This window comes from Platalea leucorodia (assembly GCF_965183815.1).
Source record: "Platalea leucorodia genome assembly, chromosome: 9".
Classification (NCBI taxonomy): Eukaryota; Metazoa; Chordata; class Aves; order Pelecaniformes; family Threskiornithidae; genus Platalea; species Platalea leucorodia.
This window is the reverse complement of record NC_138831.1, coordinates 42,042,689-42,103,636: the sequence shown is the minus strand read 5'-3', so window position 1 is coordinate 42,103,636 and position 60,948 is coordinate 42,042,689. Positions and strand designations below refer to the sequence as shown.

At 43.1% G+C, this 60,948-nt stretch overlaps 1 protein-coding gene across 1 annotated transcript; it reads left to right on the top strand.

The window, feature by feature from the left end:
• Positions 1-1,398: 1,398 nt before the first annotated feature.
• CEMIP (cell migration inducing hyaluronidase 1) lies at positions 1,399-54,256 on the top strand (the record flags this gene model as incomplete). The annotated part of the gene is made up of 28 exons (XM_082321458.1): positions 1,399-1,474; positions 4,408-4,560; positions 5,244-5,382; positions 6,172-6,408; positions 6,793-6,972; positions 10,292-10,362; positions 11,103-11,198; positions 11,825-11,946; positions 15,072-15,213; positions 16,023-16,214; positions 25,171-25,346; positions 25,928-26,137; positions 31,742-31,947; positions 35,203-35,272; positions 36,131-36,259; positions 36,964-37,049; positions 39,839-39,970; positions 41,997-42,032; positions 42,124-42,279; positions 43,812-43,992; positions 45,716-45,931; positions 46,856-47,067; positions 47,539-47,724; positions 48,394-48,598; positions 49,443-49,529; positions 49,851-50,008; positions 53,089-53,189; positions 54,129-54,256. 28 exons carry the CDS (start codon positions 1,399-1,401, stop codon positions 54,254-54,256), a joined length of 4,083 nt encoding a protein of 1,360 aa, XP_082177584.1.
• Positions 54,257-60,948: the final 6,692 nt, after the last annotated feature.

Sequence of the window (60,948 nt, the reverse complement as noted above, 5' to 3'; positions counted from 1 at the left end):
ATTTCAGCACCTGATAGACTGTACTGAGCCCTGAGTCTATGCTGTTTCCAGAGCTAACGGCTGTCAAATACACTATACCAAAACATGCAAACATTTTCCTGCTGGAATATTTCCTGACAAATCTGGTTCTAATGCTATTTTTAAGACAATCATTGGATTACATATGGTTTGAGCATATCGTTGCACTTTGAGCTATATCACCTTTATGAAAAGTACAGACACGTGTTTTGCATATATACGCTGTAAAATTTGCTCCAGACTAAATCCTGGCTTCTTGCGTATCTTTTTCTTGTGTTTTTTGTTTGGTTTATATTAAGAAGTGACATGAAAAATAACATGTTTTTTGCCCTAAAGAAATTGGGGCACCCTGGAGTTTTTTTCAATTGCTTTTTTTGCGTCTAAGCAAGCTGTGCGATGCATACGTTTATCCTATTTCATCATTGTGATGTGACATGACAGCTACAAATAAATTTCTTCGATAGTCCTCAGATACTGGCTTACATGGTAAAACCTAATGGCTCCAAGGACTACACGTGAATTTTAAACAGTGCCGTATGACTACAGAGCATTGACACCTACAGAAGTGGGTGTCCTTGCCTCAGTGTGAATATGCATGTCAATAAATTGTCACGAGCACAGGGCAGAGCTGCAGAATCAATCGCTGGAGAGAATCACATTAATTCTAACTTTGACTTTCATGACACTGCTTGTTTGTTTTTGCTGGGGGTTGGCTACTGAAGAAACGAAAACAACATTAGGTAGACTGGTTTCAAAAGCAGCTTTTGGTTTTGCAAGAAAATTCTGGGCTGGCACATTAAATAGACAATGTTTTCTTGGATCTGAAATCTAAGAAACTGCGTGCTTCAGACTGGAAGTGTGAGTACAGTTTATCTTGGGGGTGCACAAAACACCATTGCTAAAAATGCGTGGGTAGTACGGAGTGAGAGAGGTGCCATTGAAAGGTTACCTCACGAAAATTTGTCACTCTGCAAACGCCTTCTCTGTTGTGTTTCATTACTTTCTTGCACATGTGAATATTCATCCTCAGAGAGTCTTGACACTGGATGTGTTTATACTGCATTCCTAAGGCGTTTTCGGTTACATCTGGTGGTTGCTTTCTGAGTGCCTGTTTGATTCCCAAGTGGGTTTATCCTAAACCAAACAAAGGATGAGGAGCTGCCCTTGATTTCTTCAGGCTGGTCCCGAAGCAGCGCGAAGGTGTTCTCAGCCATAGAGCTGGATGGGAGTGAATGTGGGCTGGCATAAAGCTGGATATAACCTTTTTTGTGCAGTGAATGGTTTTTGCATGAGCTGGGGAAAAAAAAAAAAAAAAAGGTGACATTTGCTTGATATTCTTTCTTCACAGGTATCCATCCAGAGAATTAAAAATCCTGAAGAATGGCTCTACCTACCTCCAAGTATCTGGCTGAAAACTTCATTTTTCTTCTGTTTGTAATCTCTTGTGTAAGCACAGGTAAGTTTTCCTGCCATGGGGAAAAAGGGCATTGTTTGTAACACTGTTTTTAAATAACGACATTGCTGGTTTAGATAGAGCAGCTTTTCACTCTTCTTCATATAAGAAGAGTGAAGGACAGAGTGAGAAAGCTCAGGAGAAAAGCAGTTTACAGATGTGCCAATACTGCCGATCGAGGGCAGCTGGAGTGGCAAAGGCTGAAATTTCTGAGCAGGTGAAGGTACCCTCAGGAATCCCTCAGACTCTGCCACGCATTCTTAAAACAAACCCAAATCCAACAAAATGCCACAAAAAAATAACAAAAGAAACCTCAAGCCCTAAGAGCTGTGGCTGTGGGAGGTGAAGGCGAGCGTTTTGCTGCATTGCCCAAGCCCAGATGTGGAGAGCAAAAAGCTCTGGGGTGGGACATTCCTGCCCCTTGGGTTTTGTCTCTTCCAAGCAGCCCTTTTCCTAAGAGGTTAGGTAAAGGGGAAAAGGGAAGCTGGATATACATATTCTAAATAGAGTTAATTTGAGGGTTTGTATTTGTTTAAAACAAAGAGACCACATGTCTTGCCCCAAACGCTGCAGCTGCATGAAGCAACCTTTCATTGCGGTGCTCAGGCCCTTTTGGTCAAGAAGCAAAACATTTAGTTAATTCCTTGTGCTGGGTAGAAGTTTCACTCTTATTTAAAAAATGACAATGAGAGTAATAGTCCAAGCTGGCAAGGTAGCTGGACCAGCTGGCAGAAGATGATCAGCCCTCCGATGTCCTTGGCGCAGCAGATGCGGGTGCTGCATACAGCTACTGCTCTCTGCTATGAATTGGTTAATGAAATTGGGAATTTGGGTCCTTTGTTCTGAATTGTGTTGGCTTTTGCTGATCATCATCCCAATCATCAGCGTAAATTCCTCTTGATTTCCCCTTAGGCTTCACTGTCTACCTCTCTGTTTCTAAATAATGAATTTGGGGGGCACAAGTCATCTTTTGAGACTGCAGGAAGCTTGCTTGGACACTAGCATAGCCAATTAAATGGAAAAATGAACAAGCTTTTATCCTGTCCACTTAATCTAGTTGATAAATTATACCTCTACATTAGAATCGATTATTTTGGTTTTATTTAGCTTCTCATCATGAGCAAATTTTTCTATTATCCTTATTCCTATGGGAATGCCAGCTCATTTTTTTGATTTTTTTTATCAGTGTGTATTACAGTTAAATTTGAACATCTATTTACAATGCAAGTCCCATTTCCTGCCTGAAGTATTTCTCTTTTCCAACTCTTATTCATTCTGTGTGTCTTCTGGTAGGAACCCAGAAACTCCTCCTTATTTTCCTCAATTACTGTAAATTGGTAAAAGTGCCTCTGACATTACTGATATACTTCCAGTTTTCAGCTGGCACAAGTGGTACCAAAATCAGGCCCTGGATGTTTATCAGTATTTGACTTGCTACCTGGTAGATTATTAGCCCTCTCTGATTTGATCACTTCATGTATATGGAAAAAGATTGCAGAGAGCCAAGGCATATGTTGTCCACATGAAATGTCCCTTGCTTACCTTGATTAGCTGGTATTTAATGGGTCTCTGGAGACATTAAGGCAGTGGCTGGTCCAATTCTATTGTTTTCTTAAGACATGAAGCTGGTGGAGGAATCTGAGAGGAAACTGAATGCAGACAGACAGATTTTGTTTCTGTTGCTATGGAATTACAATGTCCCCCAAGTTTCACAGTGGCAGCACACAACAGCTCGCTGTCAACTACACCAGCACTGGGACATGTTTCCTTGCATGGATTCACAGCCTTCTCCTTTCCATTAACTGAATGCATTAGTATCTGTGGGGCAAAACCCACCCAACTTTACTGTACTAAGTGCCAGAGGTATAACCCTGCTGAAGTCAAGGTGTTTACCCCATGTCTGTTATCATTGATTTGTGGATCCTGTAGTTTTCCTATGGTGTTTTTGTTTTAAAGGATAGAAATTGGAGAGCTGGTGAGAACTCCGAACCCTTTCTGATGGCAAAGGGCTCATTGTTCAAACTTCCACTGACCTCAGCTTCCTAGGATTAGAAAGGTTTCTGTCCTCAGAAAATATGCATCACACATGGGACTCTCGCACTTGCAGTTTTGTTGATTAGAGTAAGATGTGAGGCTCACATATCGAGTGAGATTATATCAGGGAAATATTTTATCTTAAGTAAATACTTACAACATGAGACTCTTGGATTTGGTATGAGAGCCGTTTAGACTAACACGTCATGGCAGCCCATAATCAAATGTGTGTGTGGAGACCGGTGATGTGTGAACCCAAAGTGAATGAATCCTTATTGCTTCTGCCTGCAAAAGCTCACAAACCCAGAGTCTCTCTCTTGTGAGATTCCTGTTGCTCTCTGTTACTGGGTGGACTGGTGTTCCTTGGTGCTTGGTGTTTTCATGTTAGTTTGAGCACTTTTACTTTGCGTCTCCAGTGAAAACACAGTATGCAAACGTATTTCAATATCTTTACATTAAACAAAGCTTTTAAAACCTTGCAGGTATTTTGGGGGCATTTTTACAGGTAGTAATTGTTTTATCCTTTCATCAACATCTTCCCTGGGCTTGTGAAAGGTTTTGTGTCTGGATGGTATGAACGGAGCTGATGTCACTGCAGGAAGGGCTCAGTTACAGCCTCTTCTCAGTAGTTTTCTGGAAACTGCATCCCTTGCAAGGCTCCTTTGCATCGGGTAGTGGGTTTTTCCATGCTTCCAGAAAACAGAAAAGCATACAGCTTAAGCTGTTGTTTGTTTTCTTGTGGTCGTGACCCACATGTACTCTGCTGCACTGAGATACTGCTGTGTTCCAGGGAGTTGGCAAAGGGGGGTACTGAGAATGATACTGTAAAGATGCCCAGATATGGAGCCTTCTGTCTTGTGCTGAACAAACGGTAATTGTCTTCACTCTCCATCTCTACCCAGCAGAAGAAGCTGTCACATGTCCTGATAAGGATCCTGAGTTAGAAAACTGGAACCCAGGTCACAACAAAGAAAACCGCATTGAAATCCGTAACGGCAGGAAGCTCCTTCTCTCTTCTTCCGCGACTGTCCACTCTATCCACATCACTGACGGAGGTAAAACGTGCTGGTGGCAAGGCTGGGTGAAGTGTGCTTTCCACTGTGGCTATTTAAATCACTCTGTCTCACACTGGGAGAGTTTCCTGCCTCTTGCTGTGAACTGGGTGGCTACTGGACAAACCCAGCTTTAATTTGGTGCAAGGGTGGGTGGTAGCTGAGATGCTATCAGTTCTTTAGTCATTATAATCAACCTATTTGCTGTCCTTTCTGGAGAATTTACAAAAGTACCTCAGTATACTCATTAGTTCTACTTCTGTGATTTGCTTCAAAAACAGTTTTTTACTAAATCATTGTCCCGATAACATCATACTGCAATAGTTAAGTTCTCAGGGTCTCAGGACAGGGCAGATACATATGTACCTCTTTTTCTGTCAGGACAGAGTCATAGTGTTGCAGTGACTGCTAGCATGAATAGCTTTTATTCATCTTAGCTCTGAATTTCTGTCTCAGTTTTGAATGAGTCTTGTTCCATGCAAATCTTAATTGCATTCTTCAAGAACTGGACTGAATAAAAACTACGTAATGTCTTTAGGATTTGTATTGAGAGCTGTTTTGGGGAGGATGGGCAGAATTTTTCAAAAGTTGAGATGAGAGCCCAGCACTGGGTTTAGCACAATGGTATCACAACCGCTGATGAGCTGCTGTGTGTTAAAGTAAATGTCATAACCTTTTCTACTTAGGAAAACTGGTCATTAAAGATGATGTGCAGCCTATCATTTTGCGTACTAGACATATACTCATTGAAAATGATGGAGAGTTACATATTGGCAGTGAGATGTGCCCTTACCAAAGCAATGTGGTTATCATCTTATATGGGCGGTACGTATGCATGATAAAATATTATGTTGGAACCTTCCAGGATCTCTCTTCCACAACAGGGAACAAAAATGTTCCTTAAAATTACATTTTCTCAGATATACTTATCTTCAGTGCTCTGTGGAAAGTTCAGTAGCTTTTTAAACAATTTAAATGGCCTGTAAAAAATTCATGCAGTTTTGGTTCTGGTTTTCAAATCCTACTGGGAGATGAACACTGGGGTATTTGGGCATGCCAGAAAATCAGCATGCACCTTGCCACTACTCAAGCTGATTTTCCAGAATAGGCTTAAAACCCGAGGAGTTCTTTTATTCTGAAAATTCTCCTCCCTAAACATCCTTTCTTTCTGCAAGAGAGTGGTGAGCCAAAGGATAATACATTTATGTCTTCCAGATTGCTACAGGATCTCTTAGAATTTCAAGGATGCCAAACCCATATTTAACAGCCACTAGACCTCTTAGCGCCTGGTTAGGCTCCTAACCTCATCCAGAATTTAAAAACACAAATGTGTCATTCAGTCTGGGCTTCAGGCCTCCTCTGGCCTGGGTATAATGAATATAACATGTATAATTTTCATTCCAGGTTGCTGATGGTCTTCAGTAATTGCTAGTATTATTTCAAATAATTTATTTTCTGTACCATATGGGCAGTTGCTGATTCTTAGAGTAGTTGAAAGAAATGCATTGCAAATCATGACACTTCTCTCCTTGGGCCATAGCAGAACAAGGGGAGAGGCTCCTTGACTGTCAGATACAAACCCAAACTGGTTCCTTTCCTCCCTTCCTGCTGCAGAGCGGATGATGGCAGCCAGCCGAATCCCTACTTTGGGCAGAAGTATCTTGGAGTAAGTAAGGGTGGCACTCTTGAGATCCACGGAAAGAAAAAGCTGTCCTGGACTTTCTTAAACAAAACTCTTCATCCTGGTGGCATGGAAGAAGGTGGATATTACTTTGAAAGGAGCTGGGGCCATCGGGGTGTCATTGTCCATGTTATTGACCCAAAGACGGGGGCAGTTGTCCATTCAGATCGGTGAGTGATTTTTCAACTGTCTAGATGTGAGGATCTTTGGGAACAGGTTGGGGACAGCATCTCAGCAAGTTCAGAAACACGCGTTTTAGCATCTTGTTCGAGTGGGTGTTATTGCATGTATATACAATTCTTTCTAGATCAGTAATTTCCAAAACGGAAGAGTGAGTAGTGTTAGTGCCTTGCTATTCTGTCAACTAGAGTTTAATCAATTCGGCTTAACAGAAACCCCTAATATACCCTGTTAGACAAGTGCTTTTGCAATCAGATAATATCATTACTGTAAACAATAAAAAAGAGTTATTTCTTTATGGCACTTGGTTTTTAGTACATAAAGCTGCGATAATTTACTGAAGTAAATGTTTTTGGATGTTTTTATCATTTTAGGTTTGATACCTACAGAGCAAAAGAGGAAAGCATACGCCTTGCCCAGTATTTGGGCAAAGTTGCGAATGGCATGATCCTGTCGGTTGCAGTGAACGATGAAGGATCCAGAAACTTGGACGACTCGGCCAGGAAAGCAGTGACCAAACTGGGCAGCAAGCATTTCCTCCACCTTGGGTTTAGGTATGTGCCAGTCCTGCCAGTTCTCCCAGCACAGAGGCTTTATTATGCTCCTGAGATGTCCAAATAATTCCACTCTCTCAAAGGCACAAAGTTCTTTCACATGGAAAAAAAAAGAAGAGGGAAACTTATCAATGTGAAGTTTTAGCAGTTAATTAGATAGTTTAAGATGCACTCAGTGTCTATATTGGGTATTTTTATTAGCAGATTGAGCAATAGCGTATGATTCACATTAAAATAGATGTTTTTCCAAGATATTGTTCCCACAAGTTACTTATTCCAATTTATTTTCAGGCCATCCCCCAAAGATTTAAGAAGCATTTCTACATACACACGGTGGATTGGATGGGATGAACATTAAGGAGGATAGAATAATAGCCATGTAACCCTGGCTAAATACATATAGACATACATACAGCATATTCTTCAGTTTGTCCAATACACATTCAGGGACTCGTGCAGGACAGGAATTTAGCATGCATGAATTTATGCTGTGGATTGTAAATACTTCTGTGGCCAATACAGTGTCTATGTTGGCACACACACTGTTGAGAATATTTGCTATTTACCCAACCATAGCCATTATATTTTTTGTGTTTATCTGAATTTATGTAGGCTTTTTTTTTAAGAGGCACTAAGAAGGTCACTGCAGAACATGAAAAAAAATCTGCCTTGTGGGGAGAAGTGATTCAATACAGCAGTCTGTGGGAACAGACAAGTGTCAGTTGGGCATGTGCAGATGGAGTAAGATTTGGGGTGGTTGATGAAGAGGTTGTGTCAAATATTACACGGACTCCTGTGCACCAGATAATGCATTTCAAAGAATCAAGCAAGGCTGCAGAAATAGTCTCCAAAGCCAGACTGTCTCCATCAGTGCAGTGCTTGCTCTCAAATACCCAGAACCCATATTAAAGCCCAGCAGCCTGCTGGGTTTCTTTTCAAAGACTGAAATTTGGGAAACAGAAAAAGATTTTTGAACATTACATTTTTTTTTCCAATTGTGCTACAGGAAGAAATTGATGGGTTTCGCATATGTTTATAAAAGTGAATTGCACTTGATGTTTTTAGGCTGCTGTGGTGTTTTAATGCTAGTTTCTCACTTCTTTGCTATAAATGCTTATAATGGAAATACCATAGAAATTCATCCATGGAAGTGCGACTTTCAACATCGCTATTGTTTGCAGTCAAAAAGCTAATCCTTGCCATGCTGTTATCTGAAATACTACAATATTTCCTTATATAAATAATAGGGACATTGTGGGTACCATAATGTGGTAGTAGTTGGTAAATATTTTCTCCCACTGGCATACTGGTATGTGGAAAAACACCTGCATCTTGGTGCACCATTTAAAAGACTGTATTTTTAGAGTGTTCTCGGCGTTTAAGTTCATCAGCTTTTAAAAAAAAAACATTGTCTGGATGGCAGCTGAGACCAGATTTACAAAGGCAGTTAGATGGCAGAGTGGAAGAGAGGCAGATTTGTCAGATGTATCCAAGCTTTCCTCCTTATGCAAACTGAACTTCCACTTCACTTTAGTGTAACAAGAGATAGACATATTGGTTTACATTTCAGACAGATCTGCAACTATGAATAAGGCTGTATATACCTGACAGGTGCTTTTCGGATTTTTTTGGAAGATCTTAGAAAAAAAAATATTCAGGATGAGAAAATTACACACACATGTACATGCTTTAACCTGTATGGCAAAGGAAGGCTCTGAGAGAGGAGAGTGGATGGATTTTTCTTTCTATATGAAGTGGGGCCAAATCTTGAGTTGCAGAACTAGATAGCTTCTTATTCTTTAGATTATTTTTGAGATTATTTCGAGGCCATCATCTTTTTTGTCATTTGTTTTGAATTTGGTGACCAAAAAAAGAAAAAAAAATCTATCATCTTGCCTACTGAGTGATAAAGTGTCCTTCCTGCCCCCATCCCCCTTCTCTCCCTGGGTGGAGATCACAGCCCAGCAGTGCCTTCAGCAGTTGGCGCACAGGCAAGTTTTCCAGCAGGAGCATCTGGCTCGCTGGCAGGCTCCCGAGGCAGTTGTGCTGGCAGCTTCCGCTGAGCCTGTCCTGTGCTCAGGCCGAGGACGCGCCGCTGCGACCGCGTCCCCTTGAGGAGCCGTGTCCGGTGTGTGCGTGGGGCCGCGGCATGGCATGGGTGCACCAGTGCTCCCCGGGGGCTGCTCCTGCCGACCCCAAAGCCCGGGCCTGCGAAACCCAGCAAAGCCCAGCTCGCACCAGTGGTGATTTGTGCATGTTTTAGTGGCTATCTGTCAATGTCTGCATATGTTTTCTTCTGAAGTCCCAGGGTGGTTTATAACTTTGCTTATACCAGCAGATGGTAAATGTAAGGTGACCTGCAAGACTCAGGGGTGAATCTTGATGCAATTGAAATCACTGGGTATTTATACCTATAGAGACATGATTTAATCTATGGGGCTGTTTGCCAAATTCAGGGTCGGGGTGACAGTCTCCCTGCCACCCTAAAAGCATATTTGTTATTCTGTCAGTCATTAAGAGCAGATATGCCTGAACCTCTTCTATTTCGAAGATAAAACTCCCTCCTGACCCCCACTAATTGGGTTCACCTCCAAGGCTGGGAGGCACTTTAGCCTCTGGCTCCATTGCTTACTCATCCATGTGGTCATTCTCCAATGTTGCTGATAGCTATTGAACCTACTCAACCAATAACCATCAGGCAGTAATGAACTTACTTCTGATATAGGATCAGATTTGAACAGACAATTCAGACTCATAAACCTTTATCCCTGTTCAATGTTCAAAATAAGGAAACTAGATATCCAGAGACTATCTAGGTATTTTTTTGTTGCCCTTTGCCAGCCAGTCTGTCTATTAGAAATTCTCATGGGTCATTCCAAAAACAATTGTGACATACAAGGTTTCAGCATGAGCTAAATTTATTTAAGCAGGAGTGGCTTTTTTTCCCATATTCTTTAGTATGCATACACACACACACACACACACACACACACAAAAGTAAGATTTTTAGGCTCCCCAAGGAGTTACCAGTGTCCTATGGGTCTGTCACACACAACCCTCTTTAAACACTCATTTAAAAGCGAAACACACTTGTTATAGGAGTGTATTAAGCGGGGATTTGTCTTCGAGCTTCCTTCTCTTTTGATATATTTACTGAAGAAATATAGAGTATTAAGATATTTTTTTAACCAAGCTGCCTGTCACACTAATCAGACTGTTTTGAATGTGGTGCCCCTGAGAAATGCCAGAACATTGGGCTATAAAAAATATGCATCTCATACATGACATAACTTGATCATTTCTCACTTTCATTTTACAGGCACCCATGGAGTTTTATTACTGTTAAAGGAAATCCCTCCTCTTCTGTTGAAGACCACATTGAATATCAAGGTAATTCATGCACAAAATACTGGCTTGACATTATTTCTAGAAGTTATTGGAGTTATGGCTGAGATTAATTTGGTCAGTGGTGTTTTCACTTGACACGGCATTACATCGAAGCTGGGAGCAATTGATGGTTAGACATATTTAATTGAGTGCTCTCTGTATATATTGCTTCTTCCCATTAATGCAGCTGAAGCAGCTGAGTGGGGTATAACCTAGGCTATCCAAACGCTGAGATAAAAGGTGAGATCGTGCACCAGTGTAAATCCATGTAACTCCGTTGAGCTCAGACACTGCCTCTCTTAGACACAAAGCTATGGAACAAACCCAGTTCACACCAGCTGAAAATATCATCAGTGTATGCTGTATTGGTAGCCTCAAATACTCCTGCAAAACAATTTTCTTGCAAGCTGAAGACTTTTGAGTCTGTGTCTTTTCATGACATTTTCAAGAGCAGCTAACAACATAGCTTGCTACAACATCAAATAAAAATAGCAATATATTACAAATCATTGGTTTTTTTATCCTCTCTTGATTTTTGAAGATTTTTCCTCCTGATTGTCCAAGCAGTTATAAAAGTGTCCGAAGCCTCATTCCAAGATCAGTAAATTTTTCTGGAAGCTGTGCAGGGCTAGTTCTGGATAATGTAGCCAAAATATGCAAACACACACACAGACCATTACCTTTTCAATTCTGACTTTTATCGATTGCATTCAGTGATTTTACCAATGTTTGTTTTTTTACAGGTCACAAAGGATCAGCTGTGGCCAAAGTATTCAAACTATTCAAAGCTGAGAATGGAGAACATTTTAACGTCTCTTCAACTAGTGAGTGGGTTCAAGGTAAGAGATCTGTATGCCATTTAACTCAGTAGTAGACAGTTGACAAATAGGGTGAATCAAACTTTTTATTGCAATACATTTCCATTTAGGAAGAGCGGACTTACTAGGTGCTATTTACGTCGCTGCTAACCCAAGTAAAGAACACACAGAGATTCCTTCCCCAACTGTCTCCAGGACTCTCTGAATAACTGGGATCCTTTTTCCTTTATGGCACTGGGTATGAAATTCCATCTCTTATGATCTAAGAGATCACACACAACCTCTTCTTTTGACTGCATAGTCATCATGTCCATGTTTCAGACAACATACAGTAACTGGTCGTAACTTGATCTGAAGATCAGAAAAGGCAGCTAAGGAGGACACAGATCCAAAATCCATACCTATTAATAATGCTCATACTGCACACTCCAATTATGTAGCTTTTAATAACTCCGCTCTCCTTTGGCTGGTTACACTTCACAGCATCATTAAAAGCGGTTGACAGACTGGCAAGAAGAGGCAGGAATCAGATCATCAGTGAAGAAACTTGTGAATGATATCTGAGATCATGTTATGCTTCATGCATTTTTGCTGCCTTCATTAAGCTTGACTTTCAAATGACTTTTCTTGTTTGCACTTGTCTCCAGATGTAGAATGGACAGAGTGGTTTGAGAAGCCTGATAAAGCAAGATCTAAGGACATGGAGAAGCTTTCTGACTTCAAAGCTGCTCACCCTGATAAAATCTGTAGGCAACCCATTGACATCCAGGTAGGCTAGTTTACTACTCGCTTTAGAGGGGTGAATCCTCTTTGGACTGACACTGCATGATCTGAATGAGGGGATCAAGTGCACCCTCAGTAAGTTTGCAGATGATACCAAGTTGGCTGGGAATGTTGATCTGCTGGAGGGTAGGAAGGCTCTACAGAGGGACCTGGACAGGCTGGATCGATGGGCCAACTGTATGAGGTTCAACAAGGCTCAGTGCCAGGTGCTGTACTTGGGTCAGAACAACCCCATGAAACGCTACAGGCTTGGGGAAGAGTGGCTGGAGAGCTGCCTGGTGGAAAAGGACCTGGGAGTGTTGGTCAACAGCTGGCTGAACATGAGCCCAGGTAGCCAAGGCGGCCAATAGCATCCTGGCTTGTATCAGGAATAGTGTGGCCAGCAGGACCAGGGAAGTGATCATCTGCTTGTACTCAGCACTGGTGAGGCCACACCTTGAGTACTGTGTCTGGTTTTGGGCCCCTCACTCCAAGAAGGACATTGAGGTGCTGGAGCGTGTCCAGAGAAGGGCAATGAAGCTGGTGAAGGGTCTAGAGCACAAGTCTTATGAGGAGCGGCTGAGGGAGCTGGGGTTGTTTAGCCTGGAGAAGAGGAGGCTCAGGGGTGACTTTATTGCTCTCTACAACTGCCTGAAAGGAGGTTGTAGCGAGGTGGGGGTTGGTTTCTTCTCCCTAGTAACAAGTGATAGGACAAGAGGAAATGGCCTCAAGCTGCGCCAGGGCAGGTTTAGATTGGATATTAGGAAAAATTTCTTCACTGAAAGGGTTGTCAAGCATTGGAAGAGGCTGCCCAGGGAAGTGGTTGAGTCCCCGTCCCTGGAGGTATTTAAAAGACGGGTAGACGTGGTGCTTAAGGACATGGTTTAGTGGTGGACTTGGCAGTGCTGGGTTAACGGTTGGACTTGATTATCTTAAAGGTCTTTTCCAACCTAAATGATTCTAAGATTCTATGAACCCCAAAATAATTGTGCTTGTCAGTAATTTTTGTTTCTAAATAAAGGACAGCGATTATTTTACTGCTCTAATACATAACCAGCAAGATCTGGTATCCAATCTTGTATTTTTCTGAGACAAAAGTTTATAGAATTGAGCCCCTTTCAGTACATTCTGGCTTCTGGCATGAAAAGGAGTACAGATGGGGTCATGGACAGCACAGATGCTGTCATGAAATATGTGGTTCCCTGCTGGCATATTAAAAGGAAAAAACACATGAAAATTTCAAAGTTTTTAAATGGTCCTGAAATGGACCCTACCTAAAAAATTAATCACAAAATGTAATGAGATGGTAAAACTACCAGCTGTAGTAGGTTGGAAAAAATGTTGGTGAGCTTGCAGCCATTACTTGGAGTCAATTTTTTTTTCTCTGTGGAAAGAAATCTGAATTCTTTTTGGGGCTAAATATTATAATTACGCCATCAGGCCAGCATGCTGAGGAGAAATCACATACCTTTTCTGAGACTGCAAAAGCCTCTTTAAGGCCAAAAAAAAAAAAGGCAAAACCCAAGCTTTTTCCTTTTTTTCAAATGCTCACCATATGCTTTATATCTCTCCCTTGTAAAACACCTACAGCAGAAGCATTGCCTAGCAAAAGACAATAAAATACTTTGTATCTGTGGGAGGCTGAACCTAAGGTTCCTGCATACTCTGAACCAGCGGAGCTCTCCTTATTCACAAGAATGTGGCTATTGAAGTAAACGGGAATGCTGACAGCATGAGTGAAAGTTTCCAGGGCTCGATGTTATAAAGAATCGCCTCTTGAACAGAGAGGAAAAAACTGCCCTATAACTTTCTGCCAGGTCTTAGCAAATCCACATTAATTTCTGCTTCCATATACATATATTAGAAGTGACAACTTAGTTCAAAACAGGGGTCAGATGTTTGTTATGATACAGCCCCTTCTAGCATGCGTATTAAAAGAGAAACAAGAAAGATATTCTTCCGTTCAAGAACCAAATCTTTTTTAACCTTCTATTAAATGACAGTTAGGTTTTTTCCATGTATATTAAAAGTGAAACATCGTTTTTCAGTTTATCCTGCAGATCTTAGGGCAAATCCTCAGGTAGTGTCATCTGGTGTTGCTCATTGCCTTCATAAAGTTACATTGATTTATACCAGCTGGCCGGCTCCAGCTATGCTACGTACAAGAAAATTGAAGATATGATGATAATAACAGAAGTGTGGCACAGCCAGAGGCACATTCCTTCAGCTGACAGTGCTAATCCTATACATGGCAGCAGGATGTATGTATTAATAAGGAAGGTCTGCCTGAGTGAGAGAATCAGGATCAGACCCTTCACTGAAAGATGGCTTATCTCCTGGTGCCTTGTTAAAATGCACGTGTTATTTGGATTGCCCAATGCAATGCATCACATATTTGTGAAAGGGTCAAGAGAATTGCAAGCTATAGAGCTGGACTGTGAAATTTAACATGACCCTGAGGGGTGACATTGCCGCAGCAGGAGCACAGGAGAGGCTACATATTGCACTGCTTCTTGGTACGAGACAGCCTTTTTTCTCCAGGCAGCTCTACAGGCTGGTACTTGCATGTGAGAAAAGGCCGCCTCTTCTTGTTCGTTTTGGAGCAATGGGTATTAGAGCAGCTCTGTTTTTTTCTTAGAGAGACTGATCCATGCAAAGAAGCAATAAACCCCCCACCTCTTTCTTCTGCAAGCTTCAGACATAGTCTAGCCACAAGCAATGAAATGAGTGCAGTGAAGAGGCTTGAAACTATGAGTTCATTTGGGTGCAAGCATCTGTGTTCAGTGTTTTCATCTGCCTTCAAATCAATGGCAAGAGAAAATCTAGGGCACCAAGGCAGATGTTAGTGAAGCTCAGAATACTCCTCCCAAAAAAGCACATGGTCTTAATATAGATACAAGAGAAAGGCATGCACCTAGCAATAATCTATGCAGCTTGTGGATAAAATAGCTGTGTCTGAGCACCAGCTGGAGTGCCTGCTGGGTAGTACACGTAACAGTCACCCTGTTTTGTTGTACAACTGTTGAGCATCACCCCAAACAAAGCGAAAGCCTCTTCTGACAGCATTGATGTTTTGGTGAAATCTCTTCACCTCAAGGTATCACTTGTTTTATATTTCTGTTTTCATTCCAGGCAATGACCCTTGATGGAGCTAATTTAACAACTGAGGTTTTCTACAAGAGTGGCCACGATTACAGGTTTCTGTGCCACGGCAAGGACCAGACGGGCGAGGGCTGCCAGAACTACAGAGTACGGTTCCTGTGTGGCAGATCTGGTATGTGCCCCATGTTTGAAAGCCAGAGCAGGGAAAAGCAGAAATACTGTCTTCTGATGACTAGCTCTTGTTTCGTGGAAGAATAACTTGAGTCATTTCCCAAGCTAAAACTTCGACTGGGCTATTGACATGAACACAGATAAAACGGCTGAAGATTTATCTCAGGAAAAATTCCTGAGCGCTAACAGAGGCAACAGGGTGGTGTCTCAAAATCCCAGCAAGGCTATGGCAAATACTTGGCAAGTCCCTTCCTGTAAATATCTTGCCTTTTCCTAAAGCATTTTGGGATGAGGTAGGATTAGTCAATCAGAGTGTGTGAAGACAACAGGTTTGAAAGTAATACTTTGTTTTGTAGTTACTAATTCCAACACCGTTGTCCCTAACCTGGTCATTAGACAAGTCATTAGGATTCTTCAGCACTCAGTTGGCAGGGAAAGAAGGGTGGAAGACAGTTGTTTTGCTGGAAAAAACAGTCATTACGGTAAAGACCACTTGGCTGCTGTAAATAACAGTGCCCAGCGCCCACAAGTGCTGCTGCTAAGTGGGTGTGGTGAACTAAGAGCTACATTTAAATTTAGTCCTGGGTTTAGTGGAAAATCCACCTGCCTACAACTAAAGGAAAACACTTTCTTGTTTGCTTGCTTTCCAAGCCAAAGTCGGTAAAAAGCATGTTTGGAAGAGTTAACTATTTTTTGTTGCATGAGGAAATCATCATTTTTGGTGGCATTCCAGGCAAAAAGAAAAAAAAAGAGCAAGCATTTTCTGATAAGATTAACTGAATTCTCCACCCTTCCATTTTGGGTTTTCAGTGAAACCAAAGCTTACGGTAACCATTGACACCAACGTGAACAGCACGGTCCTGAATCTGGTGGATGACGTGAGCTCATGGAAACCCGGAGACAGGCTGGTGGTCGCGAGCACTGACTACTCCATGTACCAGGCGGAGGAGTTCCAAGTACTGCCATGCAAAGCCTGCAGACCCACCCAGGTCAAGGTAGCAGGTAAGGTGCTTCATCTTGTCATGCTGGTGTTGCAATTTCACTGAGATAACTCCATTAAGAATTGCAAAGATTTGAGACACACCTGAATTTGATGGCTAGTTTTTAAATGCTTTTGGGAAACGTGCCTTTCGTGCTTGAAAGCCACCTGAGTCTGGTTCCTTTCTGCCTTCCCTTTTCATAGCTGACTCCATCATTTTGTCCCCAAGCACACTATTGAATGGATGTATTTATTTAAGAGAAACCAATACAGGTCACGTATTTGAAATGTTCAATTTTACATAACTGTATTTGAAAATGTATCACTTCCTAGAAAGCAGGAGATGAGCACAGCTGATCTGAAGAGTGAGCTAGGGCAGGAGCAGACCGTGAGAGACTGTAAGGCTATGAAGTAATGTGCAGCTGGCTATCTTCCTAAAAAAGTTGTGTTTAACAAGAACTGTGATCTTACATTTTCAAAATACTGTTTTGTGCTACTGAAGCTACTGTTTCTCTTGTACTGTGTCTCTAGACGGCATTGCTTAGAGGTGATGTATTAACCAAACATCTCTGGTGTCATGTGGCAAGCGAGTTGTCCTGAGCCACAGCACTGGGGCAGACGGAGTCGGCACAGTGCTGCCCGAGTTAGGCTGAGCCGGAGGAGCAGGAAGCTTTGCAGAGCCACAGCATTCTTCTCTTGAAGGTGACTAACTCAAATCCAGAACAAATTGCTTTTGATGAAAAGTCATTGCAGACTAATGATTGTAAAGTGGTCTTCAGATACTAAGTCCAATTAAGTAGCATAACCATGACGAAGCACAGACTATTACTGCTATGAGCATAAAAGTGAAATTCAGGGTGGGAGATTTGCATCTCCGCTTGAGTCTGTGAAGTGGTCTTTTCCTTCTAGAACGAGATTTTGGCACGCTGATAAACAGAGCATGGAAATACCACATGAACTGCCTCTTCTGTGAATAGATAAGGAACTTTTAATTGCTATTCCTTACAAAAGCAGAAGTCATTGTACAATATAAAAGTATGTAAGAGCTGAGGCCATATTTCAAAGGCAGAGTCTGCCTGGTGACAAATCATGCATGTTACGTTATCTTTTGCTGACACGGTGGTAACAGCCATAGGCAGAGGTTTTGTCTGCATTTACAGTAAGATTTTTCTGAGAAACCATGAGGGCACTTGGAACATCCAATGCACCAGGGAGTTTGCTCAGTTCTGTGAAATGAACTGCTTCACCATTATCTCTGATGCAACACCTTCTGGAAGGTATGAATATACTTCCTTTGGCAAGTGCCTCTCCACAGAGCTCTAGCCATTCATTGTCGGATGGCCTGAAAGAGAGATGTTCATCAAGCCAAGAAAAATGTTATTCACAGTTTCAATGTATCATAGTCTTATGACTTAAAATGACTAGTACTTTCAAAGAAGACACATGTCCAAGTTGAATATTTTTCTTGAGCAACTTTTGAGCTATTGGAAAAACTGGAACCAGACTAGTATGATACAAGTCACATCATGAAGATGATCTTGGAAGATCATCAATAAAAATAAAGATGACATAGGAATATTTCTCTTAGGCTTCCCATAATCTAATGGATCTGTGAAATTCATGTAATTACATTTATCTTCTACAACAGTGGCAACTAAGTTAGTTTAAGGAAATGAATAAAGGGTTAAAAACAACCAAAAAGTTCATGTGAATTTCAAGTAAAGAAGCAGTGGAAACACTTGTTAAAGTAATTGTGCTCTTGGTCTCCGATTACTCTTTAGGAGAATTAGGACATTCCTTTTATTACCACAAATGACATGAACACCAGGGCCAAAGTCTGCCCTTACTTATATCCAAGCAACTCCATTGACGTCAATGGGATTTCACTGATTATATAAATCAAGGCAAAATCTGGTCCAGTAATAGAAATCACATCCAACTTTTTTGTAACAAAAGCACATTCACGTTAGAAAATAAAATAATCTGCCTGATTCTAAGTTCAGTCTAGATGAAATAAAGTCTGGGGAAGGCTGAGATCTCCACTGTCTTTAGGAGTCAGGAGGTCCCTGAGCTGCTGTATGCCCGGCCATGGTGTAACTTCATCCATTGCCCTGTGCCATGACATGCAATTAGCCAGAATAAGGTGCACCAATGAGCCAGGGGGTGGGTGATCTCCATGCCTCCTCCCCTCCAGGATGCCTGCAGCTGCCTGCAGCCTGCACAGCTCTGCCTGTGCTCTCCCTGCCCTGCCAGGCGGGCGACAGTACCATGGTGGAGGATTCTGAGCTGTGCTCCATCGCTGGACGAGGCGAACACCACCGCGCTGAGCCCTTGGCTCACGCTGAAACCTATCTGTGCACGGGCATGCATGTATAAATCTCCCATGATCAGGTGCCGACTTTGATGAAACTTGTTGGGATTCAATTAATTACCTGTGAGACTTCCACGCCATGGTTAAATAGGATTTTATTTGTCCCAGCGGCTCAAACATTGTGGCAAGCAGTGGGCTGGCCTCTGGCCTTAGCACAGGTGAGCAGCCCCTGCACAGCCTGTGCTTGCGCGGCTGCATTAGGTTCTCAATTGCGTGCAGAAGACATTTGTCATAAATGGCTGCCTGCCTTTCCCTGTGTGAGATATTCAAGAGTGCTTTGCTCCTTCTGAAAAAAAGACTTCCACACAGATAAGTCTACATACGGGGTCTCAGAGGGATGTCATTTGTAGTAAGTGGAATGGCCTAATTTTCCTAAGAGGTTAGTTTAGCAGCTGAGAACTCCAGAAGTCTGTCCTTTGAAAGAAAAATGATAAAACCATTCCTACCCATGATGGTTTATTTCCCTTTTAATCTTTCCTTTTTTCCTTTCCTTTCCTTTCCTTTTTTTTTTTTTTCTTAAACAAAACCTGGATGTCATGTCTGAACTACTTAAGAGTCTCTCTGTTTAAAAAAAAAAGGCAGAAAACCTCTGCTTTGTGGACAGACAATCTGGTGTGGCAGCCACTTGGCATACCAAGGTTTAATTATAATTGATGCTCTCATCGTTTAATAATATTTTAATAGATATGGTTTAGCCAATTGCGCCAAATAAGTCAAACTCATTAGTTAGCTCATGTCCTATTTATAGTTGATGCTTCCTGCTGAAAACTCATACTTGCTTTGCTTGCTAGAAATGGATTGATTAGAGGCTGGTCTTTTCAAAACAGCTTAAGAGCGTTAATACTCAATTGCCATCAGGTTTTAGTAGGATTTAGATGTCTAACTGTGGACTTCTGCAAATCTCAGTGTAGAAAGTGAGGGAGGGCATCCAGGTACTCATCTTGTGCACTCCTTTATTGGAGTAATTCCACTAATGTCAAAACTGCGGCTCCCATGAGTAAGCGTGGTTTGCATGAGGACTCAGCTCTGCAGGTCCTGCTCCTGGTCAAATGGTCGCTCACTTAAATGGAACTTTTTTCTTCACTTGCCTCCTTTGTTTAACTTTTTTTTTGCTTGTCACTTTTGTGCCTAGATTATTTTCTCTGTGGGAACAGATTAAAACTGTTTGATCTTCCAACTTCACAAGGTTTGGGGAGGGACGGCAGTACAGGGCAGAGGGAGGGAGGAGGGAGGAAGGAAGGAAGGAAGGGTTGTGTTATTATGATAGAACTGGATAGTAGGAAAGATCAAGTATTTTGTCTAGTTTCCCTGGGAAACGAGTCTTATCTGCATCTTGGTTGCTCTGTATGAAGTTACTACTAATGCTGATAAGTTTCACCATGGAACAAAAATGATTAAATGCTCTTTTGTGCTCCTATATGCTCTTGATAAAGCATGAAAAAACTATTTGTGCCTGGCATAATTACTCCAATTATCCCACATACTGGTGAATCTATGATTACAAGCACACATATCTTAAATCCTGCTTATTGGGTTGTGAATACTAGAGAGATACGGAGTTTACTGTGATCTTGTTCATGCAGAGAACTTTGAATTAAAAATGTAAATACATAGCTGTCTAACAACTTCACAGCCTGTGTCAGCAGTCATCTTGTGCTGTAAGGATGGGAGAAGTCACTCCGCTATCAAAATTCAGATACTTTTAGAGATTTAGGGGGTTCTGTTTAGAAGTTGGCATCGTTTTGTCTGGAACTTGCCAGAAGCTCTTTTTTTAAGCCAACCCTGGTGCTTGAGGGCTGGGCAGGAAATGTCATGAAATGGCCCTAACAGTCTTTCAGAGCTCTTTCTTCTACCTTTGGGCATTGCCTAGAAGCAGAGTTGGAAAAAACATACAAACATACTCAAGTTTACATAGCAGTTCAGAAGGGTTGAGTTTGGGCCTGATTTAAGTAAGGATTTGATCTGTTTGACCACCAGACCTGCCTAATCTTCCCATCCCAGCTGTGAGAACTTACATGTCAGGATAAGGAGAGGAAAAAAACTGGAAGGTCAGAGAGGGAAAACCTAGCATTTACAGAAGTATGTCAGTAGATTGCTCAGCAGCTGCTGCACAAAGAGGGCATGAGGTGGGACAGGAGTGGGCTTAGGAAAGAGTTTGACACTGCCATTGGGACAAAATACTAATAGACCTTGCAGAGACCTCTCAGTGCTCAGCTAAAGCCAGCGCAAGCAGACGCACTGCCCTCAGTCCACATCAATCCTCCTGTTGCACCTATCTGCAGCAATAAGATCCACTCATTTCAGCCTTGAAACCAAACAGCTACAGAGGCTTTGATCCAACATAGCATTTAAGTATACACTTAATAATATCCACATGAACTCAAGGCTCTTCGCACTCCTACAATGAAGGGTATATGTCTGACCTTTGCAGGACACCATGCATGACCATGAAGGAGAAAAGGGATGAAGGGCTATAGTAGGATGAGTTACCCAGCAGAAACTGTCCCAAGAAGGCTTAGTTAGTTCTGAATTCCTTACAAAGTTTCATCCTTTCTGCTGTATGTCTTTTTACTGGAAACTTAATTTTCCATGTAAAAGTTATGAATCGGAGGAATATTTAGTTGTTAAGACATCAGGTTGTACTGCATGACTCAGGAAGCTGGTCAGCTCACCCAAACCATGCTGCGCTGCCTTACGGGCTGGTGGCTTAGGGATGCAATAGCGAACCCCATCAAGATAATTCACAATAATGAGGATTTGACAGGTTGCTTGTGTAAACATTTCTTGGTTATTAAATATAAGCAATAGGGGCATTGCTACCAGCGATGACAAACGTTTGACAAAAATGCTAAATCTGATAGAGGTCTGGGCTGGCATCTACAATGAGTTGCGCTGATTTTTAGAGACACCCTGGAGGATTCACTGGATTATGTGGATTGAACAGACAAGTTTGTGTTTAGCTTTTCCTTTAAAAAATCTTGCTTAGGAAACACTAAAAGACCATGAGAGAGAAGGTCTTAGTCTTAGAGAGCCCAAATGAGAACAAAAGAGCCTTTAGAGAGAAAAAAAATCCTGGAGCATCTTAGCTCCACTTTATCTTCACCAGACCCAGACCTTCAAGTGCCTGTTTCACTTCTGAAAGGGAGATTTAGCAGTTTGTGTCATTTAGAGGCAAGGCATTTAGGAATGCAGGAGTGTACCTGGGAGGGTTTTCAGAGACATCTGTATAACTCGCCAGAGCTGAGCACTCTTCTGCATCTGTAGCAGCTGAAATAGTTTTAAAATTCCACCCTTCCTAGGTTTCATAAGGCTGAGACCCAGGTTTTATGGCTATGTTCAAGTATGGCAGGTTTTCCTGGAGCTTGATACAGTTTGGAGAGACTCTGCTTTGAATTGCTATGTTGACATAAGCATGCCCTTGATCATCTATGTTTATCTTAATGCATACTTTCTTTTAATAATTACCTTGTCTTTAGCAACAACTGGCGAATTTAATAGTCACTGTCTTGAGTAATAAGCATGGAAATGTGCTCATATTTTGCTGAATCAAGACTTCTACCGGGCAAGCCCACATGTTAAAGAAGTTGTTCACTGTGAATTTACATTTTGGAGTAACTGGAGGCACTGGTATGACAGAGCAGCAAACCCACGACGTTTTTCCTAGTCCATCACACGGGCCTGTTGTGGGAAGACGTAATCCATGTCACTGCAAGGCTTTGTTTGGTTTAGATTATAACATGGCATGAGCCTGGCTTGCTGGCGAGGCAACATCTGTCCGTGAGGGATGCAGCAAGACCAAGCCCAAAGGAGGAGATGGTGAATCAGTGACCCCTGGGTTTGTTAGCGGTTGGGCAATCACAGGCATAGGCTTTGGTGCTGAAGCAGCAGACACATTCCTCCCACGTTCAAAGCACAACGTTGCCTTTCTTAATATCAAATCACTTCAGTGAGGGTTTGCAAACCCCTGGCTTGGGTTTGCCCAAGGTCAGTGCTCAGGATCTCGGATATCATGGCTGCTCCCTGGGAAGGCTCCACGTGATGGCTGCGAGCAGCAGCCTAACTTCAAATTTGCAGCTCTGCAGAGTGAGATGCTCCCATCCCCATGTGAATCTCTGAACTCGCCACGGAGCAGCCTCTTGTTTTTTTTTCATGCCCATCACTAAACGTGCCCCAGCGGCTCCCTGGAAGTGCCACATGTCTATAAATACACATTGTGGTGCTCCCAGCACCATAGGAAGCCCCCGGTGCTGGTTTCCAGCAGGCATTTACAGCACCTGAGGGCTCCCGTGCCCGGGTCTCTCTCCCATGAGCCGTTTCAGGAGCATGGCCCCATTGCCATGGGGAGCTTGAATTTCTGGCTGCTTCGAGGAGAGGTTTGTTTTTCAAAACTCTGTTAAAGGAGCTATTATTCAAAATCCACTCTTACATTGGAAGGGAATTGCTTTCTATCTCTCCTTTTATCTCCAAACAAGTCAAGTCAGCAAAAGCACAAAGTGAAAAACATGCACCCAAGAAGTTATATTTAGAAACTGGTTAGTCCGTATTTAACATTCCTGTCAGTGCTTACACTATTTTGCATGTCTGGACTGGTGTTAAATTAAATTAAATACATGCAAGCATGACATTTATTATTCTAGAGCTCAGTACATGAATAACAAAACTGCCTATCTAATTTCACTGCCACGAATCCTGGAGATGTGGCTTGAAATAGGATGTTCTTATGATTATCTGAACTTCTCCCTGCATTTCAGTAAATCAAGGAAAGGTCAGCTCCGGGGGAAATTGAAAAATAACAGCTTAAAAACAGTTTCATAACAAGAGGCTGCGCTGCTTAGCAGATTCACTCAAGGGTCCAGCACAGAGTATCCTTGTGTGGAAGACACTCACTGCAGCGGCTTTTTTAATGTATAAAGGGAACAATAAGGGAAGCGAAGCTGCTTTTTGGATGGGCTGCATCTGGTTTTGGCCACACACCTGATGAGGCTCACTGGTTTCAGGGCAACAACGCGGGGAAGGCCAGGACTTTTCTAGGGAGGCAATTGCAAACATGGGTAAGGTGCAAACCCGCAGCCCCTTGTTTCTGGGGCTGAGTGTGGAGCTCGGAGGAGCCTTACCTTCCCACTGCAGCACTGAGTAAAAGCGTCTACTTGTCCTGCCATTGCTACTCCTCTACTTAATGGAGAGTATTTTTTCACATGATCACACTATTTTGAAGGTGGAGGTGCTGAAGTAGAGGGCACACGTAGCAGTGTGAACCCCATCCCGCAACACAGCAGTCTCGGAGCAAGGCAGAGCACTCACCCTTCCCAAATCCCAATATAACCATCCAACGATACTGCTCCCAGCTCCAGGAGAAAGAGGGAGTGAATGGTGTTTGCTCATCTTTGTTATAAAGTTAAAGCATCATGTTCTGGTTATAAACAAGACTGTTTCAATGTTCAAAATCCTCCCCTTGACTTGGCACCTCTGTTTAAGCATAAAGTGCTTCACAGCGATAGCCAGGCTTCAGGCTTGCCATTTGTTTCTAATTACTGCTTTGAATGATTCCATTGAAATTAAATACATGCAAGTGTAGCATTCCTTAAAGTTCAGTGTTTACTTAAAGAGTTTATTACTTATTTTTACTGGAATAATACGGAATGTAGTCAGTAAGATGAACCTTTTCCCAACTGCATTCTCTGCAGAAAGCCACGGAAGGAAGGAGGGAGTATGAATATGTTTGAATGAAATTACAGCAAAGAGATTATTTTGCTTTCTAGACATCCGCACTGCCTGGACTTCACCCCTTTCTGGTCCAGCCAGGGAAGGCTTTCTGTGCTTTTAACCCCTCCATGGAGTTGTGTGTGTGTGGAGAAGGTTATGAGCAACCTGGCTTGGCAAAGAGAGGTGTGGCATGGGGTAAATGGAAGATCCCATCAACTCTGACTACACCAAGGCAGGGGGAAATGTTGAGAGCAAGTTGGAGACATGCGGGCGGATCTAAAATTGAGAGGTTTGGGAGGGCAGGCAGCAAGAGGTTTTGCAGCCCACAGGCTGGATGAGGCATTGCAATTGTCCCAAGCCACAATTTCCACAAGGCTTTCTGCCCAGTCCTCTCCTTGCTTAGATTAACAGCCATGGCTTTAGCAGGATCAGACTGATTACTCGCCCGTGAGTAGTGCTGTGGGATCTAAGCAGCTCCCAGTGTCTCGCTATAGGAAGTGCTGTGCTAACCTTGGGGGTTTGGACTCTTCAGTAGCTATATCATCAGGGTTTTTTTGCATTGGATATTCATACATGGCTGATTGTAATCCAAAGTAAAAAGATCTCGAATTATCTCAGTCCCTTTTCAAGGTAGGAAATGTGTTTTGTCTAAGAGACTGTTGGTTTAACTCCCTGGCTAAATGAAGCAACTTAAGACCAAAAATCCCACTTCCTCTGTTGCAAATATCTCAGCCAGACCTTGGGTGACACCTGTGCTCCAGCCTTCCCTCCTTTGAGGAGTCGGCCAACAGTTTTTGCTGACTCAATTACTCCTTTCATTATCACACCAACCCCACCACAGGAAGCACAAGGGGAAACCAGCAGTGTTGGCAGAGTAACACTGAAACTGGATCTTGTTCCTTTAGGGAAAGCAACATATCTCCACATTGGCGAAGTCGTTGATGGCGTTGACATGCGAGCAGAAGTGGGGCTGCTGAGCCGCAACATCGTGGTGATGGGCGAGATGGAGGGGCGGTGCTATGAGTACAGCAGCAAGTTATGCTCCTTCTTTGATTTCGACACCTTTGGGGGACACATCAAGGTAGGGCTGGAGCCCTCTCCTTGCACCTTCCTCCTCCCAGCCACACCTTCACATACCAAGGAAGCCAGGATGCAGGAAGGGAAAAACTCCTCATGTCAGCCACTGGGCAAACAGCCTCTCCCCACAGTACAGCAGATCCACCCTGCTGCCTGTCCTTTGGCTTTGAAGTGCACCTCCTTCCCCTGCAGACATTGCTCACCCAGCCAGGCTGGTGCTCAACCCACCCAAGATAGAGTCTCCATGTCCCGATCCCAGTTTTCCCCAGATTCTGGTGGTGCTCAGCCTGGGGAGTTCGATGTGAGCCCAGCTGACTGAAACTCACAGAAAACATTAAATGCAAATTGTTTCCCTTCTAAAATTAAGTTAAATGTAGCCATGGCAGCAGTGGTGGGATCAAGGAGCAACTATGGTCCCCTTAGCCACCATGACCCTCTTTCCCTCACCCTGCAGCCATACACTCCCTTCCACATGGTAAATCTTTCTAGCAGATACAGTGCAACCCTTCCTATTACTGTATTCTGCCTCCTCCTTACCCTCAACTGTCTTTTATGTTTCTTGACTGATGTTCTGTTGTTCTCCAGATTGGTCTTGATTTTAAGGCTACCCATATTGAAGGTCTAGAACTGAAATATATGGGCCAGCAGACAATGGGACATTACCCAATTCATTTCCATATGGCTGGAGATGTGGATGAGAAAGGAGGCTACAACCCTCCAACATACGTGAAGGACGTCTCCATCCACCATACCTTCTCCCGCTGTGTCACAGTCCATGGATCCAATGGTTTACTGGTAAGAAGCACCAATGTCTACCTTAGAGATCAAGGCATCGGTCAAAAATTTCCTCATAGCATGAATACAGCTTAATTATTGCAGAACGATGTGTTTTATTGTTAGAGTCTGACTCTTCCTGCCATGGATATATATTCCAGGCATATTTCAACCTGCATTAAAAAGGAGGAGGCCAATGTGGCACTGCAGGCTGTGCATGACTCAGAGCGGGCAGAACTTTTGTCTGTGTGGAGCGATGTCTGCAGACCAGCCCATCTCTAATGAGTAGCTGGATCTATCTATAGACAGAGAGCGTGCTGTTTAAAGAGGATAATGAGAAGGTTTGAGTGTGCTTCATCTTTCCTGTAATAAAGGTTTGTGTTTGCAATGCCATTCACAACATTAAGCACTCGCAGAGCTCTGATTTGTCAGTTGCCCTCCAAAACAAGAAATCCTCTAGGATAAATCTATAAAATGATCTATGCTTACCAGACAAGTTACAGCACACCAGGGATGGTAAGAACACGTTCAGATGCTCCCCAGATGCAGGGGCGCCTTCTTCTTCGGGGTAAGGATGCAGAGGGAAAACTACCTTACTGAGCATCCTGGAGACTGGCAGATAACCCCAAAAGGCTTTCCTCACTCTTATCCTACCTCTGATGGCTCCTTCTTACGCATATTCAGGAAACGTGCAGAAATCTATCCCAAAAGCAGAGCTGCTAAAGGTGTGAAATAAACATCAGGTTTGACTAGACAGCTTTTCTCCAAGTATCAGCTCAAATACAAAGTCTTAAAATGACAAGATTTCTGTAGGCAAAGGACTCTCACCCATTCAGTGAGATGGCAGTGTATTCCAAAAGGAAAAAAACTGTATCAGAGCCCTGAAGAGGAGCATTTGTACAGTCAAGAGCCCTGCTACCACATGTAACGGAGTTTTAAGAGAAGACATATCATTGGCAGTTGTAACCTGGATGGTCACTGTGCATTAAGAGTTCATACCCATAGTACTGTTTTAAAGTTACCGTACCATCTCATAGTAGGAGCCTGTAAGAATCTATTTTCCTTGAACTTATTTGGGAAATAGCATTTGCTTTCATCACCTAGCTGAGACATTATTTTTACCCTTTACTTGCTGATGAATGCTTCGTCCTTTACTGACTCTAGCACATGGACGGCTTCATCTTACAGTCTTCCTTTTGGCAAGGACTGCAGGCTACAACCTCTAAAAGTGGCAACATTGGAAGGGAAAGTCACAGGCATAATTAAAATGCACAGAAGTTGAAGAGAGGGCATTGAAATTGTAGCTCCAGAAGCAGAGCAGCTTTTATCTGCTATTTACGAATCCGAGGTTTTGGTTTTGACCTCTATCCATCTAAGTTTATAACATGATCCTAAAAACCTACCAAGTGAACACGGCTTCTGAAGAAAAAAGGCATTCTGCTATATAAATTATACAAGGCATTCAGGGTCATATGGCATCTTCCCAATTTGAAGTCGCCGGTACAGGGGCTCAGTATACGATTAATGCGCAGAGTGGAAGAGCAGCGTTGCAGGATTCATCTGTCACACCATCATGGGCCATTACCAATGGCACCATAAACATATTCTCTGGCTGCACAGAGGTTGCACAGCTGTTGATGAGCTGCAGGTCAGCTGAAGCCCTGCTTTTGGATCTAATGTGACATCTTCATTCCCTATTGATTAATACTTGCCAAAGCAAATACCCAGAGCCTGGCATTTTTCTTATCAGTCAGACAGATGGGTTCATATAGAGCATTTGGAAATTGTTCTGTCTCTTGTGCTTTCTCCAAGTGACAGCCGTGCCGTGGGGGATCCATGGCATAGGGATCCATGTGCTCAGGGTTTTCCAGCCAAGATGACAGGATGAAATTTAGACAGGCTGATGTAGCTGATGAAAGCAGTTTGTTTCTATTATTGTTACTCAACAGCCACAATTCCCTAAATGACCGTGCTTTGCCTCCATGACAAGGCACCCAAGAGAAATCTTAGAATTTAGGACATATAATCTGAAACATTAGTCAAGAATTTAGTCTCTGTTGACTATAGTTTATCAAAATGTGTAAATACTAAACTCTACTCATAATACTTAACCTGTTTTTTATTTTAACTGTATAATTATTGCTGACAGCTGAAAAGAAAGCCCCAGTGAAGTAAAGCAATCTGACCAAGTTTGTTCAGTTGTGTCACAGAAGATATGCTCCAAAGGTTGCATCACTTAAATGTTTCATGGCTCTGTGATAGACATCTGTAGTCAAGCAGCTCCATGCCTTGATTCATCAGGTGATCCCACCACAATCTCCTCATCTGCTTTCCGACTCTATTTTCCTTCCTTTCCTCTTCCTTCTTCCCCAGATATATTCACAAACACCCACATGGGTCTCTAATAAGTACAATGCTTATTCTATACACTTCCTAGTTGCCTGTTCTTACTTGGGCAACACTACCTGTTTCTACATGCATGAATACCATTTGTGCAAACAGTGCTGAGCTCTGTCTTGCCCCAGGTAACATTCATTCCCTCTGAGATCAGGTAGATCCAAAGCATACTTTGCTGAGGGAAAAATTGCCTTAACGATGTGCAGAAACCACACTTCGGAAATAGCCATACAAAAAATCTAGCTGGGCTATTGAACCTCAGCATAGTGTAGCACTTAATGATGTCCTTAACGTTAGGCCATTGATTTCAAAGGGGCTTCTTGCATGACTGTGGTTGAGTGTCTGTGCAAATGCTTTAACAATTGGGAGAGGGGTATCAGTTATTTTCACCTGTTATTAAAGCAGGCCGGTAATTTACATACAGACTGCCCTGCTTGCTGTGCTATCACTTTTCTCATGTCACTTCAGAGATACTGATATGGAAAACACTAGCAGAAAAGAGTGTCTAGGTATTCCTGATGACAGAAATGTTTTTCTGTGGGTCTGTACAGTGTGCTAAAAGTCACTATCTCAACAGTAGCTCACTTCCATCGATGGGCCATTCTGCACTTGTCTACAAGTTCATATTCACTGGAAGGCACAGAGGGTCCTTCTGGAAACAAATCTGTAGAAATTCTTTTCTTACCATAATTATTGTTTGAAAACGCAATAATTACCCAATGTTTTTTTTAATACATTGGCCATAAAACCACCTAGTTACGCCACTGCAATCCCAGGGATGAAACTTTGCTCTGATTCCCACTCTCTCCTCTGGATCCCAGTGTGCAAGCTAAAATAGAAACAGCCATTGGGGAGGGAAATTAAATGGAGGTCAGTAAACAGTCTGGCAGAATCCAGGGGAGAGCTGTACTTCATGGAAGAAGTGGCTGTGCTATCTAACTGCTTCAGTGGTACCTGCTTTTAGTAATCCAGCTATACTACACAGCAGTTGTTTTACCATGAAGGGCATTATCTGGCCATAAATTACTTTTGGTTAAAGTAAGATTATAGACTGTTAGGAAGGTTTTAATCAAATAAAAAGTTAAATCCATTGGAAAAGTGATTTTGAAATTAGCATCTCATTTGCTATCCAAGCACTTCAGTACTGGGCTTGCACATGAAAACATGCACAGGACACTAAGCCAGATCTGACTGAGAGATGAGGTATGGGGAAAGTAATCAGTCAAATGGAGGGTGACAAATACATTAGGGACCAGGTTGCTAGCTGACAACTCCGTGTTGTTCTGTGGGCTTTCAGGGATGAGTTAGGAGAACAACGGGCGTTTGCTGGCTCTGAGCCCCTCTGCCAGTGCGCACTCCTCTCTCTGCTTCACTCCTCTCTTGCTGTACTGGGAGATGAGTTCCCTCGCGATGTTACTGCCCATGCACAGAGGTGGGCTTTGCCCCAGCTATGGTCTGGTCACTACGGGCTTTCATGTCCCAGTCCTAGTGCTGTGCTGTGCTGGCTGGAAAGATATATGGTCATAGAAAGCAGCTAACATTTCTCTAAGGAAACCTTTTACATCATCTAAATGTTGCAGCGTCATTACTTATGTGTCTTTCCAATATTACTATTGTGTGAGAGAAAGCTAATAGGTTTTGGTGGCAGTTTCTGTGCAATTCTGACATCTCTGTGGTTAAAAGACTTCCTCCACATTTTGGAAAACTTCTTCTGAAGATAGCTCACTCTCCTGAAATATTCTTCTATGCTGTAAACCTTTACAATTACAAGGCCAGGACAACTCATTCTTCCAAGGAGGAACAGTTCAGTCTAGTGCATATGTTTTACACCTAAATAAAGAAGCCTCGACCTTGCAAAAGCTATCATCTACTTAGATCAGAGAAGTTAGCAGTAAGTTTAGGTGAGGTAGCTTAAAGGAATGCACCACTTTGCAGGTCATTTTAGCTGTGTTTAATTTACTGTGATGACTCGTGCTCAGAGATCTGAGTATTTACACTGGAGCATGGATGATACATAATAGATGTGTGTGCAGATGTAAGCTTGTAATAGATTTGGCAAGCAAAGTGTTTTTTCTTATGTGAAAATATATTTGTAATCATTTCAACACTAGTCCTGGGATTTTGTTTGAAATTGGTGCTCCTTGCCTTGAGAATGAGGCATGAAGATGACAGAGGAGTCTCAGGCCTGTTTACTAAAGTAATTCAGGCGCTTGAGCACCAATGTCTTCCAGTGTCACCATAAAGAATAGGTCTTCTATCCAATTTAATATTGCCTGTTTCCCCTTGACAATTGCCATTTCATCAGACGCATTTGTAGGAACACACTGGTGTCAGGCTAAGCTTTGCCAGGGAAGTTTCCTAAGTCGAAGGTGGTTGATGGGTGATGGCTGATGTGAAGAGCAAGGAGAGAGCCCAGGAGAGCCAGCACTTCACCTGGCCAATGGAGACCTGAAATTAATTTTCCATATCCCAGACATATCCACTAACAACTGACTTGTTGGACACAGTGTGTCTGAGGTGGTGTTTCCCAGCCAGTCCTAGCCTTAGGCTTCGAATTCACATATCTGCTCCTGAAATTGTTTTCTCAGATCTTTCAGTGGGATGATGGGTATTGTTCTGTCCAACACAACGGTGTCCTGATGTTAACAACATTCAAACCAAAAACAGAACAGCACTGATTAACACCAGCTGATTTGTCTCAGGGTCAAGTAAAGCTTCTGTCAACAACTTGGAAAAAAGGATCAGGTCAAACCTGAAACAAGCCAGCCTGTCTGGAAAACAACTTGCTGCCTCTCTGATAGCCTGAAAAAAATATTTTTTCAGCTCAGCTGCATTTTTCAGATGCATTTTATGTAGCTGCTCATGTAACTCCACATGAAGATGAATGAGCCCAGATGTGATTTGAACATCTAACATCCTCCATTCATACCCTGTCCCATGTTTTTTCCAGCCTCATGTTAAGACAGTCTCTGATTTCACAGGCAGACAAAAGAATGGAATGAGCATTTCCTAGGGGATGACAAATTCTAATTAAATTTAAGTGTTGGAGTTATTGCTTAGACTATAAGCTCTTAAGAGCAGAGAGTGATCTTGCTTTTGTTTTTGCTTAAACACCCTGAGTTCAAGAGGGTACTGAGGTTCCTATGTGCCATTGCTGTGAAGTTTCTTCTTATTATGCAGTGGCTGAGGCATGAAACCTCAACACTGACCTTTGTTTTGTACATGCAGGTGAAGGATGTTGTAGGTTATGATGCACTGGGCCATTGCTTCTTTACGGAGGATGGACCAGAAGAGCGCAACACATTTGATCACTGCCTTGGACTGCTTGTTAAACCTAGCACTCTGCTCCCCTCCGACCGAGACAGCAGGATGTGCAAGCTGATCACGGAGGGCGCTTACCCAGGGTACATCCCAAAACCCAGGCAGGACTGTAGGTGAGTGGGAGCCTTCCTTTTCTTCTTTGTTTTCTTTGCAGGACTTAGCCATAAAAGATAACATTACGTATATATTATGTATATGATTATTTAGTCATCTGTAGAGGTCTGCTCCGCATGCCCCAAAGGTTGTGAGAGCAGTCTACTCAGGATCTTTATACTTGTGCTACTCAGATGCCCACACACCTAGGGTGTAATTTTCATTTTTAGCATAAAGTCAGTTGAGATGGTTGCTACCTCAGATATTGAAAATCTCTCTTTCTTTTGGAGTCTTGACCTCAATGGCTCAGCAAAAAGTTGCTGAGTTCATAATGGGCTGGGTTCTGACATTCGTGCTCATGTCAAATGGTAGCTGATTTTGAAAATACTCCCATTAGTTCAGAAGTCATTATTTGCAAAGAACAGATACTGTTTCTCGATACAGCATTGGCATTATGTATTCGTGTGGCACAGTCTACCCAAACTGTGGAGTGAGATGAAAACAATATAATAAATGCAGTTTAGCACAGAACTGGAACTTGACAATAAAAGATCAAAGACCATATATGCCCATTGGATCTTTAATAGTCTGTCTATACATGAGCTCATGAAAACGTTTCCATGAGAACTTCTCAAAACTTCTATTTGCCACACTGTATTAAATGCGAAAAATGTCGAATGCCTTTCATCTCCCTTTTTGCAAGATCCTTTCCTCTAAATGTCCTTGCAGATCTGCCAACTGAGTTTAGACGACAATTATAGAAGCATTTGCAATAAGAAGGGATTTTACAAGTTCTTTTTGCTGTTCTGTTGCCTTGTAGAAAAAAATTCCGGGGAAGTATCCAGCTTGGCCGCACAGTTAAGCATTAGAATTTTTTCTTAGAGGAATTCATGGGTTCTTCATTAGCAGTAATTTTTAAGCACAGGTTAGAGAAACGCCAGTCACAAATACTGTAGTTGTAGTTGACCCTGTCATAAGGCAGGGTACAGACTCACTGAGCTCCTGAAGGCCGTTCTAGCCCTCCTTTCCATGATTTTCCAGCTGTTTTCTGCCCAAAAATCAAGGTGCACGACCTAGGAATATGATTTCATTGCTAATTATTGGCTGTTCAGTGAACCTACTCATTTTGATGCATATCAGGCAGCTACTTTTTTTTCTTTTTCTTCCCCCATCTCTCCAACTCTTCTTGAGAGAGTACTAAACTCTTAAAGTAAAACCTGTGTGCTTAGCAGCTAGGTAAGCAGATCCCAAGCTGTAGTCCAGGGAGCACAGCAAGTGGTCTGGAAATCTATGGAACCATGTTGTTTTCAGAGTGTTTTCCATTAAAAGCTGGATGCCTTTAAGAGTTTAAAATTGATGGTGGATCATCTTGAGGACAAGACCCCTGTGCAACAGAATGGGAGGTCTTCCATGGTGAGGATTTGTCCTGAGACCACAGAGGACTGGTTCTGTGTTGAAGCTGCTGGGAGACAGGACCACTTCTGCCCATTGTCCAGATTTTTCTCCAGGATTTTATTCTGCTGTAGTTAGAGGCGGGGAAAAAAATCTGTACTGAAAAAAAAAGCTAAATTTCTGACCCACAAAAAGTCAATGAGAAAGTCTCTGGAGCCAGACTTCCATCCTGAAAATGAAAGAGTTAGAAGCTGATTGATGCCTAACAGCTAAAAATCTTCAGGGGATTTCTTTTATTTGGAAATACTCTCAATCTGCTGAGACTGTATCAGTATCACCCATTCTGTCCTCAGAACAAACTGGGGTTTTGTCCAAAGAAACATATTTTTAACTTTTTACTTTGGCAAGGGAAAGAGATGAATTCATGCAATGCTCTTTTTCACATCTGTGTTTGTTTATAAATTACACTTAATGTCTCCATTCATAAAATAAGAGTTAATCAGCCATTGTGCTCATTTTCCACTGATAATCCATTTAATAGTCAGAGGGACATATTTTATGTCATTTAGAAGACTCCTACATGAAAAAGCACTAGGAAAGATAGGCGGAGATCTAATGAAAAGGTCCTACAGTACTTTGATCTGCGATGTCTTCCTTTATAAAAGAATTCAAGGTCTGAGCAGAAAATTAGCTTGTTTTGCACTGGGCTCATCCAGCCTGCAAGTGCGTGAGTACACTAACGCTACCACTGGGGCAGTGGCCAAGGCACTCAACACAGGGACAAGGGACGAGCACCGGCTGCGGCTCCGTCAGCTCGGAAGAGGCAGGCAGGCAGCCGCTGCCAGAAATTAAGACAATAGGATTGTGCCAGATAACACAGTAACCTGCCCAATCCACACGGCTCTGAGGAGCGGGATAGGGCTGAAAGACAGGTCACTGTGGAAATATAATGTCCTTGCCCTTGCCTACGCAGCAGGAGGTAGTTTATAAATAATCTCAAATTGTTTCTTTCTAGGCCAGTCCCATGCCCAAAATAGAAGAATTTTGCTATGTTTTCATGATAAAGCCGCACAAACGGAACTCTTAGGCCACTAAAATCAGTTGGCCTAAAGCCCCCATGAAGTCCTTCATAGCATGATTAAAATAGACATAAGGGTTCCATAGGTTCATCCCCTGCAGGAGGGCAAATCTCACCCAGCCAATTTAGGGAGCCAGTCTGCTGGTTGTAAATGCTGGATGTTTTTCTCGCAAAGTCCATGTGCCTGTTGGTTAATAAATGCTGTATGTTACAGGATGGACAGTGGTGGATTGATCTTTCCTCCTTGATGGAAATCTTTCAATTAAATGTCTTTTATGTGCATTAGACAAATGCAGTCCTTTTGTCCCAAAAGAAATGCATAGGAGGGTGGGAGCAAATAAAGTTAATGAATCACAGCAGCTCTTGGAAAAGGCAGGTACCAGGGTACACTTGGAAAGCCCTGAAGAGGCAATTTGTTGGGTCCCTTGATTAAACGAGTCTCTAATGAACCTGAGGGCTTATCTGGGGGCAAAGTTCTTTTCTGTGACTTGTGCAACAACATATTTACCTTATCATAAAACATGATTGACATCTGACAGCTTCATAGGAGGCTTGGAATTGCAGTCAAAATTCCTCATTTAATACTCGGGGTTTTAAAAGATAAGGCCGTGCTCTTTGCCTAACCACAGAGGACACATGTGGTATGAGAAGAGAAGGAAAAAAAACACATTCCCTTTGCCCCCTAGGCAGGACCCCTTATCTGGGGAGTTATCGGCCCTGCCTGTACTGGGGGGAGTTGGTCGGTGACTCTGCTGTGTGCTTGAAATGTCATTTTCATGTTATTCTTTGTTTTCCTGACCTGCAGCGCCGTATCCACCTTCTGGATAGCCAACCCACACAACAACCTTATAAACTGTGCAGCTGCGGGATCTGAAGTGAGTGCAGAAGTTTCTTATTTGGTAACAACTCAGACCGGTTACAGCCCTGCAAGGCTAAGGCTCTTGCTGGAATAAAACCTGCTTCTGTTACTCAGGCATCTTTGAAACTGCTAGATCGAGACATATATTAATGTGGCTAGTGCTGCCAATAAAAAATAATGCTTTTCCTTTTGCTCCACACTTCTTGTCACTAGCTGTTTCTAGAGCTGGATGGCTTTAACAAGAATTCCCAGCCTTTGCACAGTGTGCAGCCTGAACAAATTAAATAAATGTGACTGCGGAGTCCCAGTGAAGTCTTTGGCAATGATTCTGTTGATTGCAGTACAGTAATGGTGCTCTGAAATTTCAATCAGCACTAATGCTAATTCCACAGGAATTCTTGGTCACATCAGGAGCCTTTATTTTCCTACTAAGACAAATAAACAAGCAAACCAAGCCTTAAACAAAGAGATGTGGTCTTTCCAAAGCTTCCAAATCTGAGTACCTAGATTTGGGCTCCCAGATACATTTTTAGGCAACTAAATAAAAACAATCTGATTTTTAAGATCCGCGCATGCAGTGATAGGAGGACATCAGTGTGTGTGTGTGTGTCTGTGTTATGGGTGTCGAAAGTCGCGCTTATAGCTTCAGTATAGATGTCAAAGCTTATGGCACCTTGAAGATGCGGGAGTGTGAATGTGAAAGTACGTGTGTGTTCAACTCTTTGCTGCATATAGTTATACAGGTCAATGCTGCTAGCTGTGATTTGTCCTGAAATCTTCTGGCTTACGTCTTGTGGCTTTACTGATAAATCCTTGGGCTAATGTAGACCAGCAAAGTTCAAGCAAAGTCTCAGATGTCCATTATCTTTCCCAGGAAACAGGCTTTTGGTTTGTTCTGCACCACGTGCCGACGGGGCCCTCAGCGGGCATGTATTCCCCCGGCTACTCGGAGCACATGCCGATGGGGAAATTCTCCAACAACCGTGCACATTCCAACTACCGGGTGAGTCTGCACGCAACAGGAACACTGCCCTCGAAAAAACCACCATCTTCTCGCTCCAGCTCTTTGGGTCTGCAAGCTATTAATGCCTGTGCTTTCTGTTTCACTAAAAGTTACTGCAAGCTTGTTTGTGTCTGCAGATAAAGCAGCTTGCGTGCTGGCGTGGGAGCTCTCGGAGTCAGCCAGCACCCGCTTCACTTGGCTCTTGGGCATTCAGAGAGGCTTTTCCCTCTGCTGAGGCTGCTTCTCTGCTTCTGCACTCCTAAAATAGTGCCTCCAGGAGCATCTATTGGCAGCTTGTCTAATTATAGACCTCAACTGCCAATGTTAGCAATTAACTGAACAGCTTCTAGAGGGATAAATACAGGCCGCTGTGTCTAATCACCTTCTCTTTACTTATTTACCCTTAGCACGCCGTGTTGTGGGGCTGTGTGTTACTGTTAGAGTGCTTTAGACTCCAGCAGGGTGTTTATGTGTATAGGGATACTTGCATTTACAAGAGCGGTGCAGTTTCTGGAAATTTGCAGCAATTTTGGGGGGTATATGCAAGTCCTGGCAGGCCTCTGTTTCACATGCTACTAACGGAAGCAGTTATTAGGATTGTGTGAGTGACTTTGGCTTAGAACAATTGGAGGTAGAGCCTGGAGATGGAAAGAACAGTAGGATATATAAATATACTGTAATATTGCATTTCTCTTTTCTTTTAGGCTGGAATGATCATCGATAATGGTGTTAAAACCACTCCAGCCTCCGCCAAGGACAAAAGACCTATCCTGACACTGATTTCTGGGAGGTAAAGTGTTTTTCACAGTTTGGTTTGGAAAAGACTTCTCTATAGCACTGACTGAAAGCTATGAAATTGCCTCCAAGGAAGCCGACAAGAATCATTGCAATGCCTTTGGGGTGGCTCTTATTGAGGAAAGGTCTTCACTTAGATTTACTACTTTATAACTTCATCTCCATTCCCCTTCCTAAGGAACCCCCAGCACCCACACCCCTCTGGTTCTCTCCTTGCTCTTTAGCTCTGAGCTGAGCTGGCATGGATGTTACATCTGCTCTAGGGTGTTCCATTGACTTTTTTTTTTTTTTTTTTGACAAGCAAGAGAATTAAATGCTGTGTGGGCAACAGCCCCACTGGGCTGAACTTGCTACGAGAGTTTCCTAGGATTAAGAAATTGAAGTATTTCCTGGGAATGCTGTTGATTTTCTTCATTCTTTTAGGACCTGCTTGAACAGGGAGTGCTTATGTGATGGAGCTCACGCTTTGATTTCAAATTTCTGTCTAGTTCCAAATCTGACACTGCAATAATTATTACAATTAAATACACAGAGCGACCCTTCATCCGTGCTGCTGCGCACAGCCTCTGTGTGGCATAATGGAGTCAGTTAGAAATACTGGAAACGTATCAGCAGACCCACCATGGTCTGGTGGCTTCTGAGAATCCCCACTCTTTCCCCAAAGCTGACCCCAGCGAGGAGGCTGATGTAAGCATCGGGCTTCTTGTGGGCAAAGTGTAATAGCTTAAGGACCGCACTTGCACACTGTTATCTCATTAGAGGTTGAGTCTGGCTCTTAACTTAGTTACCAACCCCAGAGAGAGAAAAGAACTTAAATATTCTCAAGTTTCACAGTTTTCTTTCCTGACAGACCAGTTGCCTCCAGTTGCACCCAACCTGCATTCCCCCACCGCTTGCTTTCTTGATAGAAGAAATCATGTAGGGAAGAGAAACCTGCTGAAAACCTCTGCCCAGCAGGGAAGAATGATGATTTTTTCCTTTTCTCCTTTCCATCTCTGGGATGTGGGTTACCCAGGTTGCTGTAGTCACACACTGGGCAGGCATTGCAGGGATGGGATCGGTCCTCCTCCCCAAGGGAACCCAGCCAGCAGCTCAGCTATCAATTATCCTGTGATCCACATCAGCCCAGTGCCCTGCCTAGCAGCTGATGCTAAAAGATATTCAAAAGTGAATATTATTTACATTATTTTAATGCTCAATTAATTGGAATGATTAATTCAATGATAAAAGTAACTGCTAAAAAAAAACTTAAGAGCAGCCTGCTCTGCAAGTGTCTCCAAATTCTCTTGGGAGCCTGGTGCTGCTTTTCCATATAGCTGAACACGTGCCTTGGAAACTGCCTGCTGCCACAGGCACAGTAAGTGATTACAAAAGGCAATTTGTCCCTTGCCGTACAAGGGCAGGAATGACCCCTGGAAGCCAAGTAATTCATAATGCAGTCATGTTTATGCTCGGGGATTACCCACCAGCACAGGCTCCAGCTCAGATTATTTATACCATTTTTCACTTTTCATGTGTCAAGACAGAAAGACTGAATAAGTAATTGTAGCTGGACTGGCTGGGGCGAACTTTGAGGTAGGCTGGGCAGTAACAGAGTTGGAGAGATTATTCTGCATTCTATTACAGCATTAAATATCTGATCCAAATTCTGTACTCTGTAGTGTTCCTCCAGTTACACGTGGATGTGAATGAAACTGGAATCCATCTCAAAATATCTGTATTTAACAATGTCTGGGGAATTCACAAAGGCTGATACTAAATCTCTCTCTGAAAGCAAATTCACATTCACAGCGATGAAGCTGCCAAAGCAATATTCATTTACTGGAACCCTATCAGCCTGATGCTCAGTTTTAGATTGATATGATGGCTTATTAAGCAAAGCAAAGCGCTATTGAATATCTGTTAGCGATTTGACAGGTTGGCCTCACTACCCATTGGTGAGGCATGAATTTTAATCTCTGGACCATCCGTTGCTGGCACTGAGTTGGATACTCATCTGTCAGGTTTTCTAAGCTGTGTAGTATGATGGAAGATGTTCCTTCAGTAGCAAAAGGGAGAGCTGTGCCTCCGGGCCGGGTAGATGACAGCTGAGCTCAGCATCACCATAGCGAGCCAGATCCTCGCTCAGATCCTGTGGCCCAAGGGGTCACCAACAGGCAGCAGCCGAGGGCACACATCGCTGCGGTTTCCACTTGTGCCTGCTTTTTTCCTATTTCAGGCCAATATTTCATCACACTTGAGAACTTCAGAGTTAATAAATCTTGTACGTGTGTCCTGGGTAATGTATAGTGGGAATAGTGAAGGACATACTCTCAGCCCCTCTCTGAGATATTTTAATTCCTTTCCACAGCAAGGAAAATTTGGCTGTGGTACTCATTGCCACAGTATAGCCAAGGTTCGGAGATAAGAATGCTCAAAAGGGAAAACAAAAGGATATTTGTCTAAATAACAGGAATATGCTAAAGCATAACATTAAGGGATTAAAAAAATATCTCAGACTTTTGGGAGCAATAATAAACTTTCCATGCTTTCAGCAATATATCAGCAATACAGTAATGGAAAGGTGAAAGGAAACTTGGAGCGGGTCTTTACAACTGCCTCGCCTGGACCGTCCTTCTCTTGGCAGTTGGGTCTGGCCATCGCTGCTTGACTAGACACTCTACTTGGACGGACTGTTGCCCCAAAGCTGTTCCTGAGTTAGCATAAACCAGATGTTTAGCAGGGCCGTGCACCGAGCAAGGCTACCTTCCCTCACCAACCTTTCTTCTCTCCTTCTGGTTACAGATACAGCCCACACAAAGATGCTGATCCTTTGAAGCCCAGGGAACCTGCAATAATTGAGCGCTTTATTGCCTACAAGAATCAGGATCACGGGGCCTGGCTGCGGGGTGGAGATGTGTGGCTGGACAACTGCCAGTGAGTTTTGCCTTACTTCAACTCTCGGAGTTCAGCCTGGTGTTTATGGCGAGCATAGCTGTGGTTCAGACTATTTATATTGCTTTGCACCTTTCATATGGCCAAGATTGAAATAAAGATGAAATGTTAAGTAAACGCAGGCATTATTTTACACAAGCAAAACCTGCTTTGTCTGAACTGAAGATCCCTCAGATTGTTTCTCTGTGTGATGCTGACTAGCATTCAAAAATGGTCACAGACACACACACAGACACAAACACACAGATGCAAATAGCTAAAAAGAAACCCTAATTTTTTACGTGAAAAATGAGGTACTTTGAAAAGAAAGCAGCAAAATCCACCACCTTCCCTGGCTAAGCCTGGTCACAGATCAGTTTTATGTGGTTCACTGTTATGCTGAATAAGTGAGTACTGACGAAGCAGACATAAAACTATGCATCACAGGAGCAAGGGAGAGAGACTGGGCAAGTGTGTGTTGTTTGGGAACAGCTCTTTGAAGGCTGGTTCCTGCGCTGGTCAGAACAGATATTTGTTTTGCTCTTGAAAACAGATGATCTTCTACAGTTTCTTTTGCTGAGCCAGGCTCTTGATATCAACCTCAATGAAGAAAAAGGAGAAAAAGGAAAAAGCTACTTTACAAGGCATATTGTGATAACCCTAGTAGGAATAGCTGTCGCACCATTACCTGGTGTCCAGTTCCTGGCCAGAGCTGCCTTACCTTCGAGTGACCCAATCCTCTTAAAGCAGTTGATGGTATGAACTGGCTCTAGCGACTGGTCAGGTTGGCGAGAATGAGACTGCAGCAGAATGGTCAGAAACGTGATATTGAGTAACACGGTTTGTGTTTTTTATGAACTTATGAACCAGAAGTATCTAGCGCGCTCCATGGCCAGCAAGAGTTGTCTTCACAGATCACACTCATGTAATATAGACATCTGTGTTGCTTATGGAGCAAATGCAGCGCCTGGAGGTTGCTAAAAGACCAAGTACTTTATCAGTTTCCAGCAGCAAACCTATGAGTGTATGTGAATTCGAGGAAGCAGCCATCAAATTGTAATTGTCTTTATAGCCACAGTAATTTCCATTTCTGTTGCTACAAAAAGACTTATGTATTACATTAACAAAACAAATGTTAATGTGGCATGCAGTATATAAACTCCGGTGTATGTTTATGGGGCTGGAGAAAGGAACGGGGCGGCGATAGCGTGTGAAGGGCTGCCACCTGCAGACAGAAGCGGGGCAAAGCTGGGGTTTGCTCTGCTGCGGGACCTACACGGGGGGTTTTGCTGAGGTCAGGACAGGCGCGTTAAGAGTGACACCGATGTGAAGATACCATCAAGACTTACTCATACTATCATATTATTTGTAGTCTTGCTATAAGCAGGAGTCATGGACCGACAGTTGTGATTTATCTCATCTAAAAGCTTTGGAATTTCACCAAAATGGGTGGACATTTTAATCTTTTTTTTTTTTTTTTTTTTTTTTTTCTAATAAGGAAGGTCTGATCTCTGTCTTCCTGTTGATGAAAGAGAAGCCAAGCTTCTCTGCTTTTATAATATTTCCTCTTGTAAAGTTATTTCATGGAAGCAGTATGTGATACATGAACACAGGGGAGCACAGACGTGTGCGTAAGGCAAAGCACTATTAAATAATAAAAGCTAGTTGGAGCGAGAGATAAGCATGATCTTTTTACCTAACAGTGAAAAAAGTGTGGTCATTAGACACAGAGAAAAAGCTTTATCAGACAGGTAAAATATGCCCAGTAATCACCAGTTTAACCTCAGCTTGGAGCAATCAGGTGCATGTCTGCTGCTTTATATGATCTGCATGTACTGCAAGATGTGCCAAAAAAGATCTTCCAAAACTGGATAGGGAACAAACCTGGAAAAGCCCAAGCCTCCCCATGAGTACTGTTCAGTATTTAAGCCCTGCTGCCCTCCACCTCATTGGTTTGGTTATTTTAGTTTGGCATGATAAAAGAAAGCAAACCCAAACCTCTTCTGAAGCATCTCTCTTCTCTTTGCAGGTTTGCTGACAATGGCATTGGCCTGACCTTGGCAAGGTAAGCGTGGCGCAGGTTGTGCCGCAGCCTGGGGTGCAGCGGGTGGGGATGGGAGTGAGCAGCCCCTTCACCTCCAGCCCTTCCCTCCTAGTGGTGGGACTTTCCCTCATGATGATGGTTCAAAGCAAGAAATCAAGAACAGCCTGTTTGTTGGCGAGAGTGGAAACCTGGGCACCGAGACGATGGACAACGAGATCTGGGGACCTGGAGGTCTGGATCACAGAGGAAGGACCCTGCCCATCGGCCCGTAAGTTCAGCTCAGCTCTTCAAAGCCCTCACTGTTCCCACTCTCATTACAAACTCCAGCCCAGTGTGGTTTCTTCAGCACTGTTCAGTTTAATACCCATTACACAGAAAGGATTTGGTTTCATGTCTCCCAATCCCAAAGTCCTCACCATGCAGCTGCTGCTGGCAGGTACATACTTGCAGGCTGCCAAGACAGCATCAAACTCCTCTTTCCTTCCCCCTCCCCTTTGCAGAGTTGTGAAGCCAGCAAGAGGACTGTGTGCTAGCTGGGCACTTCTGTATATGTGGTCAGCAGTGGTTGAGCAATGTGGCAGTCTCCATCCAGGTCAGCTGCCAGGATAGCTCGTAGAAGCCCTTCCCTGGGCTTGAACTGGCCCAGATGTGGTCATAGATGTCCCCAGAGCTGCTGTTACTATTGCTGCTGTGCTACAGGAATTTGATGCCTTTGTTAAATAGTTTTGAAATGGCCAGTGAACTTCGTGTGTGGCCTCTTCCTAGCCCTTAGTCCTACAGATTGGTTTGCAAGTGCAATAATGTTTTGTTGCTATTCCTAAAAACATAGTTATCCTAACAGTAGCCCAACAGTGAACAAACAGCTCAGCTGATTTTTTCCTGCCCTGTTATACGCCTCAACTTTGCTAGTCAGTAGCAATACAGGAGGCTTATTATTAACTATAGTAATAATGAAAACCCAATCAGCTATGACTCTCCTTCTAATACCCTTTGTCTATATATATGTGGGCCTATCTCATCTTGGCTGTTGTGTGCAGAAACTCAGAGGGACAGAACAAATGCACAGGAGCAGGCAAGTCTTGTCTAAGGGAAACCATTCATATGAGGAAGGGATCAAATTTATTTATCATAAGTGAAATTTGAAATATCTTATCTTAGCCTCTTAAGGAGTTTAATCATGTTCACTTAATCAGTGTGAAAAATGGTGTCTTTAACTTGCAGACAATGTCAGAAAAGGCTGGTAATAAAGGTTCATTAGTCTGCCCATTCATCTCTTTTCAACCCTACAGATTGTAAGACCTTTCCTTGTTTTCAAATCCATTTTTTATTGCAGTTGAGTTGCACTGTTTCTTTCCAAGTTCCTTTGAAAGATGTGGTGGGACTTCTTTTAGCCCTACTGTTACTTAGCCCAAGGAGTCTGCACGGCTGTGATGAGTTTCAGGTTTCACTGCTGCAGAACTCATTTCTGATAGCAAACACAAATTTACTCATTTTTAGGTCAATGCTTTGGCATTGCTGTAAGTTCCTTCCCTGGAGGAGCACAGACCAAATAAAGATGATCTGTTCAGACACGAGAGAACTTGAGCTGAACTTGCAAGGATAAGAGGACTTCACAGACCTAAAAAGTAGAGAAATCCCTTCTCTTCCAGAACATGAACTCAGGAGTCATCCTAAGGGCTGTGAAAAATAAAAGCAGCTGAGAAACAAGTGCTGTGGGACTGTACATGTCTAGAATACATTCTCATCCTCATACTAATGTGTCACGACCAAGTCTCTCTGTCTCTTCCAAATGCGTTTTAGGGATTTTCCCATTCGAGGGATTCAGTTCTACGATGGACCGATCAACGTCCAGAACTGCACCTTCCGCAAATTTGCTGCTCTGGACGGCCGACACACGAGTGCCCTGGCCTTCCGGCTCAATAACGCCTGGCAGAGCTGCCCCAACAACAACGTCACCGACATTCATTTTGAAGATGTCCCTGTGAGTTATCCTTCTCAGAAAGGCCTTTTCCATTTGGCTTGGAAATGGGGTTGTGGGCAAAAAGGGTGTAGCAGCCTTTAAGAGAAAACATGAGATCTTCAGGAGGTTGCCCATTGTCTTTGCCAGAAGTTTAACAAAGAAGGTGGCAGCTAAGAAAAAGAAAATTGGATGGGAGAAATAACAAGAAAATCCAATTCTCTGACAGGTTTGCAGCAAACCAGAAGCAGGCATCAGTTTCAAAAAATAGTGACATTCAAGCAGAAATCATTTCCATTTCTGTGTGTCTCAGAAACTGTTGAAATAAGGAGAAGAATCTGCCCCCTTATTTTCAACAGCAGTATAATATTAAAGCAACTACAGAGGGAAGTCTGTTGTGGAAGGTCTAACTCACCTAGAAGCAGAAAATACTGATTTTGGGAAACAGCCAGTGAAACTGAGCCGATGCTGGGTAATTCTGCAGCCCTGCACACCAGGGTAATTCCATGGACTCCAGTTCTGCAGACACAAATGAGAGCAGGACCCAGCCAAAAAGGGTCTGCCAAACTTTGAATTACAGTATGAACTTCTGGGTGCTGGTCTGAACCCATCCTGGGGTCTGTGCTTTTGAGTTATTTTTGTATTTGCTGGCACAAATATGTGCTAACTGGTTTGCTGAGGTTCACCTCTAGCAGCTGTTAAATCCAACTGCCAAACATTACAAACAAATAAATAAATAAAGTGGTTGGGACAGAAATTATTCAGGTTGCTTAGCTTTCAAAAAATTAGCAGACTTGCTCACATGTCAGGAAAAGTGCTGACTAGCAATCCTTGTGCCAAATGGGATGGGAAAGGCAAAATTCCCCTAAAAGTGTTGGTCGGTCACTCTCTCCCATTGCACCAAGCAGGCTGGTGACATGACATTTATTTATGCTGCATAAAAATATCAGTCTGAAGTTGCCTGAGCAGCCATTTCCCAAGGGAGGTCGCTGATTGTTCCCAGCATCAGTGTGACTTTATGGGGCTTTGGAACGTTAAAAATATACGAGCAGACAATGAGTGAAGCGGCTCTAGTGAAATCGCCCCGTCTCCTAAACCTTCCTCCAGAATTTTAAAACAAACCTTCTCACAGCTGGGGCTGAAATTCTGGTTGTTTTAGCCTTTCCCCCATGGTCAGCAGGGAAATCTGTGTCTGCTCTGTCTGATGAATCAAACACACCTTTTAAGTGTGTGACCCAGCTCTACACTGACTTCAGGCTTAATGAAGAGGCAGTGTGCAGGCAAAGGAGAGACAATCCTAATATTCCTGTGCCAAATGACACTGATGTTCCTGCTAAGTGACAAAGCGAAAGATTTTCGTGCTTCCATTTTTGGATGCTCAGTTTTAGAAGCTCATAGTTTTATTACCGCATAAGTGCTATCTCAGAGGACCTGCAACCCCAGACTTCATCTGGAGTCATGGAGCCTCAGAGCTGTTGAACATCAAGCCTACAATGTCTCAAGCTGAGCAGCCAAAATCTGTGGCCATTTAAAGAATGGTGACGTTAGCGCATACACAGATTTCTTCATGCACAAGTTGACCCACAAACCCAACACTCTTTTCTTGTCCAAGCTACTTTCCAATGCCAAATAAAGTCAGAAAATGGGTCCTTTGAGCCACTCTTGTGACCATAGCTATCCTTTGCTCTGTACTGTAAGTGATTAATTCCTTCCTGGAGATATAAATGTGTTTCACTGTTTTGTTTAGATTACCTCAAGGGTCTTCTTTGGAGAACCAGGACCCTGGTTCAATGATCTGGATATGGATGGTGATAAAACATCAGTTTTTCATGATGTAGATGGCTCTGTGTCAGAATATCCAGGCTCATACCTTATAAAAGAAGACAACTGGTTAATCAAGCACCCTGACTGCATTGACGTGCCTGACTGGAGAGGTTCCATCTGCAGCGGACACTTTGCACAGGTAAAGCTGCTTACCTTGCAATATCATTATCATTTTATTTTATTTTAAATTTCTTGGCACTGTAAAGCTTGACCTTTAGAAATGGACTTTCTTCAGGGTGCTCAGGGTTTATTGATCTGCATGTCTGCACAGGTGGTTTTGAACATGAGGACACTGTGGCACATTTTCAGATACTTTGGCCTTGACTGTTAACAGCTCTAACACCTTCTGCCTGAAGTTCCCTAAGAGCTCCGTGAGCATTAACAGATTAATATTCATAAATCTATGGCCTGTCGGCTAGTTATTTTTCCTTGATTTACGGAGGGCAGTGTTGCCCACAGTGTTATGGGAAATGTGCTTGAGGAGTCAAAATTAGACTTCAGCTCTTATGATCTTTCATCCTGTTGTGTAACCACCAAACCATTCTTCCTACCACATGAGCTCCGAGTGCTGCTGCCTTCAGAGAGTCCTCACTTTCCTATGATGAGTAGCGCTTGTTTTTGTCTTAGGTGTTGCAACTGTTTTTTTTTTTTTCCATGTAGTGCCACGAAAGCCAATTTGTAACCACTGAGCTGGTTTTTCTGCTTCTGAAATCCAGACAGAAGGGTCCTTGTTCAGTAGAAGTCAGATGTCTGGGGGAGATACTGTCCCACTGCTGAGGGTTGCCGCTAGCGCTGTGAAATACTTCAGTCCTAATGCAGGCCTGTTTGGAGCCTTGACTGGCACATACTCTTGAACTCAGCGGATGAGGAAATGATCCTTCTTTTGTTCTGAAAACAGTTTACTTTGTTGAAAAGGAAGCCTAAGAAATTGGATATAAGTGTACAGCGTACACGTCACTGCTGAAGTCACAGGCCTCACACCAGTTCACGTCTATTGAGTAGCTGTGCCTTTAATGTTTTACTGTCATTCATTAAACCCTTGGTGATCTTTTTTTTCGTCTAGATGTACATCCAAGCCTACAAGCCAGCCAATCTGAAAATGAAAATAATAAAAAATGACTACCACAATCACCCACTCTACTTGGAAGGGGCTTTGAGCAAAAGCAGTCATTACCAGCAGTATCAGCCAGTTATAACTCTGAGGAAGGGCTACACCATCCACTGGGACAAGACAGCCCCTGAAGAGCTGGCCATATGGCTCATCAACTTCAACAAGTGAGTTATCCGACCAAATTCCAACATTCCAGCCCAATAATGTAACTGCACATTTTTAGTGGGTGAGGTCATCACCTTATAAGCTCTTCCAGAACGAACATGCTTGTTCCAGGAAGTCCATTTTGTTCACTATCTTTCCATATGACATCTCAGATTCCTGTTTCCTCCCCTGGGAAGCCCTGCAAGATAACATGGTTCATTTTTAGAAGCCTAGAGCTAATTCATTCCTGGTGCGTGGAAGTCACAGGTACAGAAGTCAGGAGCAGATGTGACCCACATTGGTTAACTAACCCATGGTTGTTATGTCTAATTTACATTGCATTCATTCATCCCAAACCATTAAAATTTTAACTGGACAGGAAAAAATTAAGTTACATTTCAGAGTGAATTATTCAGTTTGGCTTCTAGCATGCCCAGGAAAATAATAGTCATGTGTCGACTTGTTATAATGCAGGTCTTTGCTATTTTTAGGAACGACTGGATCCAAGTAGGGTTTTGCTATCCTAAAGGGACGACATTTTCCATTCTCTCAGACGTCCACAATCGTCTCTTGAAGAAAACGTACAAAACTGGAACCTTCTACAGAACCTCTCAAATGGAGAAATTGGAGCACAGATATCCTAGCAAAGGATACTACTACTGGGATGAGGACACTGGGTAAGGAAGCAGGCCTTGCGGATTTGGACACCGCTTTGAGAAAGCTGCTGGAATCGTGAGCCGTTTGGCTAATGCCATTAGCAGGGATCACAACAAAACCAGAAAGTCTTTCTGGGAATGTGACCAGCATTTAATTTTCTTGGGACTCCCCTAGCTGCCAGTCATTCATAGCCTCTGCTGCACTGCCAATTATTCTGGGAAATGCTTTGCCAAGTGAATACAAATTAGAAAAAAAAGACAAAAGCAAAGTGCAGACCATGAAACTGAACCGGAGACACACCCGACCCTTTTTGTTTTGAACAGCAACCATTTGTAAATGCCACGACAGGGATGCACAGGAGCTAAGACTGTAAAGAATTAAAATAATGGGAAATAAAGAGAGACCTAAAATATAAACCATGTGTTTCTACATAAATGTATCTTTCTAAAATAATTCTAAAATAGAGCTCAAAGGGAGTTCAGGTGTCATCTAATTTCTCTGTCCTAAGTTCCCTGACCTCCCCAAACCATTTCTGAGATGTGTGTCCCCTTTTATGTGCATGACATCAGCACTGAGGGTTTGCAACCAACATTATTGCAAAGCATTAGGGAGTCCACCAAAACTGGGAGTTAGTAATTTTTTGCACAGAAGTCTCAAGGATGCTCTTCACTCTTCTCCCCTACCTGCAGGCTGCTGTTTCTGAAACTCAAAGCTCAGAATGAGAAGGACAGATTTGCTTTCTGCTCTGTCAAAGGCTGTGAACGAATAAGGATCAAAGCTGTGATCCCAAAAATGGCTGGCGTCAGCGACTGTGAAGCCATGGCCTACCCCAAGTACATTGAGACGCCAATAGTAGAAGTGCCAATGCCTAAGAAGCTCTCTAGTGCACAACTGGTAACGTAGTTGATTTCTTGTCACAGAATTATTGCCAGTGTAAATCTGTAGTTCTGGCACATACTGTGCCCACAGACATAGAAAGACTTTCTATCGGGTTCAGTATATCCTGTGCCTGATTTTTCTGAAACGGTCCAGGTATGTGAAATAGAAAGAACAGATTCTTGCATGTGTAGAGAGCACAGGTCCTCGAAGGACAGAGCCACCCAAGACTTCGGTTGAAGTTGGATACTTAGTCTTTTGGGGCTCTGTTGTGAAGGGCTGTGCTTAAAAGCACAGGGTGAAAACTGATGAGCTGGAAGACAGGTTGGTCCAGGGAATGTGATTCTGGAGAGGCACAAGGTTTCTTTCCTGACCTCCAGCTCCTCCAGGCTGTAAGAACAGCAGTGTCAGAGAAGGGACTGCATACCTGAGTGTCTCATTCATATAAAGGATTTTGTACAACACTGTCTCCTATATCCAATCCAGTCTGGTTCTGGGGGAGGGAGGGGGATATTTATCCATTTTTTGTTTTTTTTTCACTCATCACCCTTGAAGCAGGAATGCACAGCAAAGCCTCAGAGAATTATGTGTCAGCTCTGCAAAGTGAGAATCACTTGTACTCTGCCATTTGGTGAAACAATTTCAATGTTGACAGGATGAGCAGAGAGGTTACCATTGTGCCTGGTCTCATTAGCAACGTAATTTGGCAAGTCGGTGCTTATTATGTAGCTTTCTTGTTGATTGAATTTCAAGGTTTAAAATGCTTTCTGAAAATGCAGCATTCAGGTATGGATATCCTCACTAGAAAAACTCTTTTCTCTCCTTTTTTTGTTTGTTTGCTGTTTTTTTTTTTTGTAAACAGAAGACTAAGGACCACCTACTCGAAGTGAAAATAGAAACTTATAAGAAACAGTATTTCCACCTAAAGGATGACTTTGCATACATTGAGGTGAGCAGGTCCTCTCTGAACTTTGTGGGACAAAATTCTGAGATACGTGCTTCTTTTTTATGGAAAACTTGCTTACGAAGTTACGGTGGGTAGTTAGATTCAGGTCACTTTTGCTTTGTATTTTGCAAAAAAAAAAAAAAAAAAAAAAGGCTGTAACTTCCCCATACTAGCAAAAATGCAGGACAGCTTGACCTCAGAGATCTGGAATTCTACCCTTTGATAGAAAGAGTAGTCCCGTGACTCCACACTATCAGTGCTTCTTGCAGGTGGTTTGCAATTGTGTTACTGCGATAGATCAAGAATGTTTTTCCTCACGCACAGGTTGACGGTGTCAGGTTTTTCCTCACTGATGAGGGTATCCAACTGGTTGTGATTGATGGACATCATGGAAAAGTTGTTGATCGAGTAACATTCAAAAACTCAATTCTACAAGGAATCCCAGCACAGATAGAAAATTATGTCAACAACATCAAAGATCAGTGAGTAAATAATCGGGTGTTACTAAGGTGCAATGTGCAAGAATGCTATACAACAGTCATCTTTCTCCTGGCTTTTGTCACCCAGCCTGGGCCAGACTGACCCGGCTAACAATGTGGTTTTGTACCTGCCGACTCTAACAGAGTCCAAATGTGAGCAGGACGTGCAGGCAGCAGAAGGATGCAGACTCTGTGATTTAGGAACTGATCGAGCCCCAGATAAACTGCAGAGCTACGCTTGATTAATAAACTACAGATCTACATTTATGTTGTGGGTTACAGACAAAGTGCAGACTTAAATTCACAAATAAACTCTCAGCACTTATCGGTACAGATGTGCACAGTTTACATTGTTCTATTGCCTGCATACTCTCTCAAATCGCAGAAAATTCCACTAATAAAATACATTCCTCTTTGCACATGTTCCCTGCCCAGACCTAAGGGCTGGATGCTTTTATTTTTTAAGCATGGGCAGCCAGAAAAGCAGAGTTTTGCAAGTGGGTGGTAAGTAGCCAACACATGTTCCTGCATCCTGGAGGACAGGGGGTTCATCTGCTGGAATAGGATTGGGAACAACATCAGAAACCCTTTAACCAAAGGGGTTATTCTCATATTAGTTTGTGGAGTGCTGTTGGGAAATGAATATATTTCATTGTTATTAAATCTGTTTTGATTTGAAATCTGGTATGTAACATTTCATACAAATATGATTGCTTTGTTGGTGAATCATCTGCAATAACTGTGGGCAGATCAACAGGATATTGTCCTGGCGTTTGTTCTAGAGACTTGGGGGAAGCTTCAGCAGGGTGCCATGCAGGTGGATACAGATCTGTTTCTACCATCTTAAATAATTCTGAAGGTTGCAAAAAATACATCGAGTAGTTACGGTAGAGAAGCATGGTAGTTGCTCACTTTTCTTTCATAAAAAAAAAAAAATAAGAGAGCTTTTCAGAGAGGCCATCATCCCCCTTTGTAAAAAAGTCCAATCTCAATCCTGGCTAAATCCAGCTCCTGGATTCTTTGGTACTTTAGAGGATTGAATTGTAATTAGACTTTAGGTGTATTTAAATCTTTCTGAGCCTCATTGTCTTCTCTGGATTAGTGTTGGAACCGGATTAGGACTAGGATTAGGATGAGGATTAGCACTGGAAGTTGACCCATCATGGTCAGCACCTCTCAGGTCTCACTCAGCTGTGTCTTTGCAAGGATTGAACCCCCAAATTATTGTCCTTCTTTCACAAAAAGTTTTTCCAGCTCATCCTCTGCAAGCCTTTCCAATCTGATCAGGCAAGGGCTTCAGCTATAGCCATGAGACATCTTTCATCCATTTGCTGGATGAAAGTGTTGCTCAGATTCAGATGTGGACACCATGCAGATGGCAGGACTGCACAGCCACCAGCTTCTTGTCACCTCTCCCTGCCGTGATGCAGAGCACGGACTGTACAGCGAGATGGTGCTAACGGAGGGGAAGGGGCCTCGCCAGCCTCTCATGAAAGGACTTCTAGAACAACTTTTAGGTTTATGGATTTGGGGATGCAAGAAGAGGTGTTTCTAGCAAGGGCAAGCCTCTTTCTTCATTTAAGCAACTCTCTTCAGGCCAAATTCCCTTTTTTTTAATAAATCCACTTTTCTGATGAGTTTCCCAGGGATAAGAAAACAAAACATCTGGTGAATTCATTTTAGACTTCCATAGCAGGAAAGGCTTAATAGAAAGTAATGATTTTAGTGAACTGAAGAAAGAAAAAAGAGGTGATTCAGCATTTGCAAAGTACTCAAAACCAGCCTGCCAGCTCAATCCACTCTCGTAAGCACTGGAGTATTTTAACACCTCAGGTTTATTCTAGGAAAAGTCCTGATGACTCTTAACTCTTTTGCTTCTCTTGTTCCTCTGCCACCACCCGTTGCTATTTTCCCCTGAACAGTTCCAGTTCCAGCTGAGGTGTTAAGATGTAACTGCTGCACTCAGTAGCTCAGGGCTTGAGCTCTGCAGGAGCTGTCGGCTAATTAATTTTAGCGACTTTTGTCCACTGTGATGCAGGAAAGCAGGCCCAGCAAGGCTCTCATTCTGCAAGATTGCAAATGCCATTTGAGTCAGGGAAGTTTCATTCATGGAAACCCTGCAAGGTGGAACGAAATAATTTCATCTAAGTGTTTGCTCAATTAGTCTGTGATGCAGCTTTAATTAGGAGCTGAACAAGGATGATATCCCAGCCCCACTGAGCTTAATAGCAAGACTTCCACTGAACTCACTGGAGCGTACCTCTGCCTCTGTACGCTTCGAGATAACCCCTGGAGGTGTTTGTACACTTGTAGGAAGCCAGGAGGTTACCGTCACTGAGTGGCCTGTGCTTCTCCATGGACAATTCTCACTATAAGATTATCCCTTCATGTTTAATTTGGGTTTTTATTCTACCCTTTTAGAATTAACCGTAGGCAGTTACTGACTTTTACCCAAGCATTTACAAATCTGCATTAGCTTAATGCACTTACCACATGTCTTCTGTTTATCACTTGGCATTTGTAGAATACCCTGAGAATTTTGAAATACAGTACATGCAAGTAAGGCAATAATAATAACAATAATAACAATAATAACAATAATAATAATAATAATAATAATAATAATAATAGTACACTTTTAACGCAAAAGCACACTGAAAATGAAGAAAAAGCAGCAGGCCAGCACATATCTCAAAGAAATTAATTTCTTCAGGCTTTATCCTGCTAATGATGTAAGAACAATAAATTATTTGAGACTTGCTCAGAGCATCCCAGGGAGAGCATGTTCCTTTCGGAGCAAAGCAGGATGGACCTCCTGGTTAGAAACATTCAAATCATTCTAGAAAACAGTGTTTTTAAAAAAAAGTTACTTCTGTCAGCTTCCTAATGGGTTTTGCATGATTGGAAAAGTGAATATGTGACTAAGCTGTTGGAAAGCATTGACAAAGCCATTGCAGCAGAAACCACTGTGGTTCATGGGCGTCTTTGAGTCACACAGGCAGGAGTTACCAGTGCTCAAGACAGAGAAGCCAGGAATGTGTTCTGACTCTGCATCTGTTTATAAATGCCTTTGTTTCCTTCAGCTCCATAGTGCTGGTGACATCTAAAGGAAGATTCATTACTAGAGGACCATGGACTAAAGTACTGGAGAAACTTGGAGCAGAAGAGGGCTTTAGGTTAAAAGGTAACCACTTTTTAAAAATGCAATTCTAAACCCCTTTGATCTATTCCCCTCCCATGGTTCCAGTAAAGGGACCTTTTTTCCTTCTTCTAAACTTTGCCTTGCTTGTTTCTAGCAGCATGTGCTCAAACGTCCTGGGACCAGTCATTTATTTATTCAGTGAGGTTGTATCCACTGCAGCTTTGGATAACAGCACTCAGTTTAATACTCTAGATGGAAAAAGTGCTCTGGCAGTTGTTCTTAGAAGTAAAGAATTCAGGGGGTTTGATTTTCCAGATTCATTTTAAATAAAAAGGCATTTTAACAATAGGAATATTGGACTTTTTTCCCACTAAATGCCCCAAAACAGGATTTTTTACTTGTCTGAACTTATTTTTACCTGGTTTTCTCTTGAACCAAAATTCTGACTTGATAGCACAAAGCATATCGATTTCAAAGCATCACATATTGCACTAGAATATTGCTCTGTTGTGCACGTTGCTGCGGTCAGCTCTAACGGCGAGCTTTTGGCACACTTTCCTCTGTTGTGTGCGTGTGTTATACTCGCTAACACAAGTCTTGTCTGTTGTCCTGTCCTTCATCCCCCCACCTTCCCCACACAGGAAAGGGTTTTGAGTATAACCACCATGCAGATAATGATAGCTTCAACAGATAGCTCAGGCTCCCTGCTAGGAAGGGTTTTTTTCCTTCTCTCTTTCTCCTCTGCTATGTATCATGCATTGTTAATTAACAGAAGCATACAACACGTAAATAAAATTTTAATTAAGCTTCATTAGGAAAGTATTTCTTTAATACCTCGAGAATGCATAATTGGTAAGGTTTGTGTGCACATGTGTGCTCTTGTCCACCTGCATCCATTCAGCCATGGGGTGTAGCCCTGCACACGGGTGTTTTTCTGGTGCAGCCCCAACACACTCCTAATATATTTGCTCTGACTTGCAGAAAAAATGGCTTTTGTCGGCTTCAAAGGCAGCTTCCACCCTGTCTGGGTGAAGCTGGTCACTAATGAGGACTCAGCTAAAATCTATCAAGCACTGCCAATTCCTGTGGTGAAGAAAATGAAATTATGAGGACACACTGCTCTGCCTTCTGGCTGCCAGCACTGCCCCCATGGGACGGACTACTGACTGCTCACCGCAGGCACCTTGCCAGCTCCAGAGGTGTAGCATTTTGTTGTTGTTGTTGTTGTTCAAAAAGAAATCTTACTGTAAGTAGCTAGAGTGGCCACATGTGACAGAAAAGCCTTCCTCTGTGATCAGCGTATGTTCCGTGATCACCAGCTCCTCGCCGGTTGACTCGCTCACTGATGCCATGTTGACTCTCGTGTTACTAAGCAAGGTTTGACCTGTTTTACAAGGTGCTGGTTTTATCAGCACCCCTGTGACAGACTAACTTACGCGCTGCCTCTCGAAGGGGGAGTTCTAGATCTGAAGGCCATCGAGGATTATTGTTTTTACCAGCCACTAAGTTGTCCAAACACTTCTTTTTTCCCCATAGTGTAACTAGCTGCTCACATAAACATGGAATGCCAATTCAAAGGCTGGTTGAAAATCTAAGATAGAAAGAGTATTTTTGAATGATTACCTAGATGCTGGGAAACATAACTGGACAGTAAGAATTGATCCTAAAGCTTCTATGACGTTTGATCAAGCCCTTTGAAATCTGTGTTGTACATGCTAACCCACAGCACATAGTTGGGGAAGAGAAGGAGAAGATAAATCATGCCAGCGGAGACTGATGAAACCACATCTTTCTGCTTGCTCAGAAAACTGCGTTTCTCCTATGGATCAAGGTTTTTTAATAGTGGTTGTTCAAAAGGAAGTTTTCCTTCAACAAGCAGCTGTAGGCTAGAAGGAAAGCAATGTCAATCAGCACATATTTTCTCAGCCCTTCCCATACAGTCCTTCCATATAATGTTCAGGATCAGTCTGGAGGGTTTATGGTAGCCAGTCAAAGAAAGCATCCTGTTCAAGGCTTCCCGCTTTTAGCTGGGAATACTGGGATTCACCTTATTCAGCCTCAGGTAGGATGAACAGCCCTTGCCTTTCCAGGGAGGTCAGAGGGAACGGGATCAGACTGCTCTGCTGTATGTTGCTCTCTCAGCGTGTCCTCAGGCTTAAGGGCATGAGTGTCTTGGTCCTCCTCGAAGAGTTACATGAGATCTGGATGGAAGGTGACAGAGGTCTTACCAGGTAGCTGAAGAATTAGAGTGGGACTCCCCATACACTAGTTGGATGTCTTGTACCTCCTTTCCCTCTTCTTCAAAGCAATATCTGGGTAATGAAGGCAGATTAGTGTGAATCTGGACTCCTGCGGGACATCTCTTGAAGCTGGGAAATTAAACATTATCTTGTAAAACTTTGTAAGCACTTCCAGTGTTCAGTGATATTTCTGTCTGTTGCTCAGAAATGCCGTGAAGGTGTCTCCGGAGCCTGTGGCTATTCTAGGAAATCTAAGAGAGGATAAAAGATAGGATGAAGAGCTTTTCAAAGCACATAGAATGTCAATTTTGCCAGTAATATCTGGGTTTGTTTCCCCCACTGCCTGCCCCCATTGCTACAGAAATTATTCTAGTTGCTGATGGTTACTTCATTTTGCTCTGTTTTAATTAAAGCTCATGTAATTAAGTTGTTTTTTTCCCACAGTATCCGAAATGCTATCTTGCAGCTAGAATGAAAGAGCAACCATTTTGTGTGTCATTCCAGAGTCTGGGCAGGTGTTGCACTCTATAAGCCTAGTTTAGATCAATTGCTCTGAAAGTCAAAGCAACCATGAGCAAAATTTAGATAGTGCTGTAGGTTTCATTCCCCTCAAGCTTCTCCTGGGTTTTGAAACTGGAATGTTCTTTTCAGTCTTATTATATAGTTGTTTTGAACTCACTGAATGTCATGTGTATTGTATTTAAAAAAAAAAACAAAAAAGAGCCAAGCTTTCCCTGCCTTGCTTCTCAACAGGAGTCTGTTAATGAAAGCTCTTTAAGCATTTGTACCGTTTCCAGAATGAATGGGCAACACTTGTAAAAAGCAAGGTGGGTTGTTTTTTTTCCCAAATGGCTTACGATGGTTTGGGGATTTCACAAAGTATTCCTTGAAAAGTCAGTCTCACTTGTGGTTCAACCGTGATTATCCGAATGTCATTTATCTGACGTTCTCAAATAGCCAAATCAGAGCCAGATCCCTGAAGTCGAGCAAATAGACTAAAAAAAAGTCCCTTGAGTACGTTAGTCTGGGTTAGCTAAACCTCTTCACTGTCCTGAGGCAATCCTGTTGATGTCATTGCACCCGTGTTAGTGGAACACACTTACTTTCAAGAGATGGACCAAAGCAGGAGTATTTCTTTCATGAGCACTTGACAAACAGTGGGCAGGAAAGCCGGGCTCAGAATGTACCTGGTTTGGGATTTGGCTTTGTACGAGCCCCCGGGGCAGGGGTTGCCCTCTGTGGTGCAGAGTCACTGGCTCACCAGCGATTTCCCTTCTCCGGCTCTCTGTAAATGCCCAGGAGGATCGTGCCAGGTGGGTCTGTCCCCTGGACTGGTTTGTTCAGCTTCTACAAGCACGCTGCCTTTGTGCTGAAGTGTCGTTCCTGATTTTACTATTTTGGGAATTCTCAGGGTGAAATCATAAGATGGCTCTAGGAAAAACTTTTTTTTGTCTTTCTTAAAAAAAAATCTCATTAAGAGAAGAAAACTTTTAAGTGGCTTGTTCTATCCTGCAAAGCCTGTCACATGGGGCCTGTTTTGGAGCGAGGGTGGGTCTCACGCTGTGAATATGGAGCGCGGGGTCTCTGCAGTCTGTAAGCCTGAGGGATAGTAGAGCATCGTAGCAGAGTGTAGCAGGGCAGGCACGCCTGTGAAATGCAAAGGGCTCCCGTCGACCTTTATGGGATGAAGCCAGTGTGTTGCTCTGAAAACAGAACAAAGCCTAACACCATCGCCAGTCAGCAATAGTTTTGTGCCATATGATTACTTTTTAATCTTTGACTGTTCTAGAAATCACACATGCACATTTTGACTAGTGAATTACCTGACTGCTTGTTCTTTGTACATCCTTTTAACAGTCCCTGCACAAGCTGCAGTTATCCTCTTTGTAAGGTTTGATTACTGCGAATGTTTCCATGTTTGCCTACAGAGTTGCCATTGGTAGAGTGGGGTTTTTTGATTGCATTTTGTTTGTTTGTTTGTCTGTTTGTTTGGATGTTTGGGTTTTTTGCCTCTGTTCAAATGCTTGTTTTACCTGTCGCCGAAATAGCTGGTCCTTTTTCGGAGTTAGATGTTTGTACATTTTCTTATAGACTTTCCAATGAAAAAAGATATATTTTCTATTAATTTATTACAATGGCACTAAGACAACTAAATTGCAGACACATGAAGCATTTTTACTGGAGTTTAGCATTGTCCAGGTTGTTAAGGAGGTCAGCAATATGTCTTTTCTGATAATCTGCTTTGCACTTGAAAGGTCTCTATGTCCACAGACCGTGGTAATGCATTGACTGTCTGGTTTACGATGACAAGAGCTCTTGGGACGTTGGTTCCAACAGATTGTGGCTTACAACTGAAATAACATGTAGTTGTTTGGAGTACACAATGTTTATCAAAATAAATATTCAATGCAAATTTCTTATTTTATTTTTGTCTCTCGGCTCTTCAGTGTCTCTCTGTAACAATGAACCGGTGTTTGCAGCACACACACACAAGACTTAGGACATCACCTAAGAGAAAAGCACGCAGCTCCCTACTTATTTCAAAAGACAAAACCCAAGAGGCCAAACCACTCCCGTGTGTGTTTGCTGGCCGGTCTGCACAGACAGCAGCACGTTTCACTGCCTGCCCAGCCACACCTGCGGGATCCGAGACAGGGAGACGAGACGGGAAGGAGATGGGAGCGGGAAAGGGGATATAGCAGTGGGCAGACATGGGAAAGGGCTGTATTTGGGGCAGGTGGGGGACTATTAGTAGATTAAAACAAAAATCTTGTTGCCCTGTTCACAAAACTTTCTTTTCATTGAATAGGATGAACATGGAGTAAAAACATATATGGAAATAAAGTTTTTGTAGTGGGCAGCTATTAAGGCTTATGAGAATCTCACTATCAGGTCAAGTATGACTTTGACTGCCAACTTTCCACCCTGGGATGGTACCAGCTGGGCAGGCTCTGCTATAAAACTTTTTGGAGGCTCCAAAACTGGAATGGGATTTTTTGGTGTCAGCAATCAGCATTTCTAACATCCAAGCACGTATTTTTTAATCAAGTATCAATATAGGAGTTAGTTAGTGCATTAGAGGAGATCACCCACATAATGCCTCCAGGCCAGGAAACCAAAACCACACCCTGCCTACTCCTATCAGATTGAAATTACTGATACATTGGTCTTTTGCAGATCAACTCCATGGGGAAAAGAAAGAAAAAAGCTGAAACTCAAGGCAGACATCTCACGCCACAACACCACCACCGGGAAAAAAAAATGAAGCATCTATTTAATAGTGCGATAAGATCAAAGCCTTCCCTGTGAGAGCTACCGAGGCTGCCCCGGGGGCAGGGGCAGAGCTGGGCGCTGGCCTCGGGCTGCAGCGGGAGGGTGAAGCGAGGGGTGGCCCAGGCCCCTCCAGCAGGCCGCGGGGCGGCTGCGAGCCCCTCGGACTCTGCAGAGACCCCAGGGAGGGCAGGCCAGGAGCCATCGCACACGTGTGCCTATGCACACCTTATACATACACGTGCATACACGTACACGTATCTTACACACAGCTTTTACATATGCACACACACACGCGTGCACACACACGTATATACGCGCACACATTTTACACACATTCTTTTATATACACAAATGTACACATGCATGTGTGCACACACGTACACATATCTCATATATATGTATACGTATATATACACACCCCCCCACACGTATCTTACACACAGCCCTTATACACAGACTCATTTACGTTATTACATTATTGATTTTTCTGATGGAGTCAAAGGAAGGTGTGAAGAGAGTCCTCCCCACAGCCCGCGGGCAGACGTTACCGCTGCGCCGCTGTTGCTCTGTGTGTATGTGTGTGTGTGTATGTGTGTGTACTCGTGCATAAGGAGGGGGTGTGTGGATATGTACGTCTGTACGTGTGCATATAAGGGGCATCTATGTGTGGATATTTATGTTTCTGTATTTGTGTGTATCTGTGTGTATGGGGGGTGTGTGTGTATTTGTGTGTGTGTCTATGTGTGTGTACTTGTGTATATAAGGGTGGGGGTGTGTGTGTGTAGGGGGGGTATTTGTGCGTGTGTACTTGTGTATGCAAGGGGGGGCTGTATGTATTTGTGTGTGTATAAGGGGGGTGTGGGTGTGTCTGTATGGATATTTCTGTGAGTGTATTTGTGTGTGCGTATCTGTGTGTATAAGGGGGAGTGTGTGTGTATTTGTGTATGTATGTGTGTAGATGCCTATGTATATACAGCCATTAGAACTAACTTAACAACAAGGTACATGTAACCATATACAATTAATTACATTAGTTCTAAAATTACCATGTAATTTTTAGTTATACGTATATATTTAAATACAGACCAGATGCATTCTATCCATGAATATATAAAATACACTGCACATTCAACAGATTATCAGCTTCTGCATGACAATATGCTTAATTTGTAGGTAAAGATTAAAAAGCATTACAAATATACAAAGGTAAAATATTCCTATATTTTAATTAATGTAATGTAATGCAATATAATGTAATGTAATGCAATATAATATAATGTAATATAATATAATATAATATAATATAATATAATATAATATAATATAATATAATATAATATAATATAATAATCATAGAATGCTTTGGGATGGACGGGGCCTTTAAAGGCCATCCAGTCCATCCCCCCTGCAATGGGCAGGGACATCCACAACCAGATCAGGTTGCTCAGAGCCCCATCCAGCCTGGCCTTGGATGTTTCCAGGGATGGGGCATCTGCCACCTCTCCGGGCAACCCGTTCCAGTGTTTCACCACCCTCATCATAAAAAATTTCTCCCTTATATCTAGTCTGAATCTACCCTCTTTTAGTTTAAAACCATCACCCCTTGTCCTATTGCTACAGGCCCTGCTAAAAAGCCTGTCCCCACCTTTCTTATAAGCCCCCTTTCAGTACGGGAAGGCCGCAATAAGGCCTGCCCGCAGCCTTCCCTTCTCCAGGCTGGACAGCCCCAGCCCCTTCAGCCCTTCCTGGCAGCCGCGGTGCGGCCCGCTGACCGCCGCCGGCCGCCTGCAGAGAGGGGGCCGCGCGGGGCACGGCCCCGGCGCCGCCGAAGGCACGGCCGCGCAGGCAGCGCCACGCCGCAACCGCCGCCGGCGGGGCCGTGGCCTGTCCGCGCCCGCCCCCTGGTGGCCGCGCTGGGCGCAGCGGCCGCCCGCGCCGAGCCGGCGCGGGGCGCCCCGCGGCAGGGAGGCTCTCGGCTCTTGCGGGTGTCCGCGCCGCGGGCCGGCAAGCGCAGACGGGAAGGGAGGGTTTGGTCCCCTGCAGCCATGAAGCTGGGAAAGGGCGGGCTGGTCACACAGCGCCGGTCTCCCCCGTGCCCTGCAGCAGCACTGGGGCTTCCTTCCAGCGCCCAGGGCCGGGGCAGTGCCGGCGCCCGAAGGTGACGGCGGCCACCTCTGGCGATGCTGCTGGCGAGGGCGAGGGGTCGAGCGGCTGGGCTGGGGAGACGGGGCACGGGCGGCCTGCAGCACTCCACCAGCCAGCAGGGCTTCAGCCCTATTTATTGCAGC